The sequence below is a fragment of the Corylus avellana genome, chromosome ca9, assembly GCF_901000735.1.
Source record: "Corylus avellana chromosome ca9, CavTom2PMs-1.0".
NCBI lineage: Eukaryota > Viridiplantae > Streptophyta > Magnoliopsida > Fagales > Betulaceae > Corylus > Corylus avellana.
The window spans coordinates 15,915,944-15,969,733 of record NC_081549.1 but is presented as its reverse complement, the minus strand read 5'-3'; the positions used below and the strand labels follow the sequence as shown (position 1 = coordinate 15,969,733).

General features: G+C 33.7%; 5 protein-coding genes across 8 annotated transcripts; 3 read left to right on the top strand and 2 right to left on the bottom strand.

Annotated features, from left to right (window-relative positions):
- Window positions 1-6,283: 6,283 nt before the first annotated feature.
- Window positions 6,284-8,001, bottom strand: LOC132192148 (transcription factor RAX2). Its single transcript, XM_059607395.1, has 3 exons — window positions 7,666-8,001; window positions 7,404-7,533; window positions 6,284-7,162 (listed from the first exon to the last, which is right to left on the bottom strand). The coding sequence occupies exons 1-3, from the start codon at window positions 7,799-7,801 to the stop codon at window positions 6,508-6,510; spliced, it is 921 nt and encodes a 306-aa protein (XP_059463378.1). The 5' UTR covers window positions 7,802-8,001; the 3' UTR covers window positions 6,284-6,507.
- Window positions 8,002-30,933: 22,932 nt separating this feature from the next.
- Window positions 30,934-39,449, top strand: LOC132191493 (protein PTST homolog 3, chloroplastic). 4 transcript variants are annotated; one of them, XM_059606531.1, is made up of 13 exons: window positions 30,934-31,314; window positions 31,423-31,542; window positions 32,649-32,803; window positions 32,892-33,572; window positions 34,795-34,993; window positions 35,530-35,596; window positions 35,684-35,734; window positions 35,835-35,888; window positions 36,471-36,590; window positions 37,184-37,308; window positions 38,429-38,480; window positions 38,602-38,747; window positions 39,350-39,449. In XM_059606531.1, the coding sequence occupies exons 1-12, from the start codon at window positions 31,157-31,159 to the stop codon at window positions 38,698-38,700; spliced, it is 1,881 nt and encodes a 626-aa protein (XP_059462514.1). In that variant the 5' UTR covers window positions 30,934-31,156; the 3' UTR covers window positions 38,701-38,747; window positions 39,350-39,449. The 4 variants fall into 4 exon arrangements, with proteins under 4 accessions (XP_059462514.1, XP_059462513.1, XP_059462515.1 ...); XM_059606530.1 differs by having other exon boundaries at window positions 39,327-39,405; XM_059606532.1 differs by lacking the exon at window positions 39,350-39,449 and having other exon boundaries at window positions 35,841-35,888; window positions 38,602-39,070.
- Window positions 39,450-40,215: 766 nt separating this feature from the next.
- LOC132191494 (uncharacterized) lies at window positions 40,216-42,378 on the top strand. Its single transcript, XM_059606533.1, has 6 exons — window positions 40,216-40,682; window positions 40,772-40,869; window positions 41,259-41,330; window positions 41,438-41,562; window positions 42,006-42,078; window positions 42,190-42,378. The coding sequence occupies exons 1-6, from the start codon at window positions 40,379-40,381 to the stop codon at window positions 42,292-42,294; spliced, it is 777 nt and encodes a 258-aa protein (XP_059462516.1). The 5' UTR covers window positions 40,216-40,378; the 3' UTR covers window positions 42,295-42,378.
- A 3,444-nt stretch (window positions 42,379-45,822) lies between these two features.
- On the top strand, window positions 45,823-48,640 carry LOC132191851 (S-adenosylmethionine synthase 3). Its single transcript, XM_059606964.1, has 2 exons — window positions 45,823-45,965; window positions 47,227-48,640. The coding sequence occupies exon 2, from the start codon at window positions 47,229-47,231 to the stop codon at window positions 48,399-48,401; it is 1,173 nt and encodes a 390-aa protein (XP_059462947.1). The 5' UTR covers window positions 45,823-45,965; window positions 47,227-47,228; the 3' UTR covers window positions 48,402-48,640.
- A 182-nt stretch (window positions 48,641-48,822) lies between these two features.
- LOC132191852 (thioredoxin-like 3-3) lies at window positions 48,823-50,802 on the bottom strand. The gene is made up of 3 exons (XM_059606965.1): window positions 50,590-50,802; window positions 50,180-50,205; window positions 48,823-49,616 (listed from the first exon to the last, which is right to left on the bottom strand). The coding sequence occupies exons 1-3, from the start codon at window positions 50,752-50,754 to the stop codon at window positions 49,397-49,399; spliced, it is 411 nt and encodes a 136-aa protein (XP_059462948.1). The 5' UTR covers window positions 50,755-50,802; the 3' UTR covers window positions 48,823-49,396.
- Window positions 50,803-53,790: the final 2,988 nt, after the last annotated feature.

Sequence of the window (53,790 nt, the reverse complement as noted above, 5' to 3'; positions counted from 1 at the left end):
GTTGCAAAGGGAGAGCAGTTTGCATAGGCTGATCAAGGATACTGTAGTTGTGCAAGTTATTATTGCTAATGCTCCAATAAAGTCGACTATGACTTGGTATAGGCGTTTTGTTGAATAAGCATGGACTTGAGGTACTTATCATTTTAAAACTACTCAGTTTTAAAATCTAAAAAAAAAAAAAATATTTGTGTAAAGTGTTTGTTTGGTTGATGAATCTTGGTTTGAATTTAGGGTTTGTATTCTAAACACAACTTCTTCAAACCGGCATCAGTTGGCATTCTAAAATTAAGCAATTCAAAGCATTAAATGAATTCTATAAATATCTCAAATTGATTAGAGATGGCGATCATTCCAAACAAGACCTAAATGTAATATCAGTTGTACCATTCAAATTCTAAAGAACAACTAAATAGCCCCTTAATGAATGCCACCATTCTTAGGTTTAATACTCCAATACTTCAATTAATGCCGGCATTCAGAGAATGCCCTTAGTTTTAATACTCACATGTGCATCAGTTGGTTCATTAGTTTTAAACCAATGATTCATTAATGCTCACCCAACTTCATTTGGTTTGTGGCTCATTACAGTGCAAATCAAACAATTCATGACCGTTAAAATGAGAAATCAATTAATTTCAGCTGTACTTAAATTCCAATCTCTCAAAATGAGAAATCAATCTACAACCAACTTGAAATATTACAGTTAAAGTGGTTGGTTTAAAACTAATAAAAAATAATATTTAACTAAATGAGAGAAAGATATAGAGAGTTTGATATTTGGTTCATTTTAAAAGTCGCTCTACAAATTTGATTAAGTAAATTTTTCTCCTCAAATTTAGCTTTTAGGAGCTCATTGTAAATGCTCTAACGACCCAAAAATGTGGCAATCACATATGCATTATTACTCTAAAAAGAATAGTCAACTCACAATTGGAGCTCCCTATAATCACATATAAAGTTTAATTTCACCTAATAAGTAACCAATGTGAAACTTAGCACCTATTAGTTCCTTTATAATCCAACCATTTTATATGGGCTAATTATCTTCCGAATGCGGTATTGGGGTATTAGAGACCCACTATAATGCTCTTAAAATTAATTAACTATGGTAATTAACTCGGAGTATTATTCGCAGTGCCTCCAATGAAATTAACTGGTAATTAGCTGGAAATGCTACCTATAACGGTAAATATCATAATCAGCAGAAGGTTGAATATTAATCTAAGTTGAAAGACTAAATACCTCAGTATCATTTTGTATCATCAATACAAACCATAGCCTTCAAGTACAAAAACGTTACAATACACATTACCATTTCAAGTATAACTGTACACATGATATACATAAATCATTTTTTTGGGAGAGACTGCCCTTATCATTGTCTACACTATCAATTAGGTCCTAACTTCCACTACTCTATAAGTCTTCTTCAACCTCATGAAAGCATTAAATTAGAACTCTGTTCACACCTCGGTTTTTTTTTTTTTTTTTTTTTTGGGTTAATAATTTTTTTGATACCTGAGTTTGCACTATTTTATTTTTTCCTCCTTGAGTTTTAAAACCATGCAAATCTAGTACCCTGCCTATGAGAAAAGACAGAATCAATACCTCTGTCAATTCAGTCAACGAAATTAGCACGTGTCACTCCCATAATACGCCACGTGACGTAAAAAATTAAAAATAATAAAATAATAATTAAAAAAAAAAATTGGGGGTGGCCGGCCGGATGGGGGTGGTTCTTGTGGTGCCCGGCCACCCCAAACCACCGGGAGTGGTTTTGCTTCCTCCCTCCCCTTGGGCACCAAGGCCCATCCCAGGTGAAATGGGGTGTGCATGTAGTAAAATTAAAAAAAAAAAAATTGGGAGTGGCTTGGATATTTGGGGCTGAGAAACCATCCCAAACCACCATTGGGGAGTGGTTTTAGGCCACCCCCTGGCCATGGGGGGTGGTGGGAGCCACCCCCAGTACTCCTGGGAGTAGTTTCCCCTCCCTCCCCCCCTTGGGCACCAAGGGGGTGGCTCGGCCACCCCCATGGCCAAAGAGGATAGCTCGGCCACTCCCAAATGGCCAAGCCACCCCCAAAATTTTTTTAAAATTATTATTTTATTATTTTTAATTATTATTTTATTATTTTTAATTATTGTTTTATTATTTTTAATTTTTTATGCCACGTGGCGTATTATGGGAGTGACATGTGCTAATTTCGTTGACTGAATTGACGGAGGTACTGATTCTGTCTTTTCTCATAGGTTGGGTACTAGATTTACACGGTTTTAAAACTCAAGAAGGAAAAAATAAAAAAGTGCAAACTCAGGTACCAAAAACGTTATTAACCATTTTTTTTGTTTTTTTCTAGATTATGGTATTGAACATACAGGCTATCGCTGTTATTATCCCATCAATAAACATCTCTGCATCTCTCATCACGATCCCAAATGAATGTAAAAGATGCATTTCACAAAGGTGATCTTGGTGAAGAAATCTATATGCATCCTCCTCCTAAATACACTCATCCTCCACACATAGTTTTTCAGTTCTGATTTGCTTTGTATGGGTTGAAACAAACTCCACATTCTTGGTTTGCCAAATTTAGCTCAACTATTGTAAATATTAGGTTTGTTTCTAACTCTTATGATTTTGCACTTTTTATTCGGAGATATGATGTTGGTCTTATTATTCTTTTATTGCATATTGATGATATGATTATTGCTGGTGTTGATACTACTGGCTTTTGTAACCTTCAACATTTTTTGCGCTAGTAATTCGAGATGAAGGATTTGGCCTTCCTTAACTACTTTCTTGGATTTGAAGTATCTTTTGATTCAGATGATTACTATCTCTCTCAAGCTCAATATACTTTTAATCTCCTCTCACGAGCTAGACTTATTGATTCTAAAATTGTTGATAGTCCCCTATGTCTCAAGCTTTGAGCCACTTGTGGTGAGTTAGTTCCAGATGCCACACTCTATAGACAATTAGTTAAGAGTCTCATCTATCCTACGTCGCAAGACCAAATATTGCATATGTGGCTCATCATGTTAGTCAGTTCATAACCACATCGTGCTCAGTTCACTATGCTACTTTTCTTTGAATCCTTTGGTACGTGAAGGGCATATTGTTTACAGTTTTTATTTCTCTTTTCACTCATCATTAGACTTACATATATATTCACATGTTGATTGGGCAGGTGATCCCAGTGACCATTGCTCTACCATGGGTTATTATTTTTTATTGGGTGAGATTCCCACATCTCTTGGTGTAGCAAGAAAAAGTCTATTGCTGCCTAGTTTAGTACTAAAGCTGAGTATCATGCCCTGGTTTACAATACATCTAAGCTACTCTAGATACGTTGGCTCCTACAAGATATATGTGTTTCTTAGACATCTAACTCTCCTATATTCTGCGACAATCAGAGTGTAGTTCATATTGCACATAATATTGTTGTCTTTCACGAACGCACAAAACACATTGAGATCGAATGCCATTTTGTGTGCTATTATCTCTTGGAGAGAAGTATCAGTCTTTGTCCTATTGCATCCGTTAATTAGTTGGCTGATATGTTCACCAAGCATATCCACTTGGACATTTCTGTGATCTTGTTTCTAAACTCAATTTGGCACCTAAATTGTCACCTTGAGTTTGAAGGGATGTTAGAATATTAATATTTTCATTTTTTTCATGACTGATTTATTTCTTTGCATATTTTTATTTTATTATCTAATATTCTTTTTTTATTAATTCTCTAATTGTATTGCCTATTCTAATTAGCCTTATTCAACTATAAATAAGCATTTTTTTTACCGAGTTATAATATACAAAAATACATAATTCAATTTAAATTTTCTATTTTCTAGTATATATATATATATATATATATATATATATATATATATTCCATCATTGCATAAGAAACGTCAAGTCTGTCACTTTAATTGCTAAGACAAGTTACCTAAAATGGATTGTTATATAAATTTAGATAAAACTCTTTCAAAAAGCCTCACAACATTTGATTAGCCATCTCTAACTTAAAATAGAGTTGAGCTATAGTGATTTTCCGATCTAAAATATAGTTGAGCTCACTTTAAAAGTTATTTCTTCATTCTCTCTCTTTCTTTAATGAAGTTTATTTTTTTTCTTGAATAAAAAATAAATAAGCAAAGAATATTTATAAGTATAAAGAAAGAACAAATAATTGAAAGTGAAGTTCTCCTTAAAATTTAAGAGAAACTTCACTTAATTCACTTGAATTTTTATCACTTTTATAATGTTCTTCTCAAAGTTTAAAAACTCTCAATTTAGTATATCGAACTTTCAAGTTTTTGCAATCTCACCCCCTTGGCCCCTTCCTCCGGTTAAGGTTTGGGGTTTAATCAAACAATAAAATGATAAAATTATCATTATACTCTCGTAAACTTTATTAAATTACAAAATTACCCTTAACTTAAAATTAAATTTGTATTTTAAAATAAGGGTATTTTAGAAATTTCAACAACCTCTGTTATGATTTAACAAAAATTCCTAACGGAATGGTGAGATTGATTTTTTTTTTTTTTTTAAAGTTCAATATACTAAAATAATCAAATAATTTTTTTCCTATAATTTAAAAAGGAAAAAAAGAAAACGTTGCATTATGAAGAAAGTAGTTTGTCAGTAGGTGCCACACCTTTTGACCTTTTGAACTCCACTAGAAAAGACATTCCCAGAAAACCTATCCCATTAGCATCAAGACAAAAACATTTCTCCAATCTTTTTTCACAAAATGCCTTTAGCTGGCAAACCCCATTATTCTAATAATCTAGTACGAGAATCAAACAAAAATGGTGAAAAGGTCAATGCGTTTAATCGTCAACACACACACCCATCTCTTTTATCTTCAAAATTAATTATTAAAATACTTTCTTTCTTTTTTGTGAGTAATTATTAAAATACTTAATCTGTCTAAATCTAAGCATCATTATTATCTTGAGGCCATATTTGTTTTTGATGGCCCTTGGACTGCTTCCCCATGAGGATTCTATGGGTGACTTGTCTTCTGTTCCCCAACTTGGATTTGTTTTTGATTAATCCATTTTCTAATCCAAGCTTCTGCCCCTTAATATTGCTGGGGCAGTCCTTGTCTAAGGATAATCAATTATTTAAATCCTCATCACATGTTTCATCTTCATCTTTCTTTTCTTTTTATGGTAGGTGCTAACATATGTCATCGCATCCATCATCATGCATTTAATAAATATCCAATGCATTCAATGCATGATTGTTGAATTACAACTTATCTTAAGGTTTAATTAGGCTTTAAGTTGAAATAATGAATCTAGTTATTTAGTTAATATTTTAATAGTACATTCTCTCACGGCTGAGCTCAAATTTTTAGAGTTCGTTTGGGTTTGTGATTTTAAAAAGTACGATTTAAAAGTAACAATTTTAAATTTGAAAACGTGATTTTTAAAAATGCAATTACGCGTTTGACAGAATCGCGCACAGTTTGACTTTTAAAACGCAGTTTAGCCTTTAAAATTGTATGTTTTCAAAAACAAAACTTACACGTCTTTAATAAAAAAGTGATACCCACCATGTGGAATTTTCAACGAAAATGGGGTGATCAATGGTGGAAACAAGATTCGAATTTAAGACTTTTGTATTCACACCGTATTAAATTAATTAATCACTTATCTCAAAAACTTAAACTTATAGAAAATAATAAATCTAATTATTTAATTAATACTTTTATACTCCATCTTCACACGTATGACCGGACAACATGTGAATTATTTTAATTAAAACAAAAAAATTAAAATAACAAAAATAATGGTCGAACTCTTGTATTTATCAATAATGATTTGATTGATATAAATGTTGCTTGACAGGAACCTAACATGATTTTTTTTTTTTTTAATCATGTTCTCATCTTCATGCCATAATCTGTGCCATTAGATCGACAACAACAAAGTTAGTCATGTTACTTTGCCCCACTTGGCACTTGATAATTGTATAATTAAGAACATCATTGTATAATTGTACAATTAGTTTAATGCCTGCTTTTCTTTGTATAATTAATGTGCCCTTTATAAATTATACTTGTTTAAGAAGACTAAGATTAGGATTATCATTAAGTCCATTTTCTTTAATTATTATCAGATGATACCGACAAATATCCAAGGCCTTCACCTTCAAGCTAATTAATATAAAATCATAAGATAGAAAGAGTGCTCAATTACTTGAAAGATTTGATGGATATTTACTGAAGTAATTGTGCATGGATGAAATTTATGTCTAAACCAGTACTGCAGCTAAAACTGTACTAAAACATACACCATTTCCCAAAAAGAAATGCACAAAGGAAAACTTTTACATGTACTTTCAAAAGTGTTTCCATCAACAAGACAAGAACATATTAACCCCACTTGCAAATCTGAGCCTTCAAACTTCTTGGAAAGTTAAATCTAAATCTTCAACCCATCACTTCCTTTACCCTTCAAATCTTTTCCTGATTTCACCCACAGTCAGCATCAGAAGTAGTGTGTTTGAAGTGTTTCCTCTGTTTTGTGTTCATCAAAATAAAGGTGGTTGTTGTTGTTGCAACTTCCAGTGCTAATCAACCGCTTGATTTCCTCAGGGCCATAATAGTCCAATGGGTTTTCAATCCAAGCGTTGAAATCACCACCATTGGAGATCATGAACCTCTGGTTTCCTTCAATCACATTGTAGAAACAATTCTGCAGATCAGTAGCACCATATTCATTCAGGCTGCTAGAACTTCCATCAGAGGAGCTGCAACTAGCTGCTTGATGATCACTTCCAAAGATGAGCAGATTATTATGATCTTTTACTTGGTAGCTTTGGTGGGCATGGAGAAGTTGAGCTGCTGCATTAGTAGAATAATTGCTGCTCAAAAGGGTTGATGTGAATGAAATGGGCTCTAGACCTGTGAAAGAGCTTGGAGGGGTAGTGTTGTAGTATGTGCTGCTGCTGCCTTGGTATGATGATGTGGATGTTGATGATGATGGTGATGATGAAGAAGCTTGAAGGACATTTGAGACTTGGTGGGATTTCCTCTGGGGTGGAGGAAATACACCCATTAATTTCTTCTTCAGCTTGGTGTTCCAGTAGTTCTTGATATCATTGTCAGTCCTCCCTGGCAACTGTGCTGCTATTATTGACCACCTGCACTTAAAAAATACTCACTTGTTATGAAAAATTACTTGCATAACAAGAAATGTAAACTGAGTACTCATGTCATGCAGATGCAGTTAAGATAAAGAACAAAAAAGAGAAGACAGAAAAGAAGCTACTTTTCTTCCAGCTCAGGGAAACAAAAATTATTGTACTTTGTTTGTTGGGTTGATTAATTTACCTCTTTCAGTAAAAAAGGGGTGAAAAATTTGGATAGAAATATTATGATTACCTGCTTCCTATGGTAGCAAAGAGGCTGCATATTATCCTGTCTTCATCATCAGAGAATTCACCATGTTTAATATTGGGTCTGAGATAGTTAAGCCATCTTAATCTGCAGCTCTTCCCACACCTCTTAAGACCTGATGGAAACCAAACCAAACAAAACATATATAAATATAAGAGAATACAAACAAGCCCTACAAGAGCCTCATTTCAGTTGGAACAAAAAAATGATGGAAAACAAAAAGACAAGACAAGAAAATCTAAATTACCAGCTTTCTGAGGCAGAGCAATCCAATTCCCTCCAGTCCCAGATTTTTCTATATACTCCTTCAACTTGGCATCTTCTTCAGGAGACCATGGCCCTCTTTTCACGTTGGCCTTGTCACAGCAAGGAGCCCTTCCCATCTCTCAAGCTCTCTGTTTTCTCACTCTGCTATGATCCAAGAGGGTGCTTTTAAAACAAGAGATGCTTCTGAGGGAGGTTCCCTTGTTTCTTCACAATCACAAGACTTTTGGCTTTGGAGAATAGAGCTATATTTATTGAGAGAAGCCACAAGTCAAATGATAGCCTCTCTAATTTCAATCAACACGTTCCAACCCCAATATCTTTTTGTCTTTTTTTCTTTTCTTGTCCCGAGCTTTCCAACCCCTATTTATTAGCTGAAAGAAGTTTCCATCACATATAAACAAATCAGGAACAGGGAGCCCCTTGCCTGGTCTCTGCATTCTATCACTCAAAAGAATCCAATAAAGTCTGCATTATAAGTAATATATACAAGACACCAATTTGCTATTGAAAATGATGGGCTGCTGCTATGCTTTCCAAGGCTTAGACCAAGTCGTAGGTTTACTGTTGTTAAGCTGGAGGTCCAATTATGAGCCTCATAACAGTAAAGTCTTTTATCCGCATATTCACTTGTGTACATCGTATATATGTTCCGGACCATACGGTGGCTGACATTAAGATACATACGATGATCATGGTGGCGTACGTGACTGATCAGTGGCTCCTCGTGAAGAGTGCGGGTTGGTTTACTGATGATTTTTACTAGTGTATTTTACTCTATGGTAAAATATATATATATTAGGAAAAAATTCACTTTACCCCCTGAAATTTCATAGGTTTTTTAATTTGAATCTCAATATTTAAAAATTGGCAATGTACCCTCCTAATATTTTAAAAATTTTCAATTCAGACCCTCCATTACTAATTTCCATCTAATTGGACGAAAATTATCTCACGTGTATCTCACGTGGCATTTTGATGCCCTCTATTTCAATTTTGCCCTCATTAAAGCCTATGAAATTATGTAATTACCCTCATTAAAACCTATGAAATTATATAATTACCCTCAATTTCATAAGTTTTAATGAGGGTAAAATTGGAATAGAGTGCATTAAAATCCCACGCGAGACGCACATGAAATGATTTCCGTCCAATGTTTAAAAATTGGCAATGTACCTCCCTAATGTTTAAAAAAATTTCAATTCAGACCCTCAATTACTAATTTTCGTCTAATTGGACGGAAATCATCCCACGTGTATCTCACGTGGCATTTTGATACCCTCTATTTCAATTTTGCCCTCATTAAAACCTATGAAATTATGTAATTACCCTCATTAAAACCTATGAAATTACGTAATTACCCTCAATTTCATCAGTTTTAATGAGGGTAAAATTAGAATAGAGGGCATTAAAATCTCACGTGAGACGCACAAGGGATGATTTCCGTCCAATTAGACGAAAATTAGTAACGGAGGGTCTGAATTAAAAAATTTTGAAACATTAGGGGGGTACATTGTCAATTTTTAAACATTGGGGTTCAAAATGAAAAACCCCTAAAACTTTAAGGGGTAAAGAGAATTTAACCCTATATATTAACAAACAATTCAATACATAAAACATTAACAAATCACTAAAAATTATATATTTTTATATTTATGTCACATCAAATTTTTTTTTTTTAAAAAAAAAGAAAACACATTTTAAAGGATTTGGTTTACATATTGTTGTTTTAGTAACATGTAAGGCTATAAATAAATCAGTCTGTTCAACAATCCGCTCAGTTTAACTCGACCTGAACTCGAGCTTGATACTGTACAAACCTGCTTGTTACTATATAAACTCGCACGATTGGTAAATGATACATACCCGACTTGCTTGATAAAACTCGATAGGGGTTCGCAAGCTCAGCTCATTTAAAGCTCGATTGGTTCGTTTGCCCAACTCGTTAGTTATATAAATTTAGTATGTATAATTAGTAATTAAGTAATCTATGTTATATAAAAGAAAAAATGCATTTTACTACCCTGAAGTTTGACTTCTTTTTCAATTCAAACCCAAATATTTAAAAATTTGCAATGTACCCTCATAATGTTTCAAAAAATTTCAATTTAAACCATCCACTAGTTATTATTGTCTGAGAAGACGAAAAATCTACTACGTGACACTCACATGATTTTTTTAGGCATATTCTACCCAGATTGCCCCCTACCCATATTGTGAAATATCCACACTGCCCATGATAACATCCAAGAGTGTTTACCAACCCCGCAGGCCTCTAATTCTGCTACGTTCGACATCTGTGGACCGTAACGGAAGGCCTAGCCGCTGACGCCGGCATTCGATAATGTCCCGTCGATTCCCTCACTACCGACTTTCGATTAAACCCTTCTCCTCAGACAACCTTTGCCTTGTGCCTCAAGAAGTGCACGAAGTTCTGCACCTTAGACTCCGCCAGCTCCATCCTCCTCGCTAGAGGTATCGGCTGTAGAGAGGTCCCCAACTCCTACATCACGGCCTGATGAAGCTTTGTGACATCGTTGGTATGGAGTGTAGGGTTCATACTGTTGCAATTGCCGTGATTGTTACTCAGATAGAGAAGGTTGGTGCAGAAAGTGCTGTCCAAGGCAGGTTCGTTGTCCATGAGAGGGTAATGAAGCCAGGAAGCCATTTCGTCTTCTTGCATGAACAACTAGGGGTTCTGGTTGTGAGCGGCCTGTTTGTAGCACCCCGATCTCATATTGAAAAGATGAGAAGAAACCCACATAGAGTAGATAGTTTATAAAGATATTCATATGTGCTAAGTCTCACATTGCTTAGTTACTAAGTGTAATTGGACTTTATAATGAATTCTATAAAAGCTCCAAATTGACTAGTCATTTTGGAGTAATAGCGCAGATATAGCTAGCACTTTTTCCTGGGTCGATACAAGTGGTATCAAAGCCACCTAGTAGCACCAGGTTATGTGGTACTAGAGTACTGGATGACGTGGCCTTGACGAGGACGTCAGGAATTTAAGAGGGGGAGTTTGTAACACCCCGATCCCATATTGGGAAGATGAGAAAAAGCCCACATAGAGTCGGTAGTTTATAAAAATAGCCATGGGTGCTAAGTCTCACATTGCCTAGTTATTATGTGAAACTAGGCTTTATAATGAATTTTAGGGAAACTCCAAATTGACTAATCCTTTTGGAGTAATAGCACAGATGTGGCTAGAGTTTTTCTTTGGACCGTTACATGGTTCTTGTTTCGATCGGATCTCCCTGGCCGCCGATTGCTCCTCAGGGAGCACAGCGTCATCGTACTTGGACAGCGAAGATCTTCTCGTCGACCTATGGTTCTAGCTGTGCATCACCACCTGACTGTTCTGCCATTGCAGCTCCATGATCTCATCTCAAGCCTGCATTCTCACTCTCCGTCAAAAACCAAACTCCAATCCCTCAAAATTTTGAAGAAAAAAAAAACTCATAAAGACGATTTTCTTAGGCGAGCAACGCCATTTGATGAGGGGATTGAGTAATCATGGGTTGGGGGCAATCTAGGGATAATAAGCCCAAAAAAATCACCTAAGTGTCACGTGGTAGACATTCCATTTTCTCAGATAGCAATAACTAAAGGATTGTTCGAATTACAAATTTTTGAAATTTTATAAGGGTATATTGCAAATTTTTAAACATTGGGGTTCGAATTGAAAAAGATGTCAAACTTCAGTGGGGTACAATGCATTTTCCCCTTATATAAATTACTTAATATTTATATAAATAACATACTAACTAGTTAGTTCATAAACTAACATATTATCTAGTTAATTAATATATACTAAGTAAATATGCAACTTAGTAAATATAGTTAATTATAGGTAACTCAATATTTCTATATATGTTATTTATATTATTATATATGTGTGTGTGTTATATATTAATATTAACATTTAATAGATGATGCTAGAGGGGTATTGAACTCCATACACCAATGAAAGGTTAAGCATGAGAAGCGGGGTTTAAATGGTGCAGCCCATAGGCTTGCAAAGGAAGCGTTAACTATTAGGGAGGAATATGTTCTTTTAAAGGAATGTCTGCAATGTATATCTGATATTATTTTAGCTGAGTGTTGTACTTGATTTGATTTTCATTTTAATAAATTCACTCGTTTTCTCTAAAAAAAAAATATTAACATACTAACAAGTAGAGCATCTAACATAATAGTCAAACTAGATTCATTTTTCTTCTTCAAGTATAACTATATACTATATTTATAAATATACTATAGTTTCTATTATCTAGTTATATATAATTATATTGTTAATTTGCTACCTATAAACTATAGTTATATGCTATATTGTATAATATGTCTTATATAGTTACGTATTATATATTTATACTATAGATAAATATCTAGAGGTTGTTTTAAAATTTAGGCTTGAACTTTGATCAGATCATACATTAAAAAATTTAACAGCCTAACTCAAGCTTGAGTTAAGCCTAACTCAGCTCGAATAGTATTCTTTACGAACTCGAGCTTAAGCTCAAGTTCGCCCGAAATTTAAACGAGTCAAGCTTAAACACATATTTCATAACTAGGCTCGAATAAGTATCTTCGTAAATGAGCCAGTCTTGAAATGCTAAAACTCGAGTCGGCTCGGCTCAATTACAGCCCTAGTAACATGATATCTTTTGTAATTTAAACAACGGTTAATATTAAGCCTCCCAACTTTTTAGATTTTAACGGTTATCCTTCTTTTAACTAAGGTTCAAAAATGATTGCACTAATTAACTTGGAATTTTACTTGTAGTGTCTTCAACCTAATTAACTAGTAATTAGCTGAACACTACACCGAACTAATAATTATCAAAGTATACTATAGCAGAAAGTGGAAATAAATTATCTCAGACATCTAACAATACATTCTTAAACAACTTCATGTATCATCAACATATACAGAGCCTCCAAACACACTATTGTAGCATTAATAATTAACTACTAGCCAAGAAAACCTGGTACTGGAGTAAAGTAATTGCGTAAGTCCACGATTTGATACGAAAGTGGTACTAGAAAATATAAAGAAGAGCAAAACAATGAGAAAACTAGAACAATACCAACTATTCACATTTTGATAATAATTAGGAAGCCTTGCTTTCAAATAGTATCATATAATGCTCAAAATCACAAACAACATTGAAGATTATAATACTAAAATCAAAATTTCCAAGTTAACAAGAATAGCGAACAATTAAATGAAGAACGAACAAAAGGATAGTTACAACTCACCACCCAAAGGAAATTTGCCAAGGGGATACAAAGTTGTAGTGATCATATAAACTAAAGAACACACTTACCACTCAATAAGAAAATAGCCTAGAGATATATAACATTCAAAAGAAAACTCTTCTTCAAAAAAAAAGCCAACGGTTTAAACTATAAGTAATTACCTTTTTCCCCATGAACTATCACTCATCTACAACTTGCCCCCATGAACTAACAACCATCACACTCAACACTAAACCGCATTGAACAACCATTTTGTTAAAAAAAACCTCGTCGTAGGAAATCTCATTAAATTTGATGAAATATTTCATTTTTAGACATCAAATCACATTAAAAGACAAAAATACTCTCAAATAAAAAATATATAAGCATTAAAAACTTTAATATATCAAAATTTAAAAACTAAATAAAAAATAAAAACTTATGAATTGAATTAAATAAATAAATAAACAAAGTTTTAGAAAAAAAAACAAAAAAAGAGAACCTCGGGGTAGATAAACAACCCTCACGGGGTTGATTAGCCACGCCCAATAAATTCTTACAGGTGGCTCGATCACGTGGGTTTCAGGGGTGGCCGATCCACCTCCTAGGGGTAGTTTGGCCACCTCGAACCACCTGGGGGTGGTTTAATGATGTAGGGTGGAATTCACACCTGACGAGTCTTACTAAAAGTGTCATATCTATAATTTTAGACATCGGATTGGAGAAAAATTGGTGACATTGGAAAGCTAACTCAAATATCTACAATGTCGTGTTCACAAAGGTTTGCTTATTCCAATTTTTAATAGGTCAAACAAGCTGTGTAAAAGAAGTCTCAGAATCCTCTGTTTGCTAGCCCATTCGAATGGAGTTGCAAACGAAGCATCCCAGGAGAGTTACAGAAGTCTCCGTTGGCTAGCCAATTCGAACAGAGTTGCAAATGGAGCATTCTAGAGAAGGTCGTTCACTAGCCTGTTTGAACGGGACTACAAACAATGACTAAAGTCTTTCTTTTTTTTTTTAATTTTGTTTTATTCCCGTCCGGACCTAAAAATGTCCCGCCTGAACGATCAGTGCTATTTTTGTTAACCAATTTATTTCGTATTACCATTAGGGTTAGGAGTTTGGGGGCCTATAAATACATGTTTTATAGACCAAAAAACATAGCTTTGTGATAATTTATCAGTTTTTCAATAAGAAATCTTAGAGTTTGAGTTTCTTCTATCTTTTTTCCTCAATTTCTAAATAGACTCTTGTGTTTTAAGAAGAATTATTTAGATCCTTGGTACAATCAAAGTTTTTAAGAAGGATTGTTGCTTTCACTACAAGCAATATGGTCATTAGCGACCAAATGAATATGAGGGGTCATTTGTGGCGATTTTCATGTCGCCGCTAATAGTGGCCGCTAATGATGAGTAAATAGTGGCAACTCTTAGGGTGGCCGCTAATAAGATGATATAAATTTTTAAAAAAAATAAAAAATAAAAAAACAATTAGCGGCGACCCCCAGAGTCGCCGTTGATGAGGGGTCAATAGCGGCGACAATGGGGTCACCGCTATTGAGAAGGAAAATTTTTTTTTTTTTTTAAAAAAAAAGTACTTAAAAGGTCATTAGCGGCAACTTAATGTCGCTGCTATTCAATCCTCAATAGCGGTGACCCCGCGGTTGATGAAGAGTCAATAGCGGCGATAATGGGGTCGCCGCTATTGAGAAGGGAAAATTTTTTAAAAAAAAATTACTTAAAAGGTCATTAGCGGTGACTTAATGTTGCCGCTATTCAGTCCTCAATAGCGGCGACCCCCAGAGTTGCCGCTGATGAGGATTCAATAGCGGTGACTATGGGGTCGCCTCTATTGAGAAGAGAAAAATTTTAAAAATATATATTACTTAAAAGGTCATTAGCGGCGACCTAATGTCGCCACTATTCAGTCCTCAATAGCGGCAACCCCCAGAGTCCTGCTAATGATGGGTCAATAGCGGCGACAATGGCGACGCCATTGTCACCGCTATTGAGAAGGAAAAAATTAAAAAATATATAAATAAATAAATAAAGAAGTTTCTTAAAAGGTCATTAGCGGCGACTTAATGTCTCCGCTATTCAGTCCTCAATAACAGCGACCCCAGAGTCACCGCTAATGACCCTAAAGTCGCCGCTAAATATTTGATCAATAAAGACCATTTTTCTGACTTAAAGGAGCTTCTATATCAAAACAATTAGCATACAACACATTGATACCCAATTTCCAGCCAGATTAATTTCTGTCATTTATCAAGTTGTTGATCATCCTTACCAATTAGGGAAGACAATTATTTGACGTGCCCAATTTTGACCATTCATTTTGATAATTCGAGGTAAACATTGTAAATACCATGACACATTATCAGGGGTTAGTGAAATAATTCTCTAAAATAAAATGAAAATTTGGTCTTTGATTTAGGAAATATTTTTATGCAAAATTAAAGCTGGTTTTTCCTATAAGTTGGTGTTTGTGATTTTGGCCACAATGAGTGAAATTAATTTAAGGGGATCCTCGTTCCTCAACTTCACTTTAAAGACATCAAGCATTTACAATAGGCTCCCTAAATACCCCTTTTCAGTCATATTTTGACTGATTTACAAGAAAAACATGCTACAACAAACTTCCTACTCTCCTCCCTATATTTAGTTTTGTCCATGAACCTCCCCATGCACATTTGAAGAGCCAAAATGCACTCCCTACTTCTTCTTCTTTTTTTCTTTTCTTTAATAATTTAATTTATTATTATTATTTTTTTACTCTCTCTACATTAATGCAACACACTTTTTCTACCTACTCTAGATCTTGCAATACACTCTAAAACTAATAATAATAATAAAAAAAAATTAACAAGTTGAAAAATATATAAAGAGTTTGTTATTTGGTTTATTTTGAAAGTGTCTCTTTAAATTTAAAAAAGTGAAATTATTTTCTTAAATTTAACTTTTATTTTAGGAGTCCATTGTAAAAGCTCTTAGGACAAACACAGACAAGGTAGCAGAAGAACATATCTAAAATGATAAAAATAAACCAAGTTAATTTGATACTTCTCTTGAACATATCTAAATTGGTTAACTAATCTATTCAAATTAGTTGAGCGTTCTATTTTTCACAGATAAAGTTTCAGTTGTAGCCAATAGAAAAGGAATAGAATCCTCCCAATTTTAAGTAAAATAGAGTGAAGCCATTTTTTCATCCAGAATTGATGTTGACGTATCTTATGGTACTTTACATAATGCTGCTCAGTAAATATGGATTTCAATAATATTAAATCCTTGTCCAATAAAAAGTAGTGCAAAGTGAAAAATGGACTCCAAGAAAAAGAGGCGCCATTATTATCTAATTAAGCTAAAGTTAAAAAAAGTGAAGAGGTCATTATCAAAACAGCCACACAGCTATCTTCTAGCTGAAATATAATTTCTCCTTGTTTATCTTTGCGAACCATGACGTCACACAGCATCATTTAGGCAGCCCTCATATTATTTATTTTTTTATTTGGAATTTTAAAATTATTTGTTTGTTTAATGTTAAGGGTATTTTATGTAAATTTTATTTCTAAACTTAGGGTATTTCCGTCATTTGACTTTTTTTTTTATTATTAAATGATTTTGACTAGCAAATGGAAGTTTTTGTAACAAAATAATATTTCAATGTACCTGAGTGTAACAAGTGTTGGTTCATGGTTCTAAATGATTGAAGTGTATGGTTATTGAATTTTTCCTTTGTACTCAATTTTCAAATAAAACAAAATTAATGTGGAGTGGCATTGATCTAAAGGGGGACCTTAATCATATCTACCTAACACACACACACACACATATATATATATATATATATATATATAATAAAACATACCAGAGGAATCTGGGTTGATAGAGGAAGCAAGCAGAGAAACTGTCAATAGAGCTGAATACAGCGAACCATATTGGATGTTGTGAGTGCAACTAAGAACATCCAAAATAATCTTAATTTTCGACGACAAATAACATTTAAGGACAATATTTTTTTGTGGCCCATATTTAAATCTAACATTTTGAATGGGGCTAAAAGAACTCCACAAAAGGCCTCAAATATGAGCTAGGGAGGGGACCAAAACGAGTTAAAATTTTGTAGACAACCTAAGCTAGTCGTATATACTATGTATGGTGCCAAAAAAAGTCCAGGTTGTATATACTGTCGTTGTTGATTGTGACACTGGAAATCATGTGATAACGTACTTAAATGTTATCTGTATTGGACTCGATGCATTGCACCATTTTCATCTCCAAAGACTAGCTTTTTGATGGACAAAAGCAAGACTATATATTATATAACTCAGGGCCCCACTTGAAAATACTTATTTGACATAACAAAATTATCATCGCTGACTATAAAGGATTCACTTGGGATTCGCATATTTCTGTCCATATATAGAGATTTCTTTTTTCTTTTTTCTTTTTTCATATATATTTTTTTTAAGATATGCTATTTAATCATTTTGCTGTCATCACCAAACTCGAATCAAACAAATTTAATGGTTAATTTATAAAATAGATGTACGGTGATGGTTAAAAAACCCCCCATAAACTTGCAATCGTTTTAAAATTATCTCACTAAAGTTCAAAACTTTCAATTAAAAGTATCGTACTTTCAATTTTTTTCAATTACCTTATTCCGTTATAATTTTTCATTAAATTTTGTCAAAATTTTTAAAATAAATTTGTTTTTTATCATAAAAAATAAAATAAAAATTATAAAGATTCAGACGTTTATTTTTTTATGTAAAAAAAAAATTATTTTTGCAACATCTTTGTAATATTTTTTATTTTTATTAAAAAAATGTGTATTTTATAAATGATTAATGATTTAACAGAAAATTCTAAAATAATAGGATAATTGAAAGATATTAAAAGCTTAATATCTTTTCTTAAGAGTTTTTTAAATTTTTGGAGTTAGCGTTCACGCAATTGAAAGTTCGGGGGAGTCTATGAAGTTAAAAATTTTTAAACTTTTTATAGGTTTGTAATAAATTTGATTGTGGTCCAAAGATGATATTTCAGTTGGACCAATGAAATGGTTTATAAAATTTTTTAGAAAAAAAAAAAGAAAAAGAAAAAAACGGTCGCATTCATAAATTTCTCAATAAGTTTAATATAATTTGTTTTTGGGAAATGTGAATGGCTCTTAAGTTGCTTACGTCACGCCTTGGATCCCCATACGCAGCTGGATGTTTTGACCTCTGTGTCTTAGGGTCAAATTTTCTACTTTCCGTTAGAAATGGGTGTCTGTTGATTGCTTCCAACGAATCTTGTTTTTTTTTTTTTTTTTGAACAACCAATCTTGTGTTCAATTGGTCAAAATAGAACCATTTCGCTTTCTCAAAGAAAATAATTATATTTATGTTAAAAGTAATTCGGTTTCATGTATATGGATTTTTTTTTTCTCTACTTTTTTTTTTAAAAAAAAAATTGTGAATATCCAAAAAAAAAAATTAAAATTATGTTTGGATGGTTTTAAAAATATGAAATATGATTAAAATTTTTTGAATCACCCCCAAAATTGATGGGAATGGCCGAGCCACCCCTAACAGATGTTTGGGGTGACCGATTAATGCAGAGTGACGTCATGGGTCATAAAGATAAACAATAAGAAAGAAACAATCATTTTTAAAAACCTTGAATCTATCAAGGATTTAAGGAATTATTCTCAAAACACAAGAGTCTATTTAGGAGTTGAGGACAAAAGATAGAAGAACTCAAACTCCAAGCTTTCTTATTGAAAAACTGATAAATTATATCAAAGCTACGTTCTAGGGGCTATAAACATGTATTTATATACCCCTAGTAGTAAAAGGAAATAAGTTGGTTTAATAAATCCACGTTGGCCGTTCGAACGGGGTGTTTCCCTGTTCGGATGGAAATAAAACAAAACTAAATAAAACATGTTTTTATTCTACGTTTGCAAGCCGTTTGGACAGACTAGCGAATGGAAGTCTCTAGAATGCGCCGTTTGCTAGCACGTTCGAACGACATAGCGAACGGACGTCTCGGGAATTACTACTATTTCCCGAGATGCGCCATTCACTAGCACGTTCGAATAGTATAGCGAGCAGACGCCTCAAGAATTACTATTGTAATTTCCCAGGGATGCTCTGTTTGCTAGCACGTTTGCACGGGCTATCGAACATAGGCTTTTGTGACTGTTTTATCAGTTTGTCCGCACGAGCTTGTGATCTTATCCTAATGCCCTTAGCTGGCATGGTCCCCTAAAGACCCTTCACACTCACATCTGCTCCGGTCTTCTTCATAAACTCCTTTGCACTCTGGTCTACGTCATCGATTCACCCCCGAAAAACGCTTAAGGGTGGCTGAGCCACCACCATTATATATATATATATATATATATATATATAGTTTGGTCAAACAATTTTGAGTTGAGTTAAAAAATTTTGAATTAAGTTGAAAAAGTAGGTGCCAAAAAAAAAAGGTTGAGTTTAGTGATTGTTCCCAAACAAGCTTATTTTAGAAAACAGGTATTTTTGAAAATATTGTTAAAACATACGAGGACTTTGTCTACCACTTTGTCCACTTCTCTTTAACCTGAAGTCGTCCGTTTTGACTTTAAGATAATTTGAAAAGTTTACAAAACTGCTGGCTTAGCATACGAGAAATGATATATAATGGAAAATATTTTATTTCATTCACTAAAATTGACGTGACGTGATTTCTCAATCTAAACTTATTTTCACCCAACAACATCAGCTTTGATGGATAAAATTGAGATAGATATAATATTTTTCTTAACATGTATATTATTGTCCAAGAGATTGCTGGTTTCAGCGAATATATGTTGTAGCAGACTTGACTAATCATTCAATCTATATAGGGGCGAACTTAGATTAATCATTGGGGGCTTTGGGAATACCAAAAATATTTAAAATTCCCATAAAATTATTATTTTTTATACTAAGGCCTCGTCAAATGTTTAATTTTTTACCTCCCATATGATATCTATGGTCTTATGTCAAATCTTTTTAATTTTAAACATGCATGGGATACGTCTAGAACATCCTTTCGGTTTAAAAGCAAAACATTTTTTTAAGTACACTATGATTAAGGGTCCGTTTAAGGATGTGTTTTAAAGATAAGGATTTAAAAACGCGATTTTTAGAAAAATAATTTAATTTTTAAAATTGTGTGTTTAAAAACTGGAAGACCCCTTTGATATATATGCATGGGAGTCGATGTTGTAGACATATAAATGCATGCAGCATCAAACAGCATGCATGCTTGTAACTGTGCATGCCATCATTGCCATGCAAGAGGTTGGTCAGATTGGTTAAGCTATAATGCTGCAAAAAACGATTTTTTTTTTCCCTAAATGTGACCTTCTTTTTGAAAATCAGGCTCTTAGGCAGATAATTTCAACCAAAAGTGATAAATCTCACGAAGTGAAATTCAAAAAATTTGACCAATTGATTATATATATATATATATATATATATATAATTGACGTCTTATGCAAATCTTGATGAAAAATTGGCCTTGATTCTATCAAGGAAGTTACCACGTACTTACCATCCTATTATAAAATGTGGATATGCTTTATAATTTGTGCATAATGCATTTTTAATTATGGAGTAATTATTTTTGCTTTGAATGTAATAAAGTACTAAACAAAAGCATTTCTTGAGTTTAAAAAAAAAATACACTTTACAGATGTACCCAAGTGGGCGAGCAGCATAAAATCAAGCACCCTCAAGTTCTAGAAAAGTAGTATAAAGTGCATTATTTATACAGAAGAGAAAGAGCAATTGAGTCGTAAACAAAAGGTTAAGAAATCAGAAATCCTCATTAAAGTTGGCGAAGTTAGGTATAAATCAAACTCACTTTTTGTTGCTTGAATCCTTTGTTTAATGGATTTTGAAAACACGGCCAAAGTTTTCAGAGTTTTACTGGCCGACAATGAAATTTGGTAGAGTCTGATTACCGCCGAAAAGAAGAGAGTCACAATTCAGAAAGAAAAATCTCATCTCGAACAAGAGTATCTCGGTCTAGCAAATAATTGTAGAAATATAACTCCTCATTTATTTTGTCCATTGGGTCCAAGCTACCTACTTATTCTAGTGAAATTAATTAAGATGAAAGACAATTATTGATTAAAAGATAACATAAAGGATAAGATAGAACAATACAAGTCTAAAACCACTAACAATACAAGTCTAAAAGTACTAGTGCTACTACGAAAACACCATTCTCATGATAGAGATCTTCAGCATATCATAGTTGTAACTTTTGACACAATCTACAAACTGACACAAATTCAACACGAAATTAAAGAGTTAGGATTGAGAAGTTTGACATATTTAAATAAATTGGTCGGATTATGATTGACTTATATAATCTTATATTCATGCTTTGACATGACCCGAACCTGACACGCAATATAATGGCGAATAACTTTTGACATGACCCATGAACCCAACTCGTACCTAATACAAAATTAGATGGTTAGGGTTTACAGATTTGACCCATTTAATTAAATGATTCGGGTTATGATTAACTTATATAATCTTATACACATATCTCGACACAATCCAAACCCAACACTTGAACACAAATTGCCACTATATCAGGATTCCCTACAATTTCTTTAAAATTCTGAATTCTCAAATTATGTAATTTATGTCATTTTTAAGCATCGAAACGCCTGAAAAATGCTACCTATTAAAAATGTGGCGTGTTAATTGAGGTAACTAAAAAGAATTTTCCTTTTAAAAGGCTTTCTTTTCACTTTTATAAAGACGTTTCTTATTCATAAAATCAAAAACCAATTTTTTGCCTAAAACTTTTTTACAACATAAGAGAACAAGAACTTGATCACGAAAATATACTGATCAATTTTCAATTGTAGCATACCACATTTTTAATAGGTGGCATTTTTCAAGCGTTTCGATGCCAAAAAATGGCTAAAATTGTAGAGGATCAGGATGCTACTCCATATTTATTTTGCTTCTAATCCAATTTGAAATAAAAAAATATATGCTTGAATTATGTGATCAATAATTAGTGAAGAAAATTTGTCAAATAGTCCGTGACTTCTATTATTTAGGTAAGATGGGGGGCCATATAAGAAGTTCAAAATAGATTTACTGACCAATCTAGATTCACTGACCACCGTATTTAGACTTCTCTGCATCTTACATCCTACCGTAGGATGGGCCCATCCAATGGTCAGAAAAAAACTCCAATAATGCTGGTTGACAAATTAAATATGCCTTGACTTCTCAAAACTAAAATACGGAAAATAAATAAATAAAGATGATAACGACACTTTTGATTAAATCATTATTTTATTTACTTGGCTGGGCTAAAGGAAATATCTGATGCATGCTTTTTGCGTGCATAGCATGTAAATATCTAATTGGCCAAACACTACCTAAAAGCTTGTAAAACGACAAGCGTCTCAACTTGCATTGACTTTTGTGTAAGATATGTGAATACATTTAAGATGAAGATTCCCGAACGTTACAAATATTTTAATCCTTTTTTTTTTCTTTTTCTTTTTTAATGATTTGAAAAGATATGATAATTAGTGATAGGTTTGTTTGGCCACCTAATTGAGTTTTCAAAACCAAGTACAACAAGGCACGCTTCATATCTTCAATCTTAATGATTGTTCATAAAGTTTAATTTGTAGCTAACGGGTATCAAGATTCTTTACAATTTTAAGAAGAAAAAAAAAATTATAGATTCTAAAATTATAAAATTAAGGTAATTCTTTGTATTGAACAGCTAGAAAAATGCTATCTATTAAAAAGATGGCATATTATCGAGGCATCTAGAAAAGAATTCTTCTCGAAAAGTTTTTCATTTTTGAAGAAACGTTTTTTTTTAGTGAACCGAAAGATAGCGTTTTGTTCAAAGTTTTTTTTACAACATAGAAAGCAAGAACAAAATGAAAGTATACCTATTAAAAATATGGCATGTTTGTTGCTAAGGCAGCTAAAAAAGAATTCTTCCCAAAAAGACTTGTTTATTCACTTTTGAAGAAACGCTTCTTCTTTGGTGAATTAAAAGATAATTTTTGGCTCAAAGCTTTTGTACAACATATAAAGTTAACCTGATGAAAATATACTAAACTCACATTGGTAACATGTTACCAATTTGGACAGCACAAACCAGTTTAATAAAGTAACATGAAGTGACATGTATTTCTAAAGCATGTGAGAAATAAATGTTTTCTTATTAATGCTATTAAAAAAACATTTGAGAAGCATCTACTATTAAAAATAACATACGATTCTCATATGGTAAGGAACATGTGTCACTTTATTAGATTGACTTGTATGAATTAAGCTACAAACCAATTTGTAGCTTAATAAAAAAAATTATTATTTTTGATTTTAAAATCATTTTTTTTTTCTTTTTCTGCTTTATGCTCCCTTTTTTTTTTCTTCTTAAACGACATGTAAAATTTATTTCTGCTGCAAGACATTATGGATGTTTCAATGGATGACCTATTTTATGTTGAGCTACATATCATTCTTTTTAGCATACAAATTTCCTTCAAACTAGTTTGGAGGAAATTTTCTTCAACCTACTCTAATAAGTGACAAGTTTCATTCAATATTTTTGGGTTTCTAAATAATTAATGTTTGTGTTTCTAGATTAGTGGAATAATAATAAATGACTGTTAAAATATTAAAGAAAACATGTGACAGATAATATTTGTCACTTACTAGAGTAGGTTGAAGAAAATTTTCTCCAAGCCAGTTTGGAGGAATTTATGTCCATTTTATGTAGAATTTAGTTTATACAAAATGACACTTAATTTATTTTAAATATTATTTTAATGAACAAACTTAGTCTACATGTTAGTTTGAAGTCCATGCAAAATTAGCAATTTTTAGTTATTGCTTTATGGATGCCATTAATGTGACTTTTCATTTATCTCTTTCTACCACTTTTAAGTTTCAATATTATAGGTTCCCTAAGGGGTATCTCAATCGACTGAGGATCACACCTCATGAAACAGAGGTCACTAGTTTGAATTCTCACTCTCCCCTCTTGTGTGGTCCTTTTTTAAAAAAAAAATAAAAAATCAATATTATAGGATTCAATTACTTTTAGATATTTTTCTTTATCATAATTAGAACCATAATTAAAATGCATTGACTAATGTCTTTATAATAATTGAGATCTTAATAGTTTTTTAATAAAAAAAATAATAAATTATACTATTACTATTTGAGATCTAAGAGCAATCAGATCCGACTCAAACAAATATTTAATTAAAATTTAGCTAAAAAACATATTTTTCTATTTTAACTATCAACTTTTTCAAATCACCAACATTATGTTCAACATTTTAGCTATTTACTTTCACTTTTCTATTTAAAATATTATTTATTTTCCTATTTCCAAGGAAGGGAGAACAAGATTATTTTTATTATTAATATAAATAAGATTTGTTAAGCTATAGTGCTCAGCAAGTTTGCTGAGCACTGTAACAGCTTAACAAATCCTTAGTTATTTTATTGAGCCGAATGTGAAGCATTTTTTTGTTATACTACTAGTTAAAATAGTAAAAAAAAACTAATTTGTTGAGGCCAATGTGAATGCTCTTATTAAAAAAGCCTTAAACAGCCGCCTAATTTGTATGGGACAATAAGGATCTTAGCACAAAGCATCTAGAATAATTTTATATAAAAGAAAATTACTAAAGGATATTTTTTTTAATGTTAGATCATTAATTATTTTAAAATTTTAAATTACTAAAAATAATATTTTTTAATATTTTAAAAACTTTTTATTATATATGCATTGCAAATGAGGGTCAACATATAAAATATCATAACAAAACCTAATAAAAAAATATTAATTTACTTTTTTATTCCAAACACTTAACCTGGTAAAAAAAAATATTATTCTAAGATATAAACATGCACGTTAAAACATTCAAACTGACATGATCCAAATTATTCGCCATCACCCATCGGAAGGCATCATTGCATACATGCGTGTGAGATTATACAAACATGAATGCGATAGAAGGATAGCCGGATAGGTGGGGGGCAGTGGCTAATGATGTTTTTTCCTCAAAAGACAAGATGACTATTTAGCTACGAGATGGACAAAAGAGGTTTGGGGTACTATAGGAGACAAATTTTTTTCAAATCAGATTTAGAAGAATTTTTTTTTTTCAAAATTCTGTAATAAATATGAAGTGTTTTTTAATATACTTGGGTTCATAGGTTAGTAGAAATATAACAAATGACTATTAAGAATGTTAAATAAAACATATTCATCTCACATATTATAGGATACTTGTCATTTATTAAAGTTGGTAGAAGAAATTTTTGTTCAAGATATAAATATAAAGACTATATAAGTCAATTGTAATTCGACTGGTTTAGTTAAATATGTAATATTCTTCAATCATAATCCGATAATTTTATGTTGGATTTATGTCGAGTTTGCAAATTATATCAAAAATAGCAAGTTCTTATGTAGGATATAAATTCTTTGTGATAAATATTAATTTATATTCTCTAAATCAATGGATTTAGATGATATTTGTTAACCCTAATTTAAGAAATATGTTTGTATTTAAAATATTTCAAATAATATATTAAGGAAATATGTAGTTTATTTTATAAGACTTTAACGTGTGGGTGAAGGTTATAGGCCAAACTACCTTAATCTCCACGTCTTTCTCTTTTTTCTTTCTTTCTTTATTTTTAAATCATAATGAGTTTCTATATGGTATCAAAGTTAATAGGCTAATGCCAGTTGTTCAATCCTGAATTTCAATTTTTTATTTTGATTTCAATTATGTCATGTTCTTGATTTCTTCTTGAGTTTGTGTTAAATATATATATCGTCAGTCATATCAGATTCACGATAGAGCCAACCACTTCCTCCAACTGACCCATCCACGGCCCTTCGCGGATGGGTCAGTTTCTTCATGGGCACACATGCTTTTTGACTTCATGTTAGAGTCCACAACATATGCTTCATGGAAAGAAGCAAAATGGTTAGATATTCTTTGCATGTTGCATTCAAGACGTTGAAGTATAGATATAAAATTATATAATTCAATTATAATTTATTTAATTAAATAAATTAGACTCTTTAATATTAATCTACTAACTTTTTCTTAAATTTACGTCAAATTAACATATCGCGAAAAAAATTGTCAATTCTCCTAAAAATAGCTAGTTTCATGAAAGCGAAACTAGGCGCGTGTGAGCTGACCTACGAAAAAGCTTGGGCGAAAAGCTGGTTAGATGGGTGTGGTGGATCTATGGTTGGGTCAAAGGGACCCACAAGTGTTGGGGCTTGAGCCGAGCTCAGTAAATCAATTTGATTGTCCGAAACTCTGTTGCGCATTAGGATCTGTGCTTTGTTTGGCTGAATAATTTAATCAATCAATCATGTCATGACATGTCATGTACGTTGATTTGGTCTTCTCTTTGTTGGTGAGAAGTTGTAGCACCACGCTCATCAGCGTTGAGTCTAATGCACGCACATTTTACAAAAATAGTCTAGCACGTGAGAGACCACTATTTATAAATTGACAATTTTTTTTCAACAATTCTCTCAAACTTAATATAAAATCAACACAAAATTATCTCTTAAATTGTCACCCATTTTATAATGTCATTTTAAAGTTTGAAACTTCTCAATTTAGTGTATCGAATTTTTTTTTTTCCAATGTTCTCCATTCGTTAGAATTTTCCGTTAAATCCCAACAAAATTCCCTAAATACCCCCCTATTTTTTTAGAAAAAATATTTAAATTATTTTGCAAAAATTAAGGTAAGGGTATTTTTGCAAATACTATTAAATTCAGACCAACGCCTTAATATTTGTAATTTTTTTTCCTAAAATAAATTGGGGTATTTTAGGAAAAGTTAACGAAAAATTTAACAGAGGGGTGAGATTACAAACAATTGAAAGGTGAATACGCTAAATTGAGAGAAATTGAAATTTATGGAGGACATTACAAAAGTGATAACAATTCGAATGGGTTAAGTAAAGTTTCCCCAAATTAGTAAATTAAGATATAATGGTCTGATTTATTTAATTAAATTGATCAGGTTAGAGTTTACTTATATAACCTTATGCCTATGCATTAACACGACTCGAACTCGACACATGATATTTGGGCTCATAATTTTTGACACGATCTGCAAATCCAATATGAAGTTAGCAGGTTAAGATTGAGAGACTTGACCCATTTAATTAAATGGTTCGAGTTAAAGTTGATATATGTAGTCTTATACTCATGTCTTGACACGATTTGAACCTGATACGTGAATACAAATTGTTACTTCTACCACTATCGTTGATAAAAACTTGTTAGAAACCACAAAAGCTTGGGTTCCTTCCCTATAAATGATACAAACATTGTACTCATCCCTTAAAAAACGGAGGCAACTATGGTTATGGATTATAAACCTATCAGCTTTTATGTAATGTAATCTACAAAATTGTGTATAAAGTACTGCCAATAGGCTCAAATTATGCACACTAAATTCAATTATGCATGCTAAAATCTTGTAAAAAGTATCTCTTACTTTTTTAATTGAGTTATCAATTATATGTTGTGTTTGTCTCCTTTAGTGGAATATCAGAATAAAATATGTTAACAAGGATCAATTTCATGTTCTATAAAGTATCATGTAAAAACATAGATTAGTATAATTTCTTGAGAAGTAGACAGAATATATATATATATATATATATAAGTTTCTCCACACAATTATCTTACATATGATGATGATGATTAACCATTAATTTTTATTATGAAACTCTTATAAATTAGTGAAAACTCATTTTCTACCATATGAAAATGTAAGTTATGGATAAAATAAAGAGTAAAATATACAATATAACTTGTAGAATTTATAATGTTGCAGGCATAATGCTGGGTTATAGTTGACAAATTTTTTTTTCCCACCAAAAAATACGAAGTATTAGGGGTTAACCAAATTCGAATTACGAAAATTGGGTTTGGGAGAAAGTATAGCCCAATAATACCTGGGCCTTTTAAGTAGTCCAGCCCTTATAAGCGGGGGCAGACTATTTTCATGTAAATCGGTCCACGGAAACTTATGAAACATATTAGCCCAATCAATTTTCTTAATAAATTTGTGTAATTGTAAACCTTAAGTCTTCCTACTTACCAAAATATTATCCGGCAAAAATCTACAATTTTCTATTTCATGATTTTTTATTTTTTATTTTTATTTTTTTATAATTTTAATATTTAGAGCATTCTCAATGGAGGAGCCATATTTTTATGTAAAATACCTTCTCAAAACTCACTTTTATCTAGTTTAATTAAGCCATTTTTAAATGTCTCTACATCCGATTAGCTATATTTCTATTTATTCTATTAAAATATTTTTAAAAGTAAGAAAAGTTAAAAAAAAAAGAACATGTGAGCGGAAAAATGGGAAAAGTTTTGGGAAAAAGAGAATATGCAGAGAAAAAGTAGAAAAAAATTTGGGAAAAAGAGAAAACAGGTGAGAGAAACAATGAAAAATAAAATAGCTCCCTTGAAAAGTGCTGCTACATTTAGCTTCTTTTTTAGCTCTTCCAATCAAATATCTATTTTACATTTTTTTTTAGATACTTTAATGTAGGAAGTTTTTTAAACATTTGAAGAGTCATTTTAGATAAAAGTAAAATTTGGTTTTTTCATTGGGAATGCTCTTACTAGGTTAAAATAGATTGTATAGCTGCATATAATTGTTCGTTCCAAGTTCCATTCTAAGTCGGTTTGAGTTACTCGTGTTAAAGGGACCTTGCGGCCCATTTAACTAAAATGGAAGCACAAAATGGAATATTAATTATGTCAGATGGTATTTAAATGTTGCAACCCATGGTCGAAGGAAGCCTTAACTTTTAGGAATATGATTATCTCCGGTCCATATTTAACTGGAGAATATCCAGTTAATGATTAGGATCTCTTTAGTTATGAAGATATAAATAGGACATCCGTCAAATTAATAAAAATAATAATAAAATATTATATATATTTTAAAAATAATTAAAAAATAAAATTATAAAAAACTAAGGGGTTGCTCTCAAGGGCCAAACAAATTTTTTTTTTTTTTTTTTTTTTTTTTCGTTTGGCCCTTTCGGGTGGCGGGACGACCTTCATTGGGCATGGGGGTGGCTTCGGTCACCCCAGACGGCCGATCTGGGGTGGCTCCATGGCTCTTGGGGGTGGTTCGGCCACCCCTTAGTTTTTTATAATTTTATTTTATAATTATTTTTAAAATATATATAATATTTTTTTATTATTTTTATTAATTAGACGAATGTCTTATTTATGTTCTTAGAGAGAGATTCTGACCATTAAGTGGATATTCTCCAGTCCAATATAGACTGAAGAAAATCTTATTCCTAACTTTTAGTGTGAATGCAATGTCTTATTAAAAAAGTTTTCTATTGTATTTTTTATATCATCTGGGTAGAAGGTTGTGATTAAGTTGATTTACTAATAAAAGATTCACTCGATTTCTCAAAAAAAGGAAAAATGGAAGCAAATATCGGTTGATGATAGAAGCAAATATCGGTTTCCTAGATAGCCTGGATCACATTCAAATTGAGTCAGTTAGAGCATTCTCAATGAAAGAGCCAAATGTTACTTTTATCTATAAATTTATAATAGCTCTTCAAATGTTCAAAAAACCTCCCACATTGGATGAGCCAAAAATATATGTAAAATAGATATTTGATTAGAAGAGCTAAAAAAAAAGTTAAATGTAGCAGCACTTTTTAAGGGAGCCATTTTCTTTTTTAGTGTTTCTCTCTCCTGCTTTATCATTTTCCCAAATCTTTTCTCACCTTTTTTTTTAGAAATATAGCTAATCGGATGTGGAGACACTTAAAAATGGCTTACCTAAACTAGATAAAAGTGAGTTTTGAAGAGCCATTTTACATAAAAATATGGTTCTTCCATTGGGAATGCTCTTAGTCGACTTTCAAGCCCCGCATGTCTGTAAAGGATAAATTTGTTTGTTTGTCTTTTTATTTTTTATTTTTTTAATGAATAAAAGATAAGTTTATTTCTTAATACTTTTCAATTTATTTTTTATTTTTTATTTTTTTAAAGAAGTATTATGATATGATATTAAAGTCAAAGCAATTTAAGTGTTTTGCATTTTTAAATTATTTATTAATGTTTTTTAAACAAAATGTAAAAATGAGAAAGTGAATAGTTTTACAAACCAAGCTTATAGTTATTTTACCTTAGCATCCATTTTAACTCATTCATAATGATACTTTTCACACTTAATGATTTTCTTTGTCAATTATTTAAAATACTCAACATGTGCCAATATAAAATGAAAGTGGTAAATGGATCAAAGAGAATCATTACTTATGACCCGTTAGAGTTTATAATTTTAAAAAGGGTGATTTAAAAACGTAATTTAGTGTTTGGCAAAATCGCAGTTTGACATTTACAAAATTACAATAACAGTTTAGCCTTTAAATGATGTGTTTTCAAAAAAAAAAAAACATCATTTTGCTTGCGATTTGTTAACACAATTTTTATATTTTTTATATTTTTTGTATTTTCAAATCACAATTTCAGACAATTTATTTTCTGAAATTTGGTTTAAAATAGCTCTTTTTTTTTTTTTTTTTACGACAAACCTGTTTGGGATTGCATTTGGAAAATAAACATTTTAAGTTAAAAAGAATTTTTGGGCAAAAGCTTAATTCCAAAAGTGTTTTTTTGGCAATCTTTAGACTTTTTGGACCCTTAAAAATGATTTTAATCTTTTTTTTTTTATTAAATGATTTTTTTTTCTTCAAATGAACTTTTTGAGTGTTAAAAGCACTTAAAAACACTTTTAAACTTCTTAAACGCAATCTTAATTGGCCCGAAATCCCAATGCACTCTAAAATCTCTTTTCGGATTTTTTTATTTTATTTCTGTTCATAGCTTTCTACAAAAAATCTCTATCTAATGATTTGTTTTTCTGTACTGGATAAGTGTTTAGGCAACTGATAGAGCTCAAATCGTCATTCCCCAGTCCAGCTCTCATCATTTCTCAGGAAAAAGGAGTTCATTTTTTTTTCAGCAAACCAGCTTTTTTACAATTCGACCCACGAAATCATTTCAACCCGAAAGTATCATCATCTCGAGCCATCTCAATCCTCTTGAGTCTTGACCTCTCAATGCTTCAAAATCCCATACTTCTGCTCTCTCATGGCGACCCTCTTTCACTTCCCGATCTTCCTCTCACTCTCTTCTCGTAAGCTTTTGTTGGCTCCACAACAAGAACAGTACAAGCTAATCTGGGTGACCCAGGAACACCCACCTCAGAAACGTTTTACAGTATGTGCTTGTTCAAATAAAAAACCCAGGTTTGAGTTCCTATGCTCTGTGTTTCTTTATTTCTGTAATCCTCATAATACATCTTTTTATGGGTTTCTATTTTCTTGGTTATTCATATTCATTTGTGGATGGTTTAGGGGTAGTAGAAAGGTAAAGAGCAGTGCAGAGCTGTGCAATGACATACGGGAATTTGTTACTGCGTTTGGGCTTCCAGAGGATCACGTACCATCGTTGAAGGAGCTTTTGCAGCATGGAAGGTTCTTGAATTCTTACTATCTATTTTTTGCTTCTAAGTTGGTTGGGAGGGTTAGAACATAAATTAAATAATTAAATGTATAATTTTTTATGTGCTTAAGCTTTTGGGATAAGTAGTGATTTAATAGAGAGGTAAATTCAGGAGTTGGGTTCTAACAAAATTTAGGAGTTGGGCTCATATGAAATGTCAATTTAATCATTTAATTAACATTCTAACAAATAGTAATAGATTGATGTATTATTGTTACCTTCTTTATTTTCCATGTTTTATGTCATGGAAACGAATCTTCACTGGCGGACATTAACTGAGAATTGTGATTTTTTCTTAGTAGCTCAGGTGTGGCTAGTTTGAAATGCCAAGATGAATTTGTACTGTTGGTACTGAGTGGAACAAATTTGTGGAAATGATTATGCAATCGACTCTTTAAATCTATACAAATTAAAAATGCAAATGTTTGTCATGAAATAATCTTTCCACAAGAAGAAGGTTATATTTGTATGTTTGTATTTCTATTTTGAGTTGAAAAGTGCTAATTCCTCTAAAATAGATGCTACCTTTTCCTTTTGGGATTTCAAAATATATGAGTCGGACCTGACCTGTCATTCTAAGTAAAACCAGTTGGTGTTAAGGGAGACGAACTCAAGTTTTATATAGACCTCTCCATAGTGCCCTGTGGGCCTGTTTTTAGAGCGGTCGCAAGGTGCGGCACTGTGCCCCAACAATCTTTCCCTCACGATGAGGCTCCTATGACTTGATTCCATGACTTTCTGCCTTTGATACCATTTGTTGGACTGTGAGCTGTCATTCTACCTAAAACCAATTGGTGTTAAGGGAGACAAAATCAAGTCTTTTATAGATCTTGACATTGCACCCGGTGGGCCTATTTTTAGAGTGGCATTGTGTCCCAAAAATATGAAACTCTCCAAAAGTCAAAATTCATACGTTTTCACTTTCTTTTATTAGCCTTGCCTTTTTTGAAAAGAAAATAAGATTCTTATAATAAAGGATAGTTGCAAAATTTCACTATATTTTCATATTTTTATTAAATTTTCAAACCACATCATTTTTTTTGAGACAGAGAGTGATATTTGTGTTAATCTTTTATAGGAAAGACCTTGCAAACATTGTTAGACGGAGAGGATATAAACTGATTAGAGAGCTTCTTGCCAACTCAATAAAATCTGATATCGATGGGCTTGATCAGAAAAAAAGTTTCGATGCAAACCAAGATGCAGTTGGTGATCATGAAGACATTTTAACAGGTCAATATCTGTTTCTTTTAATCATGCTTGAATTCTCATTGTAATGTTCCTCTGCCTGTTATTGATATAGCCTTATATATTTTAAAAGGTCAGGACAATAAGGTGAACAATGTGGTTGAAGACATCTCCACATCTACTGAAGTCTCCACGTTGGGGAACTATTCTGGTAGTTCATGTTGTGATTCAGATCTCAACTCTGCTGAATTTAGATGCGTATCTGTAGAATCTTCAGCCAATTCATTCTTAGAGGAAAATGCATCATGTAAAATGAAGGGTCACAATGAGAAGGTAAACACTGTGGCTGAAGATGTTTCCTTGTCAACTGAAGTTACCACCATGGAAAGCAATTCTAGCATCAATCCATGTCTCAACACTGACGACCACAGCTGCATGCCTGTAGAAGTTCTGGTCAATTCATCTCTGGCAGAAAAGGCTTCATCTGAGTTACAAGTTCTGGATGAGAAGGTGAACAATATTGTTGAAGATATGCCCTTTTCAATTGAAGGAACGGAAAATTATTCTTGGAGTTCAATTCCTGATTTGAGTCTCAATAACCTTAAAAGCATGCCTACAGAATCTTCAGCCATTGTATCCTTGGAAGAAAAGCCCCCATACAGTTTGAAGGATCAGCACGAGAAGATTAAGAATATTGATCAAGCTCTGAACTCTGATGATGATAGTTGCATGCCTACAGTATTATCAGCCAACTCATCATTCGAGGAAAAGGTGGCAAAGTTTATTCAAAATGGATGTTTGGATATGATCGATGGTAAGATAAACCATTTTTTTATGTTTACTTCATCAGTCAATATTTAAAGGAGTGTCTTTACATGTATGTTGCCCTGTGTATGAGATTCCTTGGATAAATATGCTAAAAATGTTAGTGATGTTTTGTGCTCCGCAGTGGCTGTATTATAGATGTCGTCTCATCTGCCTTATACTTTCATGTCTTTCCAATATCTTTTTAGTATGTTTCTCTCCATTTCCTTATTTGAATTATTGAGGATTATGTATTGGGTGAGGTAATTTTGATCCTATTTTCTGTGAGTCAAAGATGATATGATGTAAATGGATTTGATGGTATGAGTAAGGTGAATGTTTGGAAGTTAATGAGTCTGAGGAGTACCCTAATTATTAAGTTGTTCCGACTTAATACTTGTTACTTCACATGATCCAGGAAATTAGACTGGTGGTATTCTTTGTGAACCATGTTTTGATGGTCTAGACACAGAGTTCTGGGCACTATACTCCGCAATTATGTGATTTGATTACCATTACTGCAGTATTGCAGTTGCCAAGCTTTGGGTCTTAGATCCCATGGTTTTGCATTATAGTAGAAAAGACCCGTCATTCTGTTGGTTCTGCAAATTGTCTTTATTTGAATGAAGCATACATGATGAATGGACAGGCAGCACCTTCTCATTATCTTTATCATGACTTGGCAGTAAAACTTGAGTTTTACAGGAACAGCTGAAGGCAGTACTGCAGTGCATTTTTATCTTTCATATTGTACTTTCATAGTTGATGAAGTTCAGATAAAGGGCCTGTTTGTTGTTTTAGGAAGAAAAAAAATTATAATGAGGTTTAATCAAAATGAAAGGATAGGGAACAAAAACAAATTTCTTCATTTCCTTTCGATACCTATAAAATAATTTCCTTGTACCACCGATCAAAAAAATTTCCTCCTACCATGAGACTTCATGTTAGAGACAAGACGAGTGAACATAGAAAAGATGACCAAGAATGCTCCACCCTAAAGTTATGATATGTATTCTAAAATGTTGAACATCATCTTGGTTATCTTAATAATGTTGCCTTTTTTTTTTCTTGTAAATTGCTTATGCATATCTTTCAGTCATGGTATTTGTCAATATACCATTTGTATGTGTCTTTGCAGAAAGGTTTCTATTTTCAGATTGAATTTGTTAACTTTTATTTATCTGGTTCTTTTGAATATTGAAGTTGAGTATGTGGAGCTGCTTGATGCTCAGATAATGCCTATGGTCTATTAAATGAAAGTGTTGATGAAGAAAGCAATGAATTTATCCAACCACAGAATATGGTACTGCCCCGTATTGAAGAGCACTCTGAAAATGTGCTTAATGGGGGTAACTCTGCTACAACATTAAATGACAGTACACTGACATCCAAGCATGTTGCTCCTGCTGCAATAGTCAGACACCCTCTTAGGTTAGTAAGTTAAAGCAGCTTTTATTTATTTCTCTTTTGAAATTCTTATAACTATTTCAACTAGTTTCGTAAATTCATGAACAGTTAGGCATGCGATTTCCAATTTCTAATTAGTTGCTCCATTATTTGAGCCATAATGGATTTATTCATGGATTATGTTAATCCATGCATTTATTCTTGAATGTGGAACTCAAAGTTATATCCCCCAAGCTTGTTTTATGTAATAAAATGCCATATCCTTTGTGAGAATTGGATAGATGGGTTTTTATTCAAACTCCCTCTTCCCCCTGAAAAGGAAAAAGAAGCTTGGGAGACTTGGCCATTTGATTGTATTCCAAACAGTTCTGTTTCTGTCTTTTGATTGCTTTATTTATATGGCAACTAAGCCTCAAATCGGATGTTTCAGTTAAAAATTGGATGTTATGTTATATTAAACTTCAGTAAATTTTCTTGCCACTTTGTGTTTCTTTTTGGCGGGCTATGGGTTCTGATGTTTACTTTAACAGTATTTCTTTTGGTGTTTAAACTATTTATAGGGATGGTCTTTTGTCATCTGAACGACTAATGACTACTCAGTTGGACAAGGATTTGGACACAGAGGAGGTCATATTGTATATTATTTAGAGGAAATCATTCCATTGGCTGCATGTTTGAAATTATTCCTTGACTTTGGTGTTTTCTTTGATACAGAGTCGCAAAAGGGAGGAGCAAGCTGAGATTAATCATCTCAAGTTCATGCTGGTAGTCATATTTTCTACTTTTGTTACCCATATGGAGTTCTGTTATATGGACTTATGAAAATAACTGATAGATTATTTATTTTACTTTTTGTTATGATAAGCTTCAGAAGGAGTTGGAATTTTCACGGTTGAAAGAACAGATTGAGAAGGAAAAGGTATACGAGCAATTCGAGATCCTCGTGTTATAGTGAGACCTTGCCAAGGGGTTGCATTTCTGTCTTTCTCAATATTCACCACATAAAAATCGCCAGATTGGAAGTAGAGTGCCAGGCATTATGGAATATTTTCTCAACCCTTTGTTCATGCAACTTAAATTTTGTGATTTATTATAAGAACTGGAGTTCGACCTTGCTAATAACAACTCTAAAAAAAGATGTTGCACGCCTAACACACACATAAGCTCAAGGGGTCATTCAACCCTGCAAGATCTAATTAAAAAGGCTCTGCTGGAAAACCGAAGTGAAAAAACTACTGCTGCAAAAAATTTCAAAAAGAATGATTGAACTCTCCGGTGTCAACGCATAATCTCTATGGATTGCATGGAATTATTGGAATATATAAACTGAAAAAATACATATTTTTTTTTATATTATCACTACATGACATTAATATATTTTCAAGTAAAATTCTTTTAGTTTATATTCACAATTCTAAGAGACATGAAATCTTAATTCTTACTAGTGCACTTATTGGCAACAACAACCCATTTTTATTATACATTTAACTTCTGCCTTCAGCTTGCATTGGCTGATTTGCAAACCAAGGCTGAAACTGAAATCAGGAAGGCCCAAAAGCTTATCTCAGAAAGAGATGAAGAATTACATGCTGCTGAAGAAAGCCTTTCAGGGCTAGAAGAGGTACTGCATATGCCTTTGGCTTGGACCATTTTCTTGTATTTGTGTAATACATAGTCACAGTCTGTTGACAGGTAGTCAAATTCAATGTTTTATGCTTACTTGCCGGAATTGAAGGATACTTTGTCGTACAATACTCTTGCAATTTCTTTAGCAAACATGATCAGAACCCACCAATTGTTCAAATTTCTGGAATCCGCAATTAATGCATCCAACAAATCTTGACGGAAAAATTGAAAGGAAGTCCAGTGGAAAGAATAACTTTATGTGGCATGACTCATTCAAGGATCCAATGCTTCCATAAAACTAGGACAGTTGTTGGCATGGTGATATGCATCAATCACACAGTCGATCAGTATATCTTCTTAGTGGAAAATGACCGTAGTTGTTCAAAACATAGATATTATATAGGCATAGTAGAAGCAAGAAACTAAGTAGTGATATTATGTTACCTTTTCATACCAGAACTGTTCTGTCCAATTATTGTTGGTATTACCATTTTACTGACACTGTGTCAGCAACATTAGTCTGTTTGGACTTTGGCTGAGACTATCAGTTATGCCTTCTGACTGGGATTGATTCCTTGATCTTTTTAGGTTCAAATTCAGTACTTTGGGGATGGTGAAATCGTGGAGGTGTCGGGTAGCTTCGACGGTTGGCATCATCGCATTAATATGGATCCCCAGCCATCATTAACTATCATAGACCCCATGGAATCAAGGTCTTGGCAAATTCTCTCTTTACAATCAAGCATCACTGTTAAGATGTTTTATTTTCTTCTTTTTCCGTAATGAGTTTTGCCTATCTGGGTTTCAGATGTTCAACTTGTTTTATCAAAGTAGGTAAAACTTGGTTTACAAATTTATTAGGGAAAAAAAAAGAGGAAAGGGAGAAGAACAACTGTTTTCCTGTATTTTCTTCACTTTTTGAAACAGTGTGTGTTATGTTGTCAGTTTACTTCCATTTCTGTTGAAGCCCCCTCATTCTCTTACAGCCTAAAGTCTGGCTGGTCATGAGCTCTTTTGTTATTCTGATAGAGCTCTGGCCATTGGAGAGTTTGTTTCTTGAGGCAAGAATATTGTGTCAAGTCACTTTGTTATTTGCATTATACATATGGACAATCAGGTGGTAGAAAAGTGATCTTAAGTGCCTGTTTAAAACAGAGGAATCATATTCTGTGGTATCTGCCTACTTGACTGATGCCCAACCAGCCAACCTTGAAAAAAAAAAAAAAACTGATGCTTTTAGGTGTAATATTTTTTTTTAATAAGTAGCACGGTAGATGAATCAATATTTTGCTTTTAGGTGTAATATTAACAACACTGAAATGGAAAAATAGCATATGAATCAATAAACATGTCTTTTTGAGGATCACATTCCATTGCTCTTCGAATTAGCACGGTAGATGCCTCTCTTCTGGCTCAATATTGTTTAATTGGGTTTGAATCTGTTTCCAATTAGCACACTAGATGCATCAGTGAGACAGAATTTGAGCAAACTTATGAGGCTGACAGCCAAGATTCTATTAGGTGTGTTAAGAATAATCTGATTCAATGTGGAATCTATTGCAAGATAATAACTGAGAGTTGGGTTTCTGATACAATGATTTTGACATCTAGTACATATTAAATGTTTGCTGTGTGATTCCCTCAAGCGCTGAAGAAATCTTCACTGTTACATTTTCTGTCTGCTGTTCTAGTCAAATGACCTTTCTCTTAAACTCTTTGTGCAGTATCATGATGTGTGTTCATGCATTTTTTCTCAACAGCTATATATTATATTTGTGGTTCAAAGTTTAATAAATTAAATGATGAGCTTACTGTCATAACATGTTCTTCCAGGAAATCCAGAATTTGGTCAACAATGTTGTTGCTTTATCCTGGGATATATGAGGTGCGAACATCTACCGCCTAACTGCTGTTGCAATTGCTTATATGCATATGCGAACAGAATTAATTGTTCTGTTAATGGATTCATAACTTATTCCCTAGGATTGACATTCTGTTTATTGCAGATAAAATTCATTGTCGATGGCCGCTGGAGGATTGATCCTCAAAGGGAGTCGGTTACCAGGGGCACCATAAGTAACAATATTCTCCGAGTTGAAAAATGAAACAGTTTTGTCTGGGAGGACTTTCTTGCTATCTATCTACCCATGTGGTAAATTTTCTTACTTATCACCAATAAGGGTATTGGTTCAAAATCTTGGAACACGCATGTCGGGCGTATCATACTCCATGCGAATGTAATCCTTCATCACTGTCTCACACCTTTGCTATCCGAAGCATCATTACTGTATGCTTATCAACTTGTAAATTCATATATAGCCTATCACTAGACGGTCACAAGTAGGGTTGAGTTTTCATGAATTTGTAGATATTTTAGTTCTCGTTTTCAACTAATTTTTCTCTCTAAAATAGCTATGAAATATTTTGGTTTAATATCTTCCAATTATGGCAAGGTTGGCATTGGCTGAATTTCAATATGAAGTGTGTATATGGTATCTTCTACATGGTTTTGCAGAGTCATCATATTCCAATTTTAGATTTCATTTGCTCCAAAATGCTAATTAAATTTTTGGGTATTTGCTGATCTTGCTGGTTGTTTGTCTTGATTTTTGTAAAATAAAAGAATCTGTAGATGGTTAATGGTAGTCATACCACAAAAACCCATATTTGAGCAGACTTATTACGTTGTGGTACTGATTAGTGTACAGAAAGTAATTATGATTTGGAGTAGAAATGATCAAGCTTGCGTCGCAGGTAAGAAGAAATGGAATGAGGCTTGCAAGGCTCTTTATAGCAGCAGGCTGCTGTGCAAAATTGCTTGGTAATATACTAGTTGCAGGAAGAAGGAAAGCATTTTACTAAATAGTAATGGTTACAGGCAAGGTTCACAATTTTTAACATGGCTCGCGAATCCGACACAAATTCAACACGAAATTAGCTAATTAGAGTTGACAGATTTAACTTGTTTAATTAAATAAGTTGGGTTATAGTTGACCTATATAGTCTTATATCCATGTGTATTGACACGATATGAACTCGACATTTGAACACGAATTATCAACTTTAGTTCCTAGCTTTAAAAAAAGTAGTATAAAAGGTAGTAGGGTAGGAAGAGGTTTGTGTGAATTTGACGCAAATTTAATACGAAATTAACGGATTATGATTGAAGGATCTGACCCGTTTAATCAAATAAGTCGGGTTATAGTTAAGCCATTCCGCTCATTAGAATACCCTTTTGTAACAAGAGCTTGGGTGAATCACTAATCAAAGAGTGAGCAGCCACCGCTAAAGTCAAAGAAAAGGAAATGAAAGTAGAATTCGTTCGGATCCTCCAGTATCCTAAACAGCTGTCGGGTACAAGCGAGAAGATTAAAGTGTTCATCAAATCTTCTATCCCTCCATTGAGGTCAAATCTCTTCATTTACTTGTTTGGCTAATTGGAAAATTAGGACCTTTTTACAAAATAAAAGAATTGCGAATATATATAATTTTATATCTATGTATCGACACGATAATGCGGCATGGCAGAAAACACGAATTGTCATTATTAAAAAAGAGAGAAAAAAGAAAAGAAAAATAATAATAAAAAAGAACGAAAGATTGTAGGCTAGGGACTCAGACCACGTGGAAAGTGTAGTACTATGAATTGTGCCTGTAGGCGTGTCTCTTTCCTCGCCTTTCCTACTTCCTCGTTTGTCTATCTTCATATTCTTCTACCAGACACCAAATCTTATAAACAAAGCACACTCTTGTCTTCCTGCTTCCTATCTTTTGTGTCTGCAAATGGCGATGCTCAATGTCTCTGCTGCTCTTCTTCCTATCAGCATTCATCCTCTTCCTCCTCCTCCTCTACTTCCTTTCTCACCAACTTTGTCCAAACTTTACACTGGCCCATGGGCTCCTGCAAGAAGAACACTCCTTATCAGTCCTACTTCTGCAATGAAGAAGGAGACTGGCATAGCCATTGATATGACTAACAAAGAAGAAGAAGAAGAAGAAGAAGAAGAAGAAATGGAGGAGCCCAGTGAGACCCTATTGTACTCCTTCGCTCCTTTGCCTTTGCTCTTTGTGACTGCTCTTCCTGGAGGTACATAATTCTGATATTTGAATGCTTTCTGAACTTGTAAAATGAAGAAATATTCTTTTAAGAAATTTGAATATGATTCTGAATTGCAGCTGGAGCTGTGAGATCTGTGTTTGCACCTTTTGTTGAGCTTATTAAGTCATGGAATCTCCCCGACTGGCTTGTACATTGGGGTCATCCCGGGAACATGGTATATATATATATATAAAATTCATTCTATATGGTTAAGCCCGTCAAGGCATGTATTAGGGCGTGATTTTGAATCTCCGTAATGGAAAATCTCTACATATGCATGTTTAGTATTAGCCGCCTTGAATTTCTATTGATGCCTTAATGGAGCTGGGTCAAGCTATGACTCAGTCGGACTTGAGGAAGCACATGCGGTTCTCATCGTCTAGGTCCTTCCTGTGCGGCTCCCCGCGGGTAGGTGGTACTATGGTCACGCCCAGGCAGGATAGTCACAATTGGTCTCCCCGGCCAAACATTTTTAGAAAAATATATGTTTTCCTCCACCATAGCTTTACATAAATCTACCACATAATTACTTCAAATATATATATTGATCCTTTAATCTTGTAGGCGGTTGTGCTCTTAGCAATGGGTGGCTATGGAACATATCTAGGATTCCGTATACGTTTTTCTGATGATGGGGTAAGAAATACATTACATTAATATGTGTTAATTGAGGCTAAAAATATATTGATGAATTTATTAATATTGTTAGTTTTATGATTATATTGGTTTGATCAATTGTTCAGGAAGAGAAGGCTATGGCCAAAGACTTGCACCCCAAGCTTCTAGGTGGGATGTTTTTCTTCTTTGCTCTTGGAGCAACTGGTGGAATTATGGCTCTCCTCACTTCAGACAAACCCATCTTTGAGAGGTACTTCTTTAACAATTATGTTTCTTTTTTCTTTTTCTACTCATGGTCAACTAAAAATTACAAGAATCAACTCAAATGGTTGTGTATTCAGGGTTTACCCAATTGCAGAAGCGGAACTAGAATTCAATTTTAAGAGAGTCGGACATCATTAAAAAGATTTTCATAGGCAAAAAAAAAAACTATTTTTCAAAAACAAATGTAAAGATTACAAACGGGTTTTTAGCAATTTTTTTTTTTTTCTTTTCTTTTTAAAAGGTGTGGCTCAGGGACCATGGCCCCAATCAGGTGGCCAACTGGGTTACAAAGGGACTCCGCCTTGAAGATATTTTCCATGTCATATATTAAAAAAAAGCCACTAAATATGAGGACATCATTCTGAGTTTGAATAAATAATCTTTATGTTATTTAGGGAGAATTAACTTAAGTAATATATTTGTTTGCAGTCCTCATGCTATAACAGGCATCATTGGCCTTTCTCTCTTGACCATACAAACCATATTACCTGCACTTTTTGAGGTGACTATAATTTGTGAAAACTCTCTTATTATTGATTCTTTAATTTGTTTGTTTATTTTCCTCTGCTTTTTATTCTCTAATTAATTTATCTTTTTCACTTTAATCACGCAGAATAATCCTGGGTTAAGAAACCTTCATGGTATCTTGGGTAGCGGGATAATGTCACTCTTTCTTGTGCACGCTGCCCTAGGGCTTCAACTTGGCCTTAGTTACTAATTCATTTTATATATATATATATAGTTAATGAATAATTTTTTTAACCGTTCAGATTTAATTTACTCGCTCTATTTTGTAAAAATTTTGGAATTATATTTAAGTTCTACTTTATATTTAATCTTCTCTGAACTCTTCTTAAAAACCTACCTCAACTCAAACCCAAAATCCTTCTTTCTCTTGGAAAATGTTTTTGCTAGTTATAGTTAATATAGTGACACAAGAGTAAATTAATATATATATTAGGACACCACTTCTAGCCCAAAAGCTTAAGCTAATGGGCTTGCGTCTATTTATGTATATTAAGTACTATTGTTCTTTATATTTCTTCAATGTGGGACACAACCCTCACAAGTGTATGCACAATAGTGACATTTGGCAAGACTCTAAACATAGTGACTGGATTTAAAAGTGGTGACGTTTGTGCAGTGAAAACGACATTACAAGGTAACTCTTAGGGCCAAAAGGCGACGCGCACTGTTCAAGCGTCCCTACTATTTTATAAAAAATAAAAAAATAAAAAAATATTTACCAACAAAATATTTATACTACCAAAAAAAGAAAAAAATAATAAAACAAAAAAAATTAAATTAAATTATTTTTAAAAAATAAAACAAATTCAAATTATTCTATTATATATTTTTTATTTTTTTTATTTTTTATTATTATTTTTTTTAAAAAAAAGAAGTTAGAAGCCACCCTTGGGGGGCTGGAAGGCCACCCCCACCTCAAGGGTGGCCCGCGAGCCACCCCAGAGACAGTCGGCGGGTGGCTCCCGCAAGTCACCCCCATATTTTAGTGACGTTTTTCAAAACGTCAATATCCCAAACGTCACTAATTGCCCCCCTCCCCCTCCCCCTTTTTTTGGGTAGTGTATGATCAAGAGTTCGAACTAGGCTATTTGTGTTAGCCTCGTTTGAACGGCATACCATTTTGTTTGACTCAGAACTTGCTGTCATATGAACGTGAAAATCACATGAAAACCTATATATATATATATATATATATATATATAACAAACACCAACACTCTTAAACATTAAAACATAACAATAATCAAATTCTCTACAAAACTTCACGTCATAACCCCAAAACAACAACCACCGTACTCATCTAAAACTCTAACAAACATCAACAAACCAACCCATAAACTCAGAATACCAAAATCATAGAGAATATAATGTTTTACCTCTTGCAGCACCCGTTTGGTCTCCTCCTGGAGCTCCTCTCTCTCCCTCTAAGCTTTCTCTTTGTTCTCCCTTTCTCTATTTCTTGTCACCCCTCTCTCTGGCCTCTCTCTCCACTTTGGACTAAGAAATTAAGGGAAATAAGCTTTCCTTCATTTTTTCCTGGCAGATTGAATCTCGGCCGACCATATTCACCTATCGCTCCAAGTGGAGATGCCATTCTCGTTCAAATGCATTTTTCCAATTTTAAATCTCAGTAGTTCGTTCTCACATGCCCGCACATAGCTCTGCCACATGAAGATTCCTTCTCGTTCGAATGAGCTCCAATCTCGCTCAAATGACACTGAACATATCTTAATTTATAAGTACTTTTTGCCCAAATTTGTTATTCTATCGGTAAAAAAAGAAGAAGAAAACTACGTGTAACGCCCTACCTCAATGACACACAATATTGTCCGCTTTTGGTACAAAATCATGCTTTTTACCAAATCAGATTTCTCAGGAGGTCACCCACCCTGGTACTATTCGCATAAAAGCATGCTTAGCTGCGGAGTTCTGATGGGTTCATGACCATCATGGCTTTAAAACGTGTTGTTGTCATAAAGGATGTAAGTATACATATAAGTACATCTCAATTTCCATATCTAGTTGATGTAGAATGTCAGAATCACCCTCTCTTGGGATCTAGTGTTCTCGCTGGCGACTCCCATGAGCTTGTGTACGCTCTCCCATCTCAGGCTGGGCTATGGCTTTGATACCATATGTAATGTCTCACCCTAAATGATATAATATCTCATACAATTTAGGGTGGGGTGTTACATATGGTACCAGAGCCATAGTTTAGCCTGAGATGGGGGGAAACGTGCACAGGCCCATGATGGTTGTCAGCGAGGACGTTAGGTCCCAAGAAGGGGTGATTGTAACGTTCCACATTGCCTAGGTGTTTAGGTACTATGAGCCCTCATGCTTCATCTATTACACCATAATTTTTCTACATTTTCATTATATTATGAGTAATATTAGAAACCTCATTTTTATCTCACAATTATTTCGCAATTCTGACATGGTAGTCTTTAACCAACCCAATTCTGACATGGTATAGTCTTTAATCAACCCATGGATAAGCTAGCTTTAAGGAAATTAAAGGTTGGTTGAGACTGTCATGTCAGCATTATAGAACAGTTGTTAGATAAAAATATAATATATAACTATACTCTTATATTATTTTTTTTATTTTCTTTTTGCATTTTTCTTATGCAAGTGCTACACCGTATATACGGGCCATGTAAGCTCGTCCTTTCAACTTTGCTTTAACATATATGAGTCATTTATCATAAGTGCTAACTCATTACCGTATGGTTGTTGAAATAGCCTGTATGAAGAAAATAAATTATGGGTTGGAGCTCGACTTTGAGCCGCATTCTTAGGTAGACTATGGGCCCAACAAAAAACGATATGTACAGTAAATCTAATAAAATATAAAGATTGTTGATGGAGATCTTGCAACCTCTGTTTTTTAATGAAACTTTGGCCACATATTGTAGTTCGGTTGGAGCTAGCCTTTGAAAACAGCCTTCAACAGAAGGCAACCGCATGGAGAAGGGAGACAGGTTTTCAACCGTTGAATATTAAAAGAATAGATCTGAGATTGGCCAGGATTGCTCACAGCCATCAATTCAATTTGTAGGTGGGTGTGGGATCCACAAACCAACCACGAAAATAGAAATGATAGCTAATTGAAACCAACTGTAAAGCCACAACCCCAAAAGGAATTAAGCCAGCGAGATAGAGTAGGCAAGAAACTGATCAAAACCCACAGCATACTTACTAACAACACACCACAAGCAAACCCAATAAAAAATTAAAAATTAAAAAAAAAATGGAAAAATTATACTTAGTCTTTTGAAGTGAACAATCCAAATCAACCTTCAATCATAGAAAATAAAAAAAATAAAAAATAGAGGAGTTGAGTGATTACTCAGCTCGGCCAACCCCTCAGCAAAAAAAAACAAAAGGTGTTGAGGAGGTAAGTTTTAGGGATGACCGAACCACCTCTTTAGTTCTGAACGGGTGGTTTGATTATCCTGGATGGTCAAACCACTCTCTCAGCACAAAAAACTAAAGGTGTTGAGGATGTAAGCTTTAGGGATGACCAAACCACCTCTTTAGTTCTGATCGGGTGATTTGATTATCCTGGATGGTCAAACCACCTCTCTCCGCCTTGAACCACTTTTAAATGTCTTGTCATTTAAAAAAAAAAAAAAACTATATTCCAATGGGCTTCATTGACAGGAGGTAAATGTAATTTGGCAGAAAAAACAGAAAAGAGAGAGAGAGAGAACAGAGCCAGTCAGATGAAACCACCTCCTCTCCACTCTATAAAACCCCACCCCTTCTTACGCTCTCTCTTGTGTCCTCTCCTCTCCTCTCCTCTTTCACTTCCTCAGCCTCTGCCTCCGATTTATTGTAAACATACATACAACTCCAGGTCTGTCTATCAATCTATCTATGCATTTTCTCTGCAACTTTTCCCGTTTTCTGTTTCTTTTCAATCACAAAAAAAAAAAAAAGCTTCAACATTGTTCTATATATGTCTCTGCAATTGTTAATGTTGTCACATTACGTTCATTCGGTCATGCAGTTAGTTATTTCGAGTTCCTCGTTTGTTTAGATCCGTTGCGCTCTGTTTTCATGTGTTTTTGTCTACTTTAGCTAAGGAGATCGGGTACTTTGTTTGTGCACCAATGGGTTGCCTTGTCTGTTTATGTTCCTTTCTGTCTTTGTGTATGGTGTTTGATGTGGTTGTTTTGTTGTTTGCTTTGGTATTCGGCTGGATCTATGTGGGATGTTTCTGTTTGTACTGATGTTCTGCATTTATGATTTGGTTTTTACATTTGTACTCACTCCCTAGCATCAACCTTTTCAAAACCATACTTGGGTCTCATCCTCCAATGTGATGTTAGTAAGTGTGATCTGCATTTCTTTCTCATAAATTGTTTTATGAGAAAGAAAGAGAGTGAAATTAAATCTGGGCATTGAAAAAATTACAGAACTTATGTTGTGGGATCTAGATTGGTACTAATGATATGATGAGATTGCAAGAAAGGGTAATTATTTTACATCTGACATTTCGTTCTCTTTTGCTGATGTCTTTATCTGATATGCCATAGCAATCTACCTTGTTGCTTGCATCTTTTTGTGGTCATTGCTTTTAGCTGTTTAGTGATTAGCCATATCTAAAACATTAGCCACTAGATCTACAAATTAAGGATCAGTTATGTTTTTATATATATTGTGTTAATTAGTTTGAGATGCTCTGGACAATTGGCTAATTGAATTGGGTACTCAAAAAAAATTGGATTTGTGTTTGTAACAAACTTTCCCAAAATTATAGAATAGATACCTATATCCCCAGTACAAGCTCTTCCTTTACCATTTAATGAAGAAGATGATGATGATGATGATCTGTCTATTAATGCCAATGACGGATAAATTTATTGGCTCCTCTATATATTTGAGAAAATTTTATGCAAACTGGCTTTTCTTTTTCTTTCTTCTTTTTTATTATTTTATTATTTTTTTCTGAACACTTCAAATTTCTGAGCAACAAAATTGCTATGAATCTCTATCCATGTTTGCCATGTAATGATCGGCAATACATTGTTGATTGCAACTTAAACCTTGAGATTTCAATCCTTTGTTGTTAAGTTGAGGATCACTAACACATCTTATCCTTTTCCCCGGTCCAGAGATGGATACATTTCTCTTCACCTCTGAATCTGTCAATGAGGGCCACCCTGACAAGCTCTGCGACCAAGTCTCAGATGCCATCCTTGATGCTTGCCTAGAGCAAGACACAGAGAGCAAAGTTGCATGCGAGACCTGCACAAAGACTAACATGGTGATGGTCTTTGGTGAGATCACAACCAAGGCTAAAGTAAACTATGAGAAAATAGTTCGAGACACTTGCAGAGGCATTGGGTTTGTGTCACCAGATGTTGGTCTTGATGCCGACAACTGCAAGGTCCTTGTTAATATTGAGCAACAGAGCCCTGACATTGCTCAAGGAGTTCATGGTCACCTCACCAAGAAGCCTGAGGAAATTGGAGCTGGTGACCAAGGCCACATGTTTGGCTATGCTACAGATGAAACGCCTGAGCTCATGCCGCTAACTCATGTGCTTGCTACCAAGCTTGGTGCCAGGCTAACTGATGTCAGGAAGAACAAAACATGCCCATGGCTCCGGCCGGATGGAAAGACTCAAGTGACTGTAGAGTATAAGAATGAGGATGGAGCAATGGTACCTCTCCGGGTGCACACCATCCTTATCTCAACTCAACATGATGAGACTGTGACAAATGAGCAGATTGCCAAGGATTTGAAAGAGCATGTGATTAAACCTGTTGTCCCCTCTCAGTATCTTGATGACAAAACCATTTTCCACCTCAACCCTTCAGGTCGGTTTGTCATCGGTGGACCTCATGGAGATGCAGGACTTACCGGCCGGAAGATAATTATCGATACATATGGTGGGTGGGGTGCTCATGGTGGAGGTGCCTTCTCCGGAAAGGACCCGACCAAGGTGGACCGGAGTGGTGCATATATTGTTAGGCAGGCAGCAAAGAGTGTGGTGGCTTCAAGGCTTGCTCGCCGCTGTATTGTGCAGGTTTCTTATGCAATTGGTGTGCCGGAACCGCTGTCGGTGTTTGTGGACACATACAAAACAGGGACGATTCCAGACAAGGACATATTGGCTCTGATTAAGGAGAATTTCGACTTTAGGCCAGGAATGATTGCCATCAATCTAGATCTTAAGAGAGGAGGCAACTTCAGGTACCAGAAGACTGCTGCTTATGGTCATTTTGGCCGTGATGATCCAGATTTCACATGGGAGACTGTAAAGCCTCTCAAGCCCAAGGCTTGAGTTTTGCAAATGGTTATTATCGTAGCCCATCATTACTACTTGAAGATAAAATAAAGAATATTCATTGTATGTGTGAAGCGATGTGTGCTTCAGGTTGAGCTTTAGCAAATCTAGGAACCTTTACCATTTGGTGCTGTCATTTGTATTTTTTCAGTTTTTCCCTTTATCCATTCTTCATGTATTGTTTCTGCAACCAACCTGATGTCATTTATTCGAATTGATCTATTTTCAATTTATTATATTGTTTCTTCTAAGAAAGCCATGGTGAACAAATTGATCATCGGAGTAGCTAAACTGCAAATAAGATGATAATCTATCAATTTGTTGATTTAACCTTGACATATATAATTTGCAATTCATACTGAGCACTCCCAGCAGGCAGCAGCTTTCTTAAACTTTCTTTGCTTCATTTAGATAAAACTTCCCAAAACCCTTCTCCAACAGTTTTCTTACACATTCCCTAAATTACAATCTTACAGTTTTCTTACACATTCCCAAAACCTTTCCCTTGTTCACAAAATCTCTTTCTCCCTTGTCTATCTATTTTTTTAGTCTTCTCTTTGCTTTCTCCTTTCTCTTCCACTCCAAGTTTGCACCAGAGCCCCACACCCAAATCACCAAATCGCAGGCTTCAACAGCCCGCGGTGCACGTACCCGCCGTTGAACATCTGCATGCCCAAATGGTTGTTCCAACAAGAGCTTGTAGTCGCTCAATTTCACCAGATTCAATCCGCGGATGGCCAGCACCATCTGACGGTAGCTGTGGTGGCAGTAGATGAGGTAGGTTCTGGCAGTTCTGCCAACCATGTGACTCTTACAAGCAGAACAAGAGAAGGCTTGGGGGAGGGGGAGAAGCAGAACAAGAAAAGAAAGAATTCATTACGAAAGGACTTCAGCGATAGCTTGTGACCCATGTACACGTGCTAAGCTTAACAAATACAGCAAATTGTTTCAACAGCTAAACAATATTATTTGTTAATCCTGAGATAATGTCTTCAGGAGTGTAACCACAAACGATCATGCAACCGCTCTTCTCCAGCACCAAACATCTCATCTACCTTTTCACCGTCTCGGTAAAACTGAAACGTTGGTGTATAGCGGATGTGCTGAGTCGTTTCTGGACATTCATCAATATCCGCATATATGAAAGAAAGCTTTGGGAAATTGTTACTCAACTGACAGAATTTAGGGAGGATCTGGCTACAAACACGGCACCTGAAAAATGATAACAAACCAAATATTATTCCATATTGTTGATTATGTCAAGAACTTCATGTTTGACCCTCTAGTCAGATAGAGATCCTCAGCAATTTCATTGCCCGAATTATTAGAGAGTTTTTATAGAGCCTACTTATCTAAGCAAATCTAGGGCAACCCATTCATTTGCTCGAGTAGGTGGTCTTCATAAAAGCTTTCTCACATTTACTGTCCGAAATGATAGCAATCCGGACAACAAATTGCTGGGATCCAGATCCTTATACGAAGACTGACTTGAGCAATTACCATAGCTCAATTTTTCCCTCACATCAAAGGACACGCCCAAACTCCATGTATCCCACAACTTGTATGAAACAAGAACCAGTTTCCTGGCAAAAATGCCTCTTAAGTCTTAACCCTTACATATGCAACTCACCGTGTAAATCATCATTACATCAAACATTTTGTGTTCGTACAAGAAGCTCACAAATACTGCCTTTTTGTGAATGGGTTTGTGCATATGATTTTGATAATTAAAACGAGAGATCAGGAAAAAGGCTTTTGAAGAACTTGTTACGTACCAAGATGCACCGTAGTTGATAACTGCCTGCAAGGATTTCAATAGAAGGAAAGAATCATGAAACTGACGCCATTCAAAGGATTAAAACCAATCTACACACATGAAACTACACCATATATATATATATATATCGGCCTCAGGAAATAAATGAATTCAATTCATCCATATCTTTTCCCTGTCTGATTGCCGAGAAAAGAAAGATTTTTCTTGGTGTGCCTCCTTCCCACAACCCAAAATCTCCTAGAAATTCATTTTCATTTCTTTAGCTTCAGAGAAGCAAAATGACGGATAAAGAATAACCCATTTGTCAAATTCGCAGACCCATAAGAAAGAAAAATCAAAGAAGCCTGAAGGATCCCAAGACAACAAAAAAAGTAAAAATTGAAAAATAAGCTGGTAATGGGTGCTTACAGGGGTTTTGGAAGACTTAATCTCCAGAAGAATGTTCGTAAGGCTTTGATCGCCGGAAGCACTTTTCAAGTTTCCGTGGCGATTCAGTGGGAGATCCAAACCTGTGCCACCCAACCCTTTCTTTGTGCTGTCTTCACTGCCACTCACACCAGCTCCACCTTCCATATCCTTTGGTTTGCGGAGCTCTAGAATTAGCAGCGAGTCGTTTGAGCCTTGAGGGGGGTTTTGGTATTAGGAATAAGTGCCAATTAGACGACTTGTAGTTGTATTAAAATGTCTTGCCGTATTTGTCAAAGGCTTGCCGTTTTCATTCCTACACTTGCAACTTGCTTTCCTTGCCTCCTACTAGTAGGTATAGACGGCCTCTCTTTGGATTGATTTGGATTGATTCCAACTACTTACAGTCGGACTCGAATTGGGCTGTAATTGTGACCCAAGTTAAGCGTTTTATTTATTTATTTATTATTATTTTTAAGTACATTAAACTAACAATAAGAAGCCGAAAAACTAAGGAAAAAAATATAAAAAAGCCTCCAAACTAATAGTCGTTTGCAATAGAGCCAAACACTATTTAAAAGGTACTAAAGTAGCCTATCAAACTACCAAAATGTATCAAAACCGCCACTTATTTTTTTATATTTCTATAATATCTCTATTCTTTTAAAAAATAAAATAATAGAACAATTTTTTAAAAAAATCAATTTTTTTTTTATTTTTTTTTTAAAAAACAATGGGCGAATAAATACAAAAAAATAAAAAAGGGTTTTTGAAAATAAATAAATAATTAGTCACTATAGTTTGCCTAAATTATAAATCGTTTCATGTCGTATGAAAGTAAAATTTAAAGTTCATGAAATATTCCAAAAAAACAATTTAGTCACTGGAGTCAAGTTCCGTTAAAAAATATGACGAATTCTGTTAAATATGACGTCAACACCTATAAAAATGGTGACACGTGTCATTCTTAATAAATATATATATTAAACTATATATATATATAAACAAAAAAAAGGAAAACCGCCCCTTTCCTTTTTTTTCTTTTTTCTTTTTTTTTTTTTAAAAAAAATTAATTTTTAGTTTTTATTATATTAATTTTTAATTTTAGTTTTTAAAAGAATAAGGATATAATTGGAATATAAAAAACTATGTGCTGTTTTTGACACACTTTGGTAGTTTGATTACTTTAGCACTTTTTGAACATCGTGGAATTCTTTCAAAAACGGCAATTAGTTTGGAGGACTTTTTTATATTTTTCCCAAAAATTAAATAAGCTTAAAATCAACAAACCTGGTCCAAAACCCTTCCCACTAACAATAGGAACCGAGGGAGGTGGAGCATGAGAATGCGGCCAAAAAAAAATTTGGCTACGACCCAATGTACGATAGAGTGGACGCATAAGTTTACACTTTTATTGACTTTCCTAGCTCTTCAAGAGGAGGAAGCTGTCATAGAGTTGAAAGTCTTAGATATAATGGAAGAGATACATCAATCTTGAGAGAAGCTGGGTTAAAGAAGAGCCAACTTGACAACGAGCAATTCGCGTTCTAAAATAATTTTTCCAATGTTGAGAAAAGAAGCTAGAGACATGGCTAGATGGGCTGCCAAAGCTTCACCAATGTTTGGCGAACAAGTTGGGCTAATTTGAAAAATCATGTTGGTTGTTCGGACTTGGGTCAATGATATTGTTCGTTTGCTCAAATTCGACTCGAACTTGAGTCAAGTTTTCTAATATTGATCAAACTCAGCTCACCAGCACCCGAGCCAGCTTGAACTCAGTTAGGGCCTTGAGCAAAGTTTCCAATCGAGTTCGATTGGAATTTTTTTAATTTCCAATTTTAAGAAAATAATAATAATAAACAAAAATAACAAATTTTATTAATTTATTATTAATAATTATACAACTTTACTCACTTTCAACATTTTCAACTTAAATATATACTTTCAACATTAGTTGGAGGAGTTCCAGACAACCTTGCATTGCTTACTCAACTATGGAAACTGAATATGTTGCAGTTTGTGAAGTGACAATAGAAGTTGTTTGGCTCGGAAAATTATTGATGGATCTTGGTATAATGAGGATAGAGTAGTCTCTTATCACATTATTCTATGACAATAGTGGAGCACTTGCATAATCCAATGAATCGATAAACCACAAGAAAAGGAAACACATTAATCGCACATATCATCTCATTAGAGAAATTGTAACCCATAGAGATGGGGTTGTGGCAATGATAGTTTCGACAAAGAGTCTAGCAGACCCTTTCTCAAATACCTTGTTTTGGGAGACTTTTGAGTCTTACTTAGAGAAAATGAATGCCAGATGTATGCCAAATTGAATTTGAGGGCAAGTGGGAGATTGCTAGGGATTGTGCCCTAAAACTCAATTTGTTTTGTATGACATTTTTGGTTTAATAATAAAGTTGTTTATATTCTAAAGTAAATTAAAACATTGGGATCTTTATATAGAAGTGTGTGACATTTATGTATATTTAGTCCTTAACTTATATTAAATATGGTTTAGGTGTGTTAATAAGATTATCACACGTAAGATCTAAGCCATAACACTTTGTGACTTATAAACCCTAGTTCATAGCCGATAATGGGATTGAGCATTCCATCTGATAAGACTATATCATATTAATCATGATTCTCTATCTTAATCATGGAAATATTTTCCTAATTTGAATATATATATATATAAAAAAAATAAATAATTAAAAAAAAGGCTACAATACACTAAACTCAACCATGTGAGTTGTTATTCTATAAACTACTGTCAATTGAATAACTTGAATTTATGATTGTTTATAGCATTAACTCACAATTTTAAAAGGAGTGTAAACTCAAATGTGAAGTGTAAGTCACTTAGATACATTTAGGTGTAAGATCATTTGTGGTCAAAATCTCAATGTAGTATTATAGGAATACTACTCAAAATGGAATCCATATATATATATTCAATATCCATATTCATTTTGATTGAAATCAAAGATTATGCCCCGTTTGGTTTGCGGAATGTTTAGTCAATTGAAAAAAGAATAACTACTACTAGGAATTGAAGAATGTAGAATATAATAGCTATTCATATTCCTTAGTTTGGTAACAACACACATGTAAAACTTAGAATTGAATCAAAATTACAAAAAACCCCATATATATATATTTATTTATTATTTTTTTTTTTTCAAACTCATATTAAAA

Coding starts and splice junctions, on each gene's coding strand:
- LOC132191493 (XM_059606531.1), top strand. CDS start 31,157: ATGGCGACCCTCTTTCACTTCCCGATCTTCCTCTCACTCTCTTCTCGT. Junction 32,804..32,891: donor TCATGAAGACATTTTAACAG/GTCAATATCTGT, acceptor ATATTTTAAAAG/GTCAGGACAATAAGGTGAAC. Junction 35,889..36,470: donor AACAGATTGAGAAGGAAAAG/GTATACGAGCAA, acceptor TTCTGCCTTCAG/CTTGCATTGGCTGATTTGCA.
- LOC132191494 (XM_059606533.1), top strand. CDS start 40,379: ATGGCGATGCTCAATGTCTCTGCTGCTCTTCTTCCTATCAGCATTCAT. Junction 40,683..40,771: donor TGTGACTGCTCTTCCTGGAG/GTACATAATTCT, acceptor TCTGAATTGCAG/CTGGAGCTGTGAGATCTGTG. Junction 40,870..41,258: donor GGGGTCATCCCGGGAACATG/GTATATATATAT, acceptor TTAATCTTGTAG/GCGGTTGTGCTCTTAGCAAT.
- LOC132191852 (XM_059606965.1), bottom strand. CDS start 50,754: ATGGAAGGTGGAGCTGGTGTGAGTGGCAGTGAAGACAGCACAAAGAAA. Junction 50,206..50,589: donor TTAAGTCTTCCAAAACCCCT/GTAAGCACCCAT, acceptor AAATCCTTGCAG/GCAGTTATCAACTACGGTGC. Junction 49,617..50,179: donor ATCAACTACGGTGCATCTTG/GTACGTAACAAG, acceptor ATCATTTTTCAG/GTGCCGTGTTTGTAGCCAGA.
- LOC132191851 (XM_059606964.1), top strand. CDS start 47,229: ATGGATACATTTCTCTTCACCTCTGAATCTGTCAATGAGGGCCACCCT.
- LOC132192148 (XM_059607395.1), bottom strand. CDS start 7,801: ATGGGAAGGGCTCCTTGCTGTGACAAGGCCAACGTGAAAAGAGGGCCA. Junction 7,534..7,665: donor TGCTCTGCCTCAGAAAGCTG/GTAATTTAGATT, acceptor GGTTTCCATCAG/GTCTTAAGAGGTGTGGGAAG. Junction 7,163..7,403: donor TTTGCTACCATAGGAAGCAG/GTAATCATAATA, acceptor TTTTAAGTGCAG/GTGGTCAATAATAGCAGCAC.